The sequence below is a fragment of the Scyliorhinus torazame genome, chromosome 8 (genome assembly GCF_047496885.1).
Source record: "Scyliorhinus torazame isolate Kashiwa2021f chromosome 8, sScyTor2.1, whole genome shotgun sequence".
In the NCBI taxonomy this organism is placed as follows: Eukaryota; Metazoa; Chordata; class Chondrichthyes; order Carcharhiniformes; family Scyliorhinidae; genus Scyliorhinus; species Scyliorhinus torazame.
Window position 1 is genome coordinate 241,327,249 of NC_092714.1, and position 72,089 is coordinate 241,399,337.

Genomic DNA, 72,089 nt, shown 5'->3' on the forward strand with positions numbered 1-72,089 from the left:
ACGCGAAACATCAACTGTGTTTCTCTCTCCACAGATGCTGCCAGTCCTGCTGTGTTTATCCAAAATGTTCTGTTTTTATTTCAGATTTCTAGTATCTGCAGTAATTTGATTTTACTCTATTTTACTTTTTCAATTCAGCTTGCATCACAATTTGTACTGCCTGAATTAAAGTTAGATGTTCTCTGATTTGCAAGAGATCTGATAGAACTTCACCCAGGACTCCAACTACTATGCAATCACAAATCAATTTATCTCTCAATGATCTGCAGTGACAATTTTTTGCCAGCCTGCACAGATAAGCAAATCCATGCTTTCACCTGGTCTTAGTTTCTGCTTGTTAAACTTTTCTTGTTCTATGATTAAATTTTTGCGAACACTGAAATACAAACCAAATGCCAAAGGGCACACTGACCTGGTCCGTTTGTTTTCTTTTAAGCAAACCAGAAGCGGTATTATACCTGGACCCCGTCAATCTCTGGTTGTCCCACTGCTGAGCTTGTTGTGCTTGGAGTGGCAGTGCAGAATCTACACTTGTGCCAAGCTTGGGACGAGTTGCTGCTTCACTGATGTTACTTGTTGATTCTGGTCTGCGTCACACTCTGGGTCTGTGTCTCCGGTGGTATCTGCTGCACCCACAATGCTCCCACTTTTTCGGTGAGTCTTCAATCTGTGCTTTTTTTTCAAGTATTTAGCTTTAAATTGAGGGGAGATAAATATAGGACAGATGTCAGAGGTAGCTTCTTTACTCAGAGAGGAATGCCCTGCCTGCAACAGTAGTGGACTCGCCAACATTAAGGGCATTTAAATGGTCATTGGATAAACATATAGATGATAATGGAATAGTGTAGATGGGCTTTAGAGTGGTTTCACAGGTCGGCGCAACATCGAGGGCCAAAGGGCCTGCACTGTGCTGTAATGTTCTATGTTCTATGTAGGCTGGATAAGTTTGTAACCTTTTCTTGGAAATTTCCTGGTCTTTTACTTGCAGTCCACTGCTACTATGTTTCATGACGTGTTTGGCGTCTAGATGGGGTTCTTTGGGATTTGTCTACTTTCCTTATGGAAGTTACTAAAGACAGTTGTTTATAAATAACATTTACTTATTATTTATTTACAGCTCCAGGTACACCTTAGGAACTCTGCACAAGGTTAGGCTTCCCCCTCCCTCCAGATCTCTGTTACTTAGTCATGTGTCATTACATCATAGCAATATCAGCACCAGGTACTCCCGATATTAACCCTTTACTCTACAGACCTGACTATCAGAGAATCGTTGAATCCTGACAGTGCAGAAGGAGGCCATTCAACCCATTGAGTCTGCGCCAACCCTCTAAAAGAGCACCCTACCTAGGCCTATCCGCCATCCCAAACCCATAACCCCATCTAACCTTTGGACATGAAGGGGCAATTTAGCATGGCTAATCCAACTAACCTGCATATCTTTGAATTGTGGAATAAAATCGAAGCACCCAGAGGAAACCCATGCAGACATGGGGGGAAATGTACAAACTCCACACAGTCACTCAAGGTCAGAATTGAACCCGTTTCCCTGGCACAGTGAGGCAGCAGTGCCCATTACTGTGCCACCGTGCCGCCATTATGCAGAATGAAGCCATTCACCGCCTGGTCTCCCAGATTCTATTTTCCATAAACATGAATTCATCCAAAACATGCTGCCCACACTTGAACACGCACCAAGTCCCATGTCCACTGACCTACATTGGCTCCCGGGCATATATTATCTTAATTTTAAAATTCCTCAACCTTGTTTTCAAATTCCACCATGGCCTTATCCCCTCCCTATCCCTTGTAAGGGACCTTCTTTTTTAAAAAATAAATAAATTTAGAGTGCCCAATTCATTTTTTCCAATTAAGGGGCAATTTAGCGTGGTCAATCCACTTACCCTGCACATTTTTGGGTTGTTGGGCGAAACCCACGCAAACACGGGGAGAACGTGCAAACTCCACATGGACAGTGACCCAGAGCCGGGATCGAACCTGGGAACTCGGCAGCAAGAGGCAGCTGTGCTAACCACTGCACCACCGTGCTGCCCTGTAAGGGTCCTTCCTGTTGATTTTCTTGTTTCCTATTTCTTTTACTTTGTGGTTATCATTTTTGATCCACGGATATTTAATGGACATATATCTTTCAGTCAGGCAGAGGAAGTAAGGAACACAAATAGTTCAAAATAGTACACTGTACTCTGAAGTTTTAGCTTTTGAACTTCATGACACGCGAGAGATGGGAGGGATTTGATTTGATTGGTGGCTGGTGGCCAGTGCTTTGGCCAAGGACTGTATTCTTTAGCGCAGTTTTGAGGGAGTGCAGCATTGTTGGAGTGGCGTCTTTTGTAATGAAGCATTAAACTGAGGCTCTATCTGCCTGCTCATGTGGATGCATTAGATTTCATGCTGCTATTTTTAGAAGATCAGAAGCGATACCTCCCAGTGTCTCGGCCAATATTTATCCCCCCACCAACATCATAAAAGAAACAGATTACCTGAGGGGTCATTATCACATTGCTCTTTGTGGGAATTTGCTGTGTGGAAATTGGCTTCAACATTTCCAACGTTGCAACAATGACTAGACTTTGACTGCAAAGCACTTTGTGAAATCCAGTGATTGTGAAAGGTGCAGTATAAAGACAGGTTATTGTTGTAATGCGGTATGTTTAGGTAATTTGGACATTCTGAATTCTCCCTCTGTGTATCCGAACAGGCGCCGGGATGTGGCGACTAGGGGCTTTTCACAGTAACTTCATTGCAGTGTTAATCTGAGCCTACTTGCAATAATAAAGATTCTTATTATTATTAATTGCACGGCTGACTTAAAGTACTTTAATTACTTTTACAAATGGCTAAGATGATTACTGTAATGAGAAAAAAAATTAATAACCAAAAGACTGTTAAACCAAATAATTACAGTTTTAAGTTGACATTGTTTATTTTCCTTCTTAAATTTCCCTGGATTGCATATCATTCCTCAATGAAAGGTGCGGTACAGGAACTTAGCTTGATTTACACTGCCATTCTGTCTTGCCCTGTGGGAAATCACTTTACTTCTGCTTGACACCTTCTCTCAAGATTAGAAACCTACCATGTGGAGGAAAGCAGGTGCAAATCATCACCCTATTCCTCCATAGAATAGTACAACAGTGCACGAGTGTACCACATTTCATACATATTTATGTATTTTTAAATATTTTTAAATGCACTTATAAATATATATATGATACATTATATATGAGAATGTGCTGGGGTATTGCTATAATGCATCCATTATGTTACCTCTCCCGATAACAAATGATGCATTGATTTGTGATCATTGATCAATGAAACTCTGGCGTAGAAAATTTAATTTTAAGAAACTCAAGGTTATTGTTGCTAACACTGTATTTCATTTTTCATGACAGCACACAGGATTATTTGAATAGCACTTCTTTATCAGCAGAGTTTTAGAACAGACAGGCCTGTTCCTTTGATGACCCACATTTCGAAAAATGGTTAATGATATTCTGGTCTTCAACCAGCTTGCCTTTCTCTCTCTCAATTGCTATGGTCCTTTTTGGCGACTGCCTGCCTCTCCTTACTCCTAGCTTTGCTTCCATGTTCTCGCTCAACAGAAATAGTCATTTTATTCTTGGGCTTTGAGGGAGCTGTTGATTTACTACAGGATTCCCATGTGCACATCCGTCATTGTAAGGTATGTGAATAGATTTTACCGTTGTATTTTCCTTCCTTTGGATGTTTTGGTGAGTCTTGTGAATTTACCACACATGAAAAAGAACGAATAATGCAGTGTAATAACATTTAATTTTCAGAATTTTGCCAGATTGTTCTGAAATTTTATGTAAAACAATGAATGCTAAAGCTTTATGTCATGCCTTTTGCAAATATGTAGAAAGCACTGTTATATCAAAGATGGTCTCAAATTCTATTCTATTGTCAATATTCCAGTTGAAGTTTTGGAGAGTTTCAATCATCTAATCTTGCTAGAAATTCTTTTACTCAGAAGCTGTGTTCTAAAAGCATTCCAATATCTAAGGGAGGCTGACTTCTACTGAATATTTTAGGTGCTAAAGATGCAAAGAGGTAGCAAAGATGGTCTTGAGCCAAAATTTTACCTCACCCTACCATGATATTCTTCTATTCCTTTCTCCCCCTGTTTGTGCAGCTGGTATCCCTTTAAATTTATTCATGCCATTCACCTCAGCTACTCCTTGTCGATCTTGTAGAGGCGAGTTCCACATTCTCACCACTCGCAGAGCAAAGAGTTTTCTCACAAATCCCTATTGGACGAAAAAACTCTTCACCGTCTTAAATGCTTCCATCAGGTCCCTCTTCAGTCTGCTCTTTTTATTGGAAATACCCCCAAGGCCGCACACCATGTCCTGTGTTTAGTGCAAGTTGCCCCTTGGGAAAGGAAAAGAATCCTTGGAACAGTCACCTGGGATGTCCAGTCATACTCATTAAACAGCATACATGGGATTTTGGTGGCTCGTGGCTTGTGGTTTGGTTTCCACTATGAATAGCTTTTGATCTCCATTTGGGTAACTTGTGGCCTGATCTGGATTGGGAAGGTTTCCCGCTACCTATGAGTAACTAACCTTGTACTCCGTGAGAACAGCGGGGAAGATAATCACTCCCGCCCTGTAAATCGGGAAATGACATTCCTCTCCCCCCAAAGTCCAAGACACTCTTGACGGCCGATGAGGAGGAGAAGTTGGAAGACGTTGGACTCTCTTATTCTGTGGGGAAATGTTGCCAGATCAGGCAACGTCATTTGCAGCAAGAACACCATGGTGGATGATCGGCAGGTGGTGGCTGAATCGTCAAATCTGTATTAGAGACCTCAGATGGTCTCAAATTCTATTCTATTGTCAATATTCAAGTTGAAGTTTTGGAGAGTTTCAATCATCTAATCTTGCTAGAAATTCTTTTACTCAGAAGCTGCGTCTCCATGTCTGAATCCGAAGATACAACATCGACACAGACCAGAGGCGGCATAGCAGCCTGGTTCAGCAATGAGATTGGAGGATCCTGGACTGGATGCGACTGAGGAACCGCGCAAAGGATCAACTTCCGCGAGCGAACGTGATCCAAATGTTGTCTCATGAGTTGGCCCCGGACCCGAGCTTGGTTAGAGACTGGTCCCGTTTGATCATCTCCGCAGGTGCCATTCCAGCTACTGTGTGTGCTGTGGTCCTGTATGAGAACACAAAATGTGCCAGCCTTGTATCCATCAAGCCTGAATTCTGCTTATTTAATCTCCGTTTAACTGTCTGCACGTCCCTCTCTGCCAAGCCATTTGACGCCGGATGGTATGGGGCAGTGCGGACATGCCAAAGCTTGTTGCCCTTCATGGACGCGGCAAATTCTTCACTCATGAAAGAGGCGGCGTTATCTATTACGAGTACCTCAGGGATCACATGGGTCGAAAAACATGTCAACCAGGATAGAAACATCAACCCCAGGAAGGAATCGGTGAATTTGACAGTACGTCCAAGCATTTACGGCCATGCCCAAGGGTATAGGGGTGCCGTTGAGGGAGGCTTCAGATGCTCCTGTCAAATGGAGCACTGTTGAGCCAAAGTCTCTATATTCATGTCCAAATTCCGGCCACCAGACATAACTTCTCGCCAACATCCTCATTTTGGATACCCCTGGTGCGCATTGTGAAGGTCTTTTACCACACCTTCCTGGCCCTTTGCCACAATAACAACCCTTGTGCCCCACACAAGGATATCGTCTTCTACATTCAACTCTGAGACCTTGAGGAGAAAGCCCTCAACTCGCCTGGTAGCCATTGATGCTGGCCACTGCCCAGCACCAGATGCTACACCTAGGTAAGGACGGGGTCCGTTTGTGTCCAGCCATTAATACGATGCAGTGATGGGCAAGGAGTCCATAAAATTCAGGACAGTGACCACCTCGTCCGTCATAACGGGTTTTGTGAACTCTGCAGAGGAAGATGGCTCAACGCATCGACATATGCAATCTGGGTTACTGGGCGGTGCTCAAAAGAGTATTCATTAGCAGCCAATAACAAGGCCCTGAGCTGAATCAGTGCGGAAGCAATTGGTGGAATTGTCTTGTCTTCGCTGAAGAGGCCCAGCAATGGCTTGTGATCCGTGCGATAAAGAAATGGCATCCATAGATGCATTAATGGAATTTCTTTGCCCCAAATATGACCACCAGACCTTCTTTTTCTATTTGAACATACTTACCCTCAGCCACAGCCAGCATCCGGAAGGCAAAGGCGATCAGACCATCACAGCCATCGATCATCCAGTAAGACAGAACTACTCCAATCCCATATAGCGATGCATCACATGTGATGAGCAATGGCTTTGAACGATTGAAATGTGTTAACACACTCAAGGGGACACCCGCTATTTCACTTTTCGAAAAGTCTCATCCTGGACCTTGTTCCACCCCCAAGGCTGGTGTTTCTTGAGGGGCAAATGAAGACGAGCCTGGATGGTCATCAAATTCGGAATGAATTTGCCATAATAATTGATCAATCCAAGAAAAGAGTGAAGGTCCGTAGCATCAGCTCGCATTTTCTCGGCGATGATTTATTCTGCGTGAAGCACGCACTTCGCACATCGCAGGCGGACCCCATACTCAGAAAAATTCAATTCACTCGACGAATTCAAGAAACGGCTGAAGGCACTGGATACTGCAAAGACTATTGGCTCTGACAATATCCCGGCAATAGTACTAAAGACTTGTGCTCTAGAACTTGCCGCACCTCTAGTCAAGCTGTTCCAGTACAGCTACAACACTGGCATCAACCCGGCAATGTGGAAAATTGCCCAGGTGTGTCCTGTACACAAGAAACAAGACAAATCCAACCCAGCCAATTATCGCCCTATCAGCCTACTCTCCATCATCAGCAAAGTAATGGAAGAAGTCATCAACAGTGCTATCAAGCGGCACTTACTCAGCAATGACCTGTTCACAAACGCTCAGTTTGGGTCCCATTAGGGCCACATAGCTCCAGACCTCATTACAGCCTTGGTTCAAACTTGGACAAAAGAGCTGAATGTCAGAGGTGAGGTGAGAGTGATTGCCCTTGACATCAAGGCAGCATTTGATCAAGTATGGCATCAAGGAGTCAATGGGAGTCAGTGAGAAAACTCTCTGCTGGTTGGTGTCATACCTTGCACCAAGGAAGATGGTTATGGTGGTTGGATGCCAATTACCTCAACTCCAGGACATCACTGCAGGAGTTCCTCAGTGTAGTGTCCGAGGCCCAAACATCTTCAGCTGCTTCATCAATGACCACCCGTCCATCATAAGGTCAGAAGTGGGGATATTTGCGGATGACTGCACAATGTTCGGCACCTTTCGTGACTCATCATATGATGAAGCAGTCCATTTCCAAATGCAGCAAAACCTGAACAATATCCAGGCTTGGGCTGACGAATGGCAAGTTACATTTGTACCACAGAAATGCCAGACAATGACCATCTCCCACAAGAGAGGATCTAACCACCGCTCCTTGACATTCAATGGCATGACCATCGCTGAATCGTCCACAATCAACATCCTGGGGATTACCATTGATCAGAAACTGAACTGGACTGGCCATATTAATACTATGGCTACCAGGGCAGGTCAAAGGCCAGGAATTCTACGGTGAGTAATTCACTTCCTGACCCCCCCCCCCCCCCCCCCCCCCCCCCCAAAGCCTGTCCACCATCTCCAAGGCACAAGTCAGAAGTGTAATGGAATACTCACCACTTGCCTGGATGAATGCAGCTCCAACAACACTCAAGAAGCTCAACACCATCCAGGACAAGCAACCCTCTTGATTGCTCCTCCTTCCAAAAAAATTTAAACGCTCCACCACCAACGAACAATGCAGCAGTGTGTACTATCTACAAGATTCACTGCAGTAACTCATCAAGGTTCCTCAGGCAGCACCTTCCAAACTCACGACCACTACTATCTAGAAGGACAAGAACAGCAGATACTTGGAAACCCCACCACCTGGAGGTTCCCCTCCAAGTTACTCACCGATCATGACTTGGAAATATATTGCCATTCCCTCACTGTCGCAACCGCTTCCCTAACAGCACTGTGGGTGCACCTACACCTCAAGAACTGCAGCAGGTCAAGAAGGCAACTCACCACTACCTTCTGAAGGGCAACTAGGAATGCGCAATAAATGCTGGCCTAACCAGCACGCCCACATCCCATAGATGAACTAAACAAAAGCCATCAACGCTATGACTGACTGGTGCTCGTTCTCTGTGACGTTGTTGGCCAGAAGAACTAGTGCATCCTTTCTGTATATTGGTTCCAGTCTTCAACACCAGCATCAAATGCATCCAATCACCCAAACATCGGCATGGCGAAATAATTTGTTCCAACCTGGTCCATAAAATTGGGGAGATGGTTCAGCCGAATAGGTTGTAGCATTGACAGAAGAACAGTTTACTCCTCATCACCACCTTAGTAAGGACACGAGGAGTCCACACCGAGTAAGATTGAAGAACTGGTTTATTTACAGGTAAGTTATATACAACTCCCGGTAGATCTCTACCGGGCCTCCCCATCTTTGGCGCCTTATGGGCAGTTCTTTTATACATAGCTGAATGATGTTGCCCTGCCAGTGGGGGAGCTCATACTCTGTGAGCACTGCAAGGAAGATTATCATTCACACCCTGTCAGCCGCATGCGGGAATAGACACAGACTATTCCATCTTTCTTCATAGGCTTCATAGGGCGGCACAGTGATTTGCACTGCTGCCTCTTAGTGCCAGGGATCTGGTTTCAATTCCAGCCTTGGGTTACTGTCTGTGTGGAGTTTTCACATTCTCCCCGTTTCTGCGTGGGTTTCCTCCGGGTGCTCCAGTTTACTCCCACAGTCCAAAAAAATGCAGGTTAGGTGGATTGGTTATGCTAAATTGCCCCTTTGTGTCCAAAAATGGATAATGGGATAGGGTGGGGAGTGAGTTTGGGCAAAGCACTCTTTCAGCGGATTGGTATAGACTTAATGGGCTGAATGGCCTCCTCTGCACTGTAGGGATTCTGTGATTCTATGACTCTTGCACACAACTGCTGATACTACTTTTACATCATGGTATATATTACTGACCTGTTACCATAATGTCTAACCTATTATTCTGCAGCTAGCACTTCAACCAACCAACCAACACCTCTGCTCCAGGTAGGATGCACTTTCGGAGGTTCAGTGCACACTTGATGGGCGAATGGCCTCCTCCTGGACTGTCATGATTCTATGATATCAGATGTTTCTCTCAAGTGCTATTTAAAGGGATATTCATCACTTAAAGGTAAATTCACCATTTCATGGTCATTGCTGCTGCAACTATAAAGAGCCTTCTTACAACATGTTGCTGTGTGCGCATCAGACCACACCATACGTTTGGTGGAAGTTCACCACCATCAAAATTCTGTCTATTCAGCACTTGAGTCCTAATCCAGCAGGTTTTTGGTTCGCACTTGCAGGCAAATTCAAATTATGGTGATTGCAATTCGGTGAAAAAATTATGCGCTCAATTCAGCCTTTCAAACAGGTTATTTTTGTTAAATTGCATGTATTTTGAACTTGTTCTCAACCTTTGGCCAAAATAATCCGCTAGATCTCAATATTTCTCTTGGCAGTGTGTTCGCTTGTTGCTTTTCACTAAAATTTGTCTTTTGGTAACAATTAATTCCAGGCGATAGCATTTTTCTGTTGTTCGTCGATGGAATAGGTTCTGAGAAGAGAATGGGTTGGCAAACTCACCATCCATGCCTCATTTTGTTCAAATAGAGATAGGGCTGACTGGAACCTTAGCTTATAGAGGGTGAGTGTGGACTGAAAATTATGAAGTCACATACCAAGTGATTCAGTTCGGTAATACAGAATGCCATGATAATCACTTTGGGTGAACCGAAAATGCACACTTGTACAGATGTTACAAATCAGAAATGAAAAGCTATGAAATGAGCTACATAAACCATGGAGGAAAAGAGCTTTAAAAAATCCCATCTGATAACTGATTGAAGTGTTATCCCCTAACTATGGCCAGCATTGGTAGTGCCTAATACGTACTCAAGCTTTGACAACTGTGTTTTAAATTATAGTGTCACTCAAGCTGCACAGTGGAGTGTGTTGATTGGTTCTTCTGAATAATAATTAATTTTAATTCTTTTAATGATATTGTTGATCATTTTTCAAAGTAATTCTGGAGTGTGAAATGCAGAATAGCTATTAAGTGATAATTTGTTTCGCTGATTATCATTTTAGTTTAAATGCAGTGCTGTACATAATATTGCAAGCGAGATTAGCGAGTGCTCACAGAACACACTAAAATAACACAAAGGATAGTAAAATATTCTCTGGAGTTTTCCATCTCTCACTGTCCATCCAGAAATCCCATGTGGATGTTATTACTGTAATTTCCAAATAATTCACTTGTGGGCTCTCATGACAAAATCACAAATGCGACAATCCTCTCAAATCGCCTGAGCATGTTGGGACTCAACAAACAGAGGTGACTTCATTGGTTGGGCAGGTTCACAGGATAAAGGGTGCTTGCATACATGAGGATTTTCTGTATGTAGCCAGAGGCAAGAGACCTGAAGGACATGCAAAGTTCTGCTTTAAGGATGTTTGCAATTATGAGGTGAATGCCCCAAACATTGATATTCGCATCTGGGAGACACTAGCTGACAACAGACGAAAATGGCAACATAATCTGTGGGCTGGCATGCTCCAACATGACGATCAGTGGCGTACAGTGCCTTGGCAACGACAAACAAAATACTAAAAACACACTATAATCACTTCACTGGTAGAAGAACCCGCCTCTCACAGATTGGTCTCTTCAGACATCAACAAAAGTGCACCCTATGAAAATATCACAGCCTCAGTGGATTTGATTTGCTGCATGCCCATTGTCTTACCTTGATGAAACAAAATTGACGACGATGATAATAATTCACTTGATCCCAAAATTACAACTAAGATCATCGAACAAAACTTCGGCCAAGACCCGAGGAAGCCAGGGGGCTGGTAATGGTCATTTGTGCCATTTTTCTGCGGTTTCTGCCAGATTTACTTCGGATAATTGGCTCTCTTTTTTAAAACTCAGCACAAGTGCAATCAAGGAGATTCTCAGTTGCGCAGAAGTAAATTCTGTTGAATGATTCACTGATTAACAAATCAATCAAAATGGCTCATTGGTATATTTCTGGAAGTCAAACATGAAATAAACATTCTGGTGCAATTGGCAAGCATCCTCTTTATTCCAAGTGATAGCATAGCCTAATGATACGATTCATCCCTATTTCCTTTGACACATTAATAGGCCGGAACCTCCGAGGAGCGACAATCAAAGTCAGATTGCCACTCAGCTCCTTTTTCCCTGTGTTAGTCAGGAGCTGCACCTTCCGACTTGGGCGGGATGAGAAAAGTGCAGTGCAGCGGGTTCCTCAGGCCTGCCATGCAGAACAGCCACATTGGAGGAAAGAAAGCCACTGCCACTCTTCTCTGGCACTAGCTGTTGTAAACCAGGTACATTTAAATGTCCCAAACACTTTCAGAAGCCAGGAAGGTGAGTGTGAAAGGTAAATGGACAGGCTGTTGGAGGGGGGGGGGGGGGGAGGAGAGAGAGAGGGTGGTGTGGGGGGGGGGGGGGGGGGGGGGGTTGGGGGGGTTGGGTGGTCTGTGGGAAGGTAGAATGTGTGGGGGGTTTGGGTGGTCAGTGGTAGGGGTATGATACGTCAAAGGGATATGGTGGTCAGTGGGGCTGGGGAAGAATGGGTCAAGAGGGGTCAGGTGACCATTTAAAGGGGTTTGGTGGGCAGTCAGGAGGTGGGCAGTCAGGATGACCAGCTAATAATTGGGTGTAAGTTTGGGTCAAAGGAGCTGGTTTAGCACAGGGCGAAAGAGCTGGCTTTTAAAGCAGACCAAGACAGGCCAACAGCATGGTTCAATTCCCGTACCAGCCTCCCCAAAGAGGCGCCGGAATGTGGTGACTAGGGGCTTTTCACAGTAACTTCAGTTGAAGCCTACATGTGACAATATGCAATTTTCTTTTTCATTTTCAGGACGGTTAGACAACTACTGGGGGGTTGGATGGATAGGGGATTGGGTGATCAGTGGGGGGTTCATGTGGTGATTGGAGAAGTTGGTTGGTCAGTTGGAGTGGGTAAGGTGATCAGAAGGGACATAGGATGGGTTGGGGTGGTTCAGGAGGTCAGTGGGAGGTTTGGGAGGTCATTGGGAGAAGTTAGTTGGTCAGTGAGAGTGGTTAAGATGGTCAGTGGGGGGCATAGGATGGGTTGAGGGGTCTTGGTGGTCAGTGGGATGTTCGGGTGGTCAGATAGGATTCATGGGGGGGTGGGGAAGCTAGTCAGATGGGGGAGGGGAGTTGTAGGTGGAGGGCGTTGTTGGGGAGCTGGAGGAGAGAGGAAAGGCAGGTGGGGTTCCAGTCGCTGATTGTTGGGTTGGGGGGGGGCGGGGGGGGGGGGGGGGTGTCATTACTATAGTTACCAAGGAGTAAGAAGTGGTTTAAGTCTTCTAACTTTTCATGAATATACACCCCTGTACTGACCCCTGTCTGCATCATTGGTGCCAAGGTGGAGATGGTTGACAGCTTCAAATTCCTAAGTGTACACATCGCCAACAATCTGTCCTGGTCCACCCACGTCAATGCTACCACCAAGAAAGCACAACAGCGCCTATACTTTCTCAGGAAACTAAGGAAATTCGACATGTCCACATTTGCTCTTATCAACTATTACAGATGTACCATAGAAAGCATCTTATCTGGCTGCAACTTCTCAGCCCAAGACCATAAGAAACTTCAGAGAGTCGTGAACACAGCCCAGTCCATCACGCAAATCCACCACCCATCCATTGACTCTGTCTACTACACCCGCTGCCTTGAGAAAGCGGGCAGCATAATCAAAGATCCCTCCATCCGGCTTATTCACTCTTCCAACCTCTGTAGCCACCTGGGTTGGCCAAGTCCCGATTTAAAATGGAGAACAGCAAAGGCTGAAGGGAAATTCAGCCAACACAGGCAGAAACTAGCAGGTGCAAGTTACTGTGTATTAAACTCTGCAAAAGCCCAGACAGCATCGATACCAGCGACCATCGGCATAATAATGTAGCAGCCATCTACGTACTAATGAGCGATCCCCGGGAACAATCGCAACATTTGGGATAAACAAAGCCAAGCCAGACTCCTCGGCGCCAGCAGGAGCAACGCAAAAGAGGTTAACGGACACCTCAAGACCGCCCATCGATCAGGGAACTGCTCCAGTATTGGAGAAATTGAACCAAGCGATTGGAACAAAGTCCAATCACTTGGAACCCGGTACAGGGTCCGCCCCGAAAGGTGGGAAGCCCCTAGGGACTATAAAGTTAAGCTCCCAAGTTCAAATCGTTCTTCTTGACCGGGTCACTCAGCGACGCAAACCAATCCTTGACAGTGACCGGTGCAGCTGCCGCCGATATCCAGTAAGTCTTAAGTCAACGCTTGCTACGAGATAGGTGCTCCTAGCTACCAGTCCTTACCAACTTCGAATCCCGCAGACTCAGAACCCGAACGAAAGGCCATTTGTTCCCCTGACCTGGTGGGCCAGTCCGAAGCTAAGTATAGGCCTGTTAGTTGTAGAAGTAGCTTAGAAGTAGATTTTATGCATGAGTAGCGATTACTGTGTATAATAAATGTGCTTTGATTTGAATCTTACTAATTGGTGTATTGAGTTATTGATCATTACTTGAACATGAACCTCGTGGCGGTATCATAAAGATACCTGGCGACTCGAGAGCAAAGGTTATAAAACAGAGCCAATTGAACCAACCAAAAGTTAGCAACATATTACTGGCGACATTCCGCCGGGACCCGAACTAGAACTGGCTTAACCACTCTGGGAGAACCCAAAAATTTGAATTAGAGATCCAATTGGGAACAGAAATCCACAAGTGTTCAAACAGTTCTGATCAATCCTCATAATTCAGAAGTGTGTTAAATGCATGCGTAACTAACAGGGCTATAAGGTAATACTGATAGATCTTTTTGTTGCGACAAAACTGTCGGTAGTTTGTATTTCGGAAATTAGCGAAAGCCATACCCGTAATTACAGCACCGCCTTAGTCGCCCTGTTCCAAAATTTAAAAGAAGCATTCAGATAAGAAAGATGGCAATGCAGGCAATGCAACGCCTCATGAACCCATAAGAATTTGCGGTCGCAGCGACTAGCAGCAGTAGAGTAGGACAATGTCCCGTATGGGAAGAGGAAATCAGGAATTACCTCAAAGGGAAAGCTTGGCCGTTTTGGAGCGAATTCTGTAACAACGAGGAAACAGGTCCCGGGAGTATAGGCATACTTGGTGGGAGAACCTGAGCGAGATTCACAAGAAGAGCTTAGGAAAAGCTCGCAAGCCGATGGCAATCGTGTCCTGCTTGGCACAATTGCGAGGCACAGAGGAGGTCGTTAGGACGCTCCGGAAAGAGGTAGAAGGCTTACATCGAATGAGCAAAATCGATGTCAGTGAGGTAGAAAGAGAGAACGTAGAGTTAAGGAGGAAGTTGGCAGCAAAAGGCGGAGAGGTGGATGATGCCAAGCGGGCACACCAGTCTTGTCTGGCGCATTTAAGCAGCTTCCAGTCCCAGTATGGAAAGGCCTATCAGGACATGCAATGTGCAGTCCTGGTACGAGAGAAACCGAGAAGCAGGTAGATGTATTGCAGAGGCAGTGTAGTGACCTGTAGGCAGCGTTAAGAGCACTCCATGCTGCCACCACGGAGCAAAGACAAAGCTCACTAGACCACGCAAAGTGCTGGAAGCAGATTGCAGAGCTGCAATCTCTGCTTTCAGTTCAAAAAGGATTCCAGGAAAACTTTGGAGCAAAATTAGATAAGGAAGACGGCCCTGATTGGGAAGAATTAAATGAAACAGCGCAGAGATATGTTCAGGGAACATGTGCGCAGGGAAAGCCCCAAAAGAGGAAAGCGGCCCTACCCCCCACAGAGCAGATAGTTCAGGCTCAAATGAACCCAGTCACCACCCACCGCACAGCCACATCGGACGATACGGAATTTCTGTAAACCACCCCTTTAACAGTGACCCAATTACGGGACGCGTGTGAGAAAATCACACCGTTCCTCCCCACCTCGGACCCCCACCACTTATTTGCTCGAGTAAAGCAGCAGGTGACCATGTATGGCCTGGGTGAGCGAGAGCATGTAAAGCTCACAGTTTTGAGTCTAGACCCTTCGGTCATAGCAGCCCTTCCCGACCCACAGAATGTAGGAGGAGGCACCCTTGCAGAAATGCAGAAATCCTGGACGCGATCGGGTATAACAGGGGCGACCCCGTAGATGGCCTCAATAAGTGCAGGCAAAAGAAAACCGAGCACCCCACAGCGTTTGCTGAACGCCTGTGTATCCATTTTGCGGCAATTTTCGGAGATTTAGACCACGCCCATTTGTCCCCAGACAACATGGCCAAATGGACCCGCACCCTTATCTCCCATGCCACAGAAACAGGACAAAAAACTTGTGCGAATTATGATCCCTCAGAGGAGGCTCATAATGAAAAATGGGTCGTAAAAAGATTGTTCCGCGCCTGGGAGCAATCTGTACAAAACAAACCCGCAGTTAAAAATCCCGAAGAACAGCAGGCAGAAGCAGACATACACGCAGTCAAAACACACCAGAACCCCGCATGGGTAAATGAAGGCAAGAACAGCCCCCCATCAAAGTCACAGGAGTGTTACAACTCTGGACATTTGGGACACTTTGCAAGCGAATGCAATGCCCCATGAAAGCCACAGAGAGCACAGCAGGCGGGCACTCTAAGTAAGAATAAGACAGAGCCCATACATAGTGTGAGCACCCGTTCAGATCAGACGGACCTGAACAGAACGGACTGACGGTGTTCGGGCTCCCCCAGTTGGGTCTGCGACACCCTTTAGGATAGGTCCGGGCGACCGGTAGTTGCAGCAAAAATACGGGGACAGCCCATCGAGTTTCTCTGGGACACAGGAGTGTCCCGCACCACAATCAATTCCTCCACCATGTTCCAAAAGGACACGTGGCCCACTACATCCACTATCACCCTCAGCGGCTTTACAGGACACTCACAGCAGGGACACATCACAGCCCCTGTACCCATTTAAATTGGCAACATCACCACCAAGCACCCCGTAGTTTTAGTCGACCTGCCCCACACAGCAGAGCACATTTTGGGCATAGACTTTATGAATTCCCACAATCTGTCCTTCGATCCAGTCAACCAATGTGTCTGGAAAATGGCAAAATCTGCCAGAGTCCCCGCAACGCTCACAATCGGAGAATACGCCAACAAAATTTGCACAGTAGGCGAATTTGGTTTGACCCGACTACAATTAGCATGGACAAGCAGGTTAGGGCAGTGTTACAAAAGAACAGGACAGCCTTCGCGACCCACAAACACGACTGTGGCCAGATGACTGGTTCAGTACAAATCACAGGACCTGACCCTAGACCCCAAAAACAATATGGATTTCCCCAAGAGGCAGAGGGAGAAATCTCAAAGGTAATCAACAGCTTATTAGAGCAGGGGTACTTAGATCAGTAGCCTCCACTAACAATGCCCCGATTTGGCCAGTGAGAAAGCCCGATGGATCATGGCGACTGATCATCGATTACCGGGAATTCAACAAAATCACCCCCGCAGCAGCCCCCACAAGTCCCGAGACCATGCTCGAGCAGGGACTCAATTCCCGATACTTTACGGTTTTGGATATCAGTAATGGATTCAGGTCCATTCCATTGGCAAAGGCGTGCCAGTACAAATTTGCCTTCACCTTTAAAAATCAACAGTACACGTAGACATGCCTTCCACAAGGATTCCACAACTCCCCCTCCATTTTCCACCAACAGCTGGCAAATGGTTTAGCCAAATTTTCTCGCCCCGAATGTCTGGTCCAGTACGTAGATGACCTACTACTGCAGACAGACACCAAGGAAGAGCACATCGAGCTTCTGTCCAAACTCCTGGAACTCCTAACAAGCAATTGGATGTAAAGTTAACCCCCAAAAGGCCCAGATTTTGGAACACAAAGTGATATATTTGGGTACAATTATCGCGCATGGTAAACGCGAGATCGAGCATAAAGGATTGACTCGATTGCTAAATTGCCCCTTCCCCAGAACGTTTCAGCCCTCCGGTCATTTTTAGGACTGGTTGGCGACTGCCGAAACCACATTGACGGTTTCGCCAGCAAGGCAGCACCCCTCTCAGACCTCCTAAAGAAAGGAGGCCCCTGGGAATGGCTTCCGCAACATACGGATGCTGTGGACTCTTTGAAACAAGCACTCATAGCAGCCCCCGCACTACAAGTTCCAGACCCGCTTTCCCCCAATGCGATAGAGGTAGCACGCTCACCCCTGCTCCTTCAGGAACGGCACGAACAGTTAAGGCCCATGGCTTACGCCTCCAGTGATTTAGATGCTGTGGAGCAGGGATTTTCAGCCTGTGAAAGGCACCTGCTCGCAGTTTTTGGGCAGTACAGTATTTTTCGTACATTACCGGACTAAACCCCATCACAATCCTCACAGAACAACCCCCCACTCAATTTTTACTGGCCGGACGACTCAAGGGCGGTACAGTTAGTCAGATAAGAGCAGCCAGATGGACCCTTCTTTTGCAGGGACGGGACATCACTGTTAACAGGACAAAGACCCACACTTTTTTAGCCGACAACCAACAGTACCCCGGAACCCCCCCCATGAATGTGAAATTATATCTCCACACCACAACACAGGCCCCTTTATTGCTAAAACACCCCCCAGAAAGATAGGTAATTCAAACCAGAGCCGCAAGCACACAGACACGTGCGACCCCAGAAGGATATATGTGGATGGATCTTCCACAATATTAGAAGGGAAGCGCATAACAGGATGCGGTATTTACGTCGAGGACACGCAGGGACACGCCCTGGAAGAAATAGCAATAAAACTTCCAGGACACTTAGGCGCGCAGGCAGCAGAACGTGCGGCCATCGCATACATAGTGGAACACCCAGATTCCTTCCCCAGCCCAGCCGACATATATTCGGACAGCCTCTATGTCTGCAACAGCCTTATGGAATTCCAAAAGGATTTGTTTCCGCAGAAGGAAAACCCCTCCCTTCAGCCCCACTGCTCCGTCACATCTTAGAAAGAGCACAGAACAGGACTTTTGGAATAGTCAAAGTTCGTAGTCACCATCGTTCCTCCCCCCCCTGGAAATGTAAAAGCCGACGCACTGGCTAAAGCAGGTTCCAGGCACGGATATTTTTGGACACCCCCCCGAAAGCGCACCAGTGAATGCAGTTCAGGTCTCGCAGACTAATATCGAGGATTTAGTGCAGGCCCAGAAGCAGGACAGCAATCTCAGGGAGATTTTAAAAGGAAACTATCCAGCACCCTACGAGAGATTTAAAAATGCTCTGACCACACATGACGGTGTGGTGTTAAAGAACACCCTTTATGTAGTTCCTGAACAGGACAGGAATCAACTGATTTGTTTGTTCCATGACAGTCATGGACATCAGGGAATCGATCCCACTACAGCTAACCTCAGGCAGCTCTGTTGGTGGCCGAGTTTGAAAGACGATGTAAATCACTACATTGAGAATTGCCTTATCTGTGCCCAGAACAACCCGGACAGGTACGCAAAAAAGGCTCAGCTTAGTCACACCCGACCCGTTAATGGCCCCTGGACTAACTTCCAGATTGATTTTATCGGACAATTGCCCCCGTGTAGGAATGGTTATAATTATGTACTTGTGATGATAGAGATGTTTACGAAATGGGTGGAAGCATTCCCATCCAGAACAAACACGGCAAAGACCACAGCCAAGATTTTAACCCACCACATCTTTACGAGATGGGGACTCCCCCGCAGCATTGAATCCGACCAAGGTTCCCATTTTACGGGACGTGTCATGAAGAACGTCCTCATGATATTTGGCATTCCCCAAAAATTCCACATTGCATAGCACCCCCAGTCGAGTGGTATCGTGGAGCGCATGAATCGGACCCTAAAATCCACCCTCAGAAAAATGGTCCAGCAAAACAACACCACTTGGGACTCAGTCGTCCCCTTTGCGCTGATGGTTTTGCGAAATACAGTTTCAACTTCTACAGGTTACACCCCACACACCCTCATAACCGGACGCCCCATGAAAGGCACAGAATGTTTATTAGGCTTAGATTTGACCAGCCCCGAAGTGACTGCCCTCACCTACGAGAAAGCAGTAGAACAATTAGTGGAGAATGTAAAAACGGCTCAGCTAGCAGCCGCAGTGAAATTGAGCACAAGAAAAGAAACAGAGCAAGGCCTGTTTCGATAAGACAGTGCATGTGACTGAGTTCAGTGTAGGACAGCAAGTCATGCTCTCCGTATACAACCCCAACACATTCCTTTCACCTAAGTATTCGGGTCCATACTCCATTGTGGACAAAGTCAGCCCTTCCGTCTACAAAATAAAGTATCCCAATGGAAAGACTGCATGGTTCCATATCAACCAGCTGAAGGCATATGGAACACAGTCTAACCACGCACATCACGTCATGCTTGATGCAGCAGACCACGACCCGCCCACAGCCAACGTATCCCTACCCTCCCCAACATGTCCAGCCCAGCCACGGACTCAACCCCGACTCCACCCCCGAACTCTAGACTCGGCCCCGGAACGCCCACAGACTGCAGCGACAGCGACTGTGACTCAGACAATAGCCACAGCACACCTCCCTACTATCCCCATGCAAGCGGACCCACACCCAGCGAATCTGACCACGATTCGAGTGATCCCTTCATGATCACTTTCCTAAACAAACCCCACCACCGATCACCGACCTACAATGACGACCCCGATTCCGTCCCCACAGAACTAGACACCACCTTTTGGCACCGAGATAATTTGTACAGACTCGTCCGGAATGACGAGAGCGATCCCAAATCGCACCATGCAGCCCTATCAGCCCTCATAGACTCGAGAGTGTGGCATCCGGGAGAAGATGACGACTTTGAGTCTGACTCCCAAAACGAGAACCCCTTTGCGACCCTGTTCGCAACCGATAACTGAGGTGTCCAGATGATGTTTTAAAAGGAACCGCTTGGGAGAAAACGGTGTCCTTTCTGATGGAACCTGCAGCATGGTTGATGTTGTTTGTACTTATATTGTTAAATGTTGTATGTTAGACCGGATTTTTTTTTTCCACGGCCCCACGACACCACCCTTCTGACGCCCACTGGCAGTCAGAGAAACTAATTTGGCCAGACGCTAGTTCAGAGGAACTAGTTTGTCCCCAGAGACTTGTTAATGTCCCAGGCGCCAGTTCAGAGGAACTCGTCTGTCAACTGAAACACAGAGCCCCGTTCGTAACTGCCCTTCTGGTTTGAAGGAAGAACCAATACGGCAACCCCCCACGATGACTACATTTCTTGCCCGTTCTTGTCGGTTGCTCAGGCAGTGGAGAAACGGCATTGGGACCCGCCCAGCCTGGGAACCCCCCTCTGGTCAGCTACGCTCGGGTAGGTCACACATGGCATTGGTCGCCGTCCTACCCGGGGACTCCATCCAAATCTTACCCGTCGCGGCCCATACGCACCTCATTTCAGCAATTTTGTTCAAAAAGTTTTGTTTATTTTCAGGCAACCCTTAGGTTGCCAACTCTCTGCTATTTACATCCTCAAACATTTGGGTGGTAAACCGCACACTCTGCGAGACGGCTCGCACTGTTTCAGTATTTGTAAGTGTGTCCTGTCCTGATATTCGGTTTTTGAAAAAAAAATGAGGGAGTCACACATAGTGACCAATTATAAAGGGAGTAATTGGCACTAAAGGACAGACAGGCTATCATACGAGACATTAAACCAAGATAGTACCAGATACTATGCTTGATCCCACAGAACTCCAGAAGCTCCAGGACCAGAGAAGAAAAGAGAAGAGAAAAGAGAGAAGAAGAACCATGAGGACATCCTCCGTGTTGCTCATCACCATGATGGACATTTGGTTGCGCGCGAACGCGAACCCCCTGACCTCAACCCCCCCCCCAGCCGTTAATGATTCACTTCCCCACCGTACCCAGAGCCCAGTCACAAGCGACACCACACCATCTTGGTGTGACAGATTTATAACCTGGTACTCCCTTTCCTACCTGATAGAATCTCTATTGGTATTGGCGATCCTCTGCTGCATCGTGCAGACTATTCGTCTGAGAAAATGGAGAAGGAAAGCCTACCGTGCTCGCACCCCGGTATATAGGATAAGATCCCCTATTTTTGGATATGACCAGACCCCCGACCCCCGCGATCTTTAACAAAGAGCATTCGTTTGCGATTTGTTGTAAATAAAGAAATGTTCATGAGCAATTGTACAATCCTGAGCTTGACTGCCAAGCCAGAAAATGTGTATAATACTGCTATCATTTGTTTGTATGGTTTAGGAAGTTAGTGTGATGAAATGTTTGAGTGAGTGTAGTTTATTAAGGATAGTCAGAGGTTCCGATTTTCTTGTTTTGTAATGCATGTCCCTGTTTGACATAGCGCCCCTCAGAATTGTCAGTTAAAACATTTTTTTGCATAGTTATGGTCAGTGTAGAGGCCATAGAAGAGTGCTCACCGGGTCAGGGAATGAAAATCAACGCAGGTATGTGATCCTTCACGCTTCGCGTTAGGATCACAAGGAGGGATTGTAGCCACCTGGGTTGGCCAAGTCCCGATTTATAATGGAGAACAGCAAAGGCTGAAGGGAAATTCAGCCAACACAGGCAGAAACTAGCAGGTGCAAGTTACTGTGTATTAAACTCTCCAAAAGCCCAGACAGCATCGATACCAGTGACCATTGGCATAATAATGTAGCAGCCATCTACATACTAATGAGCGATCCCCTGGAACAATCGCAACATTTGGGATAAACAAAGCCAAGCCAGACTCCTCGGCGCCAGGGTCCGCGCCGAAAGGCGGGAAGCCCCTGGGGACTATAAAGTTAAGACCCCAAGTTCAAATCGTTCTTCTTGACCGGGTCACTCAGCAATGCAAACCGACCCTTGACAGTGACCGGTTCAGCTGCCGCCGATATACAGTAAGTCTTAAGTCAACGCTCGCTATGAGATAGGCGCTCCTAGCTACCAGTCCGTACCAACTTCAAATCCCGCAGACTCAGAACTCGAACGAAAGGCCATTTGTTCCCCTGACCTGGTAGGCCAGTCCGAAGCTAAGTATAGGCCTGTTAGTTGTAGAAGTAGCTTAGAAGTAGAATTTATGCATGAGTAGCGATTACTGTGTATAATAAATGTGCTTTGATTTGAATCTTACTAATTGGTGTATTGAGTTATTGATCATTACTTGAACTTGAACCTCGTGGCGGTATCATAAAGATACCTGGCGACTCGAGAGCAAAGGTTATAAAACAGAGCCAATTGAACCAACCAAAAGTTAGCAACACCTCTTCCTTCGGGAAGGAGATACAAAAGCGTGAGAACACCCACAGACAGATTCAAAAACAGTGTCTTCCCCACTGTTACCAGCCTCCTAAATTACCCTCTTGTGGACTGATCTGATCTCTTCACATATCTTCTCTACTGAGTAGTACTAGACTCCTGTATGCTTCATCCAATGCCTGTGTAAATACATTTATGTTTGCTTTATGGTTTTTTTCATGTATGGAATGATCTGTCCAGACTTTACGTAGAACAATATCGTTGTCGGTGCAGGATGATTGCCCATTGGAAGTTTGAACTTTTGAACAATTCCCATGTAGTCCTTGTGCCGGGACCTTTAGTGATGGGGTCCCCCCATTCATGTTCTTGGATAACTCCAGGGTACAAGCCTTGGAGATTGGAAGTTATGGGCCATTGACAATTAGTTCCAGTGAAAATTCCAATGTTGTCAGATTAAGAACATGCCAGCAGGGCAACAAAAAAAATAACACTGGATATTTTGATACTAACAGATGGGCAGAATGTTCACTTTTAGCTAACTATGTATTATATTTTTACAAATGATCTATTGCTAAGGCTTTCACTATATGGTAAGCTACTGCCTCGATAAATCTCTTAAAAATTCACTATCCAATGAAAGTGAATTGACAGAAATAAAAATGAGGTGAAGGTAGAGGAGAGAGTTCACAGTCGGAAGTTGTTGAACTCGGAAGGCAAGGCTGTGATGTGCCTAATCAGAAGATGATGTGCTCTTCCTCCAGTTTGCACTGGGCTTTACGTTTAGTCTCTCCTGTGTAGAGTAGACCACATGCAATAGACCAGATTGCAAGGGGAGCACATTGTCATGTGAGAACACCTTTAAGAAATGGGTGTTTATCAATGGGTGTGTATATAAATATCTGTAGTGAGAGTACCTTTAAGAAATGGGTGTTTACTACTGCAGTGATGTCAGAGAGTGGGTGGAGCTGGGCTGTCTGTCAGCTTTTTACTTTCGTTTTTGAGCAGGCTGCAGGGTGTGTTTTAGTTCCGTTTGCAGTGTTGGAGCTGAAGCCAGACCAAGCAGGTGTACTGCTGTTCTCTCTGCCATCAAATGACTATCTCTTGATCATTTGGTGAATTCAGAATGATAAATGTTTTCAGTCGTGACTTTAACCTGATGTGCTTCTGATCAGAGTTTTGTTTTTAAGTCGTATGGATGTTAAAAAGGAAAGCTTAAAGATTTACTTAGTGTTGTAATCTTTGGGGGTTGTATTTGAATTAATGGTTGCTAAGATGTTCACTGCATGTTTTAAAAAGGTTAACTTGAGTTCATAGAATGAACATTGTTTTGCTTTAAAAAAATATTTTTCCATTTCTGTTGTCCCACACCTGTAGAGTGGGCTGTGTGCTCCCCATACCACAATCTATTAAAAGTTGTGGGTCAGTTGAACTCCATGATACACTTTGGGGTTCTCTAAACCCTGGCCCATAACAAATTGGGGGCTCGAGGGGGATAAAAGTCTATCTATTGAATTGGATTAGTGAACTTAAAGACAGTGAGGGGTCAGCATATTGTGGGTGCTTTTCAGGTGTGGTATTTCAGTTTAACTAGGGAGTGTGTTGTGGACAATGGCTCCTTCAGAGGCTCTGAAGTTTTTGGGGATGGAGATGGTCACACGCAGTACCTTACGGACAGAGACTAAAAGCAGACTGTTAGATTTGGCAAAAACATTGCAGTTAACATCACCTGACAAAATGCGAAAAGATGGGGTAATTATGGCGGTGGCTAAGCATTTAAAGTTGCCTGAGATACAGTTTGACTCATTGGAAATAGCAAAAATTCAGTTGCAAATTAAACAAATGGAACATGAGAAAGAATTAAAGCAGCTTGAATACGAAAGAGAGAGAGAGGAAAAAGAAAGAGAAAGAGAAAGAAAGAGAGAGGAAAAAGAAAGAGAAAGAGAGAGAGAGGAAAAAGAGAGAGAAGAAAAGAAAACAGAAAGAATAGCCCTAGCAGAACAAAAAGAAAGAGAAAGTGAGATACAGATCAGGGAAAAAGATAACGAGAGAGAGTTTGAACTTCAGAAAATGGCCATGAAACATGACAGTCAGTTAAAATTGGCAGACGTAAAGGGAAACGTACAGTTGGTGGATAGTGATGAGGCTAGTGAGAAAGAGCGTCATAGTCGAAGGCTTGGTGGGGATCTATTTAAATATGTCCAAGCATTGCCAAGGTTGGACGAGAAGGAGGTGGAAGCCTTTTTCATTTCATTTGAGAAGGTGGATAAACAAATGAAATGGCCACAGGACATGTGGGTATTACTGATTCAAACAAAGCTGGTAGGTAGGGCTAGTTAAGTGTATGCATCACTATCACGGGAGGATATCTGAGTCATATGAGGAGGTGAAAAAATCCATCTTAGGTGCATATGAACTAGTGCCTCAAGCCTACAGACAAAGGTTTAGAATTTAGAGAAAGAATTTGGTCAAACATACATGGAGTTTGAAAGGACCAAACAGAGTAATTTTGATAGGTGGATAAGGGCTTTGAAAGTAGACCAAACGTATGAAGCTCTCAGAGAAATTATACTTTTGGAGGAGTTTAAAACTTCAATTCCTGATGTAGTGAGAACTCATGTGGAAGAGCAGAGGGTTAAAACTCCGAGATTAGCAGTAGAAATGGCAGATGATTATGAATTAGTTCATAAATCAAAGCTTGGTTTCCGACATCAGATTCAGCCTGTGAAGAAACTGGCGATATGGGAAATACTCAAGTGGTAAAGGTAAATGTGATCTGATGGGAGATAATAAGGAGAGTGTACCTCAGATTAAAAAAGAAATCCAGGAGGGTGGAAGAGACATGAAAAGTTTAAAATGTTTTCACTGAAACTAGGCCATGTAAAGTCCCAGTGTTGGTGGTTAAAGAAGTGCACTGGGAAGGCTGATGTGGTAAAATAGGACAAGACAGTGGGGTTTGTTAAAGTGGTAAAGGAAAGCCCAAGTGAAGCAAAGGAGGTGCAAAAGATTGTACAGGCTGATCAAGAGGTGATTGATAAGAAGGTGCCAGATGTCTTTCAAGAATTTACTTGTGTGGGTTTACTCATGTGTATCAGGAGGAGCAGGTAAATAAGTCACAATTTTAAGAGATACAGGAGCTAGTCAATCTTTAATGGTAAGAGATGAGGAGTTATGTAGTTTGGGAAGACCGTTGCCAGAAAAGGTGGTGATATGTGGAATTCGGGGTGAGAGGAGTAGTGTTCCAATATATAAGGTAAGGTTGGAAAGTCCAGTGAAGAGTGATGAAGTGGTAGTAGGAGTAATAGAGAAACTATCTTGTCCAGGAATACAGTTTATCTTGGGTTATGATATAGTTGGATCGCAGATGGGAGTGTTGCCTACTGTTGTTGATAAGCCAGTGCAAAATCAGACAACTGAAGGGTTGAAGGACGAATATCCTGGGATTTACCAGATTGTGTAGTAACAAGGTCGTAAAGTCACAGGTTAAGACAAGAGGAGAAATCAAAGAGTGAAGGTGAAGTTGAAGTGCAATTATCAGAAAAGATTTTTGATCGGATGGTTGAAAAAGAACAAGAACAAGTGGAAGGTGAGGCGGATATTTTTAGTTCAGGAAAATTGGTTGATTTACAACAGAAAGATGTAGAAATAAAATGGATGAAACAGAAAGCATACACGGAAGAGGAATCTGAATGTAGAGTGTTATTACCGTAAAAGTGATGGCTTGATGAGAAAATGGAGTCCTTTACATATGCAGGCGGATGAAAAGTGGGCAGATGTTCATCAAGTCGTATTGCCCGTAGGGTATAGAAAGGTGTTGCGAGTTGCACATGAGGTACCAGTGGGAGATCATTTGGGAATAAGGAAAACTCAAGCTAAAATCCAGAAACATTTTTATTGGTCTGGACTACATAAAGATGTAGTTAAACTTTGTCAATCATGTCACACATGTCAAGTGATAGGGAAACCTCAAGCAGTGATAAAACCAGCACCCTTAATACCCATTCCAGCATTTAAGGAACATTTTACAAGGGTCCTAATTGATTGCGTCGGACCACTTCCTAAAACGAAAAGTGGGAATCAATATCTTTTGACAATAATGGATGTGTCTACTAGGTTTCCAGAGGCCATTCCAGTACGTAATATTACAGCTAAAAAGATAGTGGAGGAGTTGCTTAAATTCTTTACTGGATATGGACTACCCACAGAAATACAATCGGATCAAGGATCAAATTTTACCTCAAGGTTATTCAAAGAAGTTATGGATAGCTTAGGAATAAAATAATTTAAATCAACTGTGTACCATCCAGAGTCGCAGGGAGCGTTAGAAAGGTGGCATCAGACATTAAGGACAATGTTGAGGGCCTATTGTCAAGATTATCCAGAGGATTGGGATAAAGGAATTCCATTCGTACTGTTTGCAATTAGGGATGCACCTAATGAGTCAACCAAATTTAGTCCTTTTGAACTAATTTTTGGTCATGAGGTAAGAGGACCACTTAAATTGATTAAGGAAAAATTGGTGAGTGAGAAATCGGAAATTACATTATTGGATTATGTGTCAAATTTTAGGGAACAATTAAATACAGCAGGTGAATTGCTTAGAAAACATTTAAAAGTTGCACAAAATGTGATGAAACGAGTAGGGGAGAAGAAATCCAAAGTTCGTAGTTTTGCCAGTGGAGATAAAGTTTTGGTGTTGTTACCAGTGGTAGGTGAACCTTTAAAAGCAAGGTTTTTTGGACCTTATCAGATTGAAAGGAAATTAAGTGAGGGGAATTATATGGTAAAAACACCAGATTGAAGGAAGACTCACCGAGTGTGTCATGTGAATATGCTTAAAAGGTACTTTGAAAGGGAAGGAGAGAAAAAGGAGGATGTTTTAATGATTCTAACTCAAAGTGACAAACCAAATCCAGAGGACTGTGAATTTGACATACCTCAAATTGAATTGGAAAACGAGGATGTTCTTAAAACCTGGGATAAATTGTTGAGCTACCGTCCAGAGGAAAATCGAACTGACCTGAAAGAGTTATTGATATCACATGGACAAGTTTGTGGAGATAAATTGGGAAGTACTAAAATGGCTATACATGATGTAGATGTGGGAAATGCTGTTCCAATCAAACAACATCCATATAGACTTAATCCTTTAAAATTGGCACAGGTTAACAAAGAGATTAGGAGTATGCTTAAAAATAGTGGGTTGCAGCCAATGGAGCTCACCCATAGTGATGGTACCTAAACCAGACGGTACCCAACGGTTGTGTGTGGACTATGGAAAGGTTAATGCAGTTACAAGAATGGACTCTTATCCTATCCCACGTTTGGAGGATTGCATTGAGAAACTGGGACAATCAGCTTTTATTTCTAAACTGGATTGACTTAAAAGTTACTGGCAGGTACCTTTATCCGAAAGGGCGAAGGAGATTTCAGCTTTTGTGACTCCAGATGGTATATACCAATTCAAGGTTATGCCATTTGGCATGAAAAATGCCTCAGCCACATTTCAACGGTTAACTAACAAAGTCGTTTCAGGATTACGTAATTGTGCGGTATGCATCGGCGATCTGGTAATTTTCAGCCAGACAAGGAAAGAACATTTAAAACATCTGGTGGAGTTAATTGATCGACTTCAGGAGGAAGGTTTGGTGATAAACCTAGTCAAAAGTGAATTTGGAAAAGCCCAAGTCACTTTCCTTGAGGAGTTTTCAATACCTTCGAGACAAAGGGAAATAATGCGATTTCATGGCATGAGTGGATTTGATCGAACATTTGTGCAAATGTTTTGTAGTGTGCTTGCTCCACTGATGGACTTGCTGACGAAACGTAAAAAATTTCAGTGGACAGCAGACTTTCAACAGGCGTTTGACTGCCTGAAAGCTGTGATAACCAATGCTCCTGTGTTGGAGAATTACAAGGGACTCTGCGATCAGATTGAACTAAAGTATCTGACTTTAAAGAGAAATGCCGTGCAGAGACCTTCTTGTTCAAAGAGACTGTCAATCGAGAAGGATTTCAATTGAAAGAGGAACTAAAAAAAAATGGACTATATTATTATACCTGTTTGCGTGTGTTGTTTTTGAAACAAAAAAGTATATTTACTGTGTGCATTTCTTAAAGAATGGTGAAAAGGTGAAATGAAACCATCTTGAAGTTGATGGTTTATTTTCTTTTCTTGGGGGAGGTGTCATGTGAGAGTTCCTTTAAGAAATGGGTGTTTATAAATCATAGAATTTACAGTGCAGAAGGATGCCATTTGGCCTATCGAGTCTGCACCGGCTCTTGGAAAGAGCACCCTACCCAAGGTCAACATCTGCACCCTATCCCCATAACCCAGTAACCCCACCCAACACTAAGGGCAATTTTGGACACTAAGGGCAATAAATAGGTGTGTATATAAATATCTGTAGTGAGAGTATCTTTAAGAAATGGGTGTTTACTACTGCAGTGATGTCAGCGAGTGGGTGGAGCTGGGCTGTCTGTCAGCTTTTTACTTTTGTTTTTGAGCAGGCTGCAGGGTGTGTTTTAGTTCCATTTGCAGTGTTGGAGCTGAAGTCAGACCAAGCAGGTGTACTGCTGTTCTCTCTGCCATCAAAAGACTGTCTCTTGATCATTTGGTGAATTCAGAATTATAAATGTTTTCAGTAGTGACTTTAACCTGCTGTGCTTCTGATAAAGGTTTTGATTTTAAGTCGTATGGATGTTAAAAAGGAAAGCTTAAAAGTTTACTTTGTGCTGTAGTCTTTAGGGGTTCTATTTGAATTAATGGTTGCTAAGATGTTCACTGTATGTTTTAAAAAGGTTAACTTTAGTTCTTAGAATAAACATTGTTTTGCTTTAAAAAATACTTTTCCATTTCTGCTGTACCACACCTGTAGACTGGGCCGTGTGCTCCCCATACCACAATCTATTAAAAGTTGTGGGTCAGGTGAATTCCATGATACACTTTGGGGTCCTCTAAACCCTGGCCCATAACAACATGAAGGGCTGCCTTACCTGAAAAGAATGTACGACCCTTAGATGGTAAGCAGGGAGGAGGTAAAGGGGCACGTGTTACACCTTCTGCGATTGCCTGGGAAGAGGGTAAGGTGTTGGGAGTGATGGAGGAGTGATAGGTTATCCCGGAAAGACTGTTTGCTGCAGAATGATGAATGCGGGGGCTTGAGGAAAAGATGTGTTTGGTAGCGGCATCATGCTGGAGTTGGCAGAACTGGTGGCATTATTCTTCGAATGTGGAGGCTGGTGTGGGGTGAAAACTGAGGACAAGGGAACCCTATTCTGGTTCTTGGAGGGAGGGGAAGGGGTAAGAGCAGAGGCGCAGGATATGGGCTGGACACTATTGAGAACCCTATCGACCACAGTGGATGGAAACCATGATTAAGGAAGAATGGAGACATGTCAGCAGTATTGTTTTGGAAAGTGGCATCATCAGAACAGATGCGACAGAGGCACAGGAACTGGAGAATGGGATGGACTCTTTACAGGATGTGGAGCCCTTACAGAACTCAGTGGGAATACGGGACTGTCTAGTGTTGCAGGATGCTTTATAAATAAGGAAGGCCCTTGGTAGAATTATCTGTGGTGGGTTGGAGCATAATATTTAGCGGGAGGCAAAGGATTCTCCGATCCCCCGCCAGGTCGGAGAATCGCCGGGGGTGGCGTGAATCCTGCCCCCGCCGGCCGCCAAATTCTCCGGCACTGGAGATTCGGCGGGGGCAGGAATCGCGCCGTGCCAGTCTGAAGCCCCCCCGGCGATTCTCTGGCCCGCGATGGTCCGATGTCCTGCTGCTTCTATGCCAGTCCCGCCAGCGTAAATTGAACCAGGTCCCTTACCGGTGGGACCTGGTGGCGTGAGCGGGGTCTGGGGTCCGGGGGGGGGGGGGGGCGATCTGCCCCCACGGTGGCCTGGCCCGCGATCAGGGCCCATCGATCCGCGGACGGGCCTGTGCCGTGGGGGCCCTCTTTTCCTATGCGCCGACCATAAGCCTCTGCCATGGCCGATGCGTAGGTGAAACCAACCCCCTGCACATGCGCGGGGATGACGTCAGCAGCCGCTGACGCTCCCACACATGCGCGCACTCGCGCCAGCTGACGGAATCCCTTCGGCCCTGGCTGGCGTGGCGCCAAAGGCCTTCAACGCCAGCGGGCAGTGCGCCAATCACTCCGGGGTGGGCCTGGCCCCTAAAGGTGCGGAATCCTGGAGTTGGCAAACACTGCTAGTTTCGGGCGGCCCGACGCCGGAGTGGTTCATGCCACTTCGTCCCGCCGGGACCCCCCGCCCCGCCGTGTAGAGGAGAATCCCGCCCTTTCCTACCAGCAGGATAAACTGTACATATTTTGTTCTCCCAACTTTCAGGTCGAGTTTCCTGATGTACAGTTGACCCCATTTGTATTCAATAGCATCTCAAGCACGCTATCTTAAAGGTCACCTCGCTGGAATTAAGTCCATCATCCAAATTAAGTTCCCAACAGTGCGAATTTAGAATGTTCAGTTTTACGGCTGCTTTTAAATGTCATGCAACTGGCGACTTTGTTGTCAACAGATGTTGCTTTTGTTAGGAAAACAAGGATAGTTTTAAATGATTTACATTTGTATTGGTAAACATGCGAAATAAAGTAGAGTTTTAATTATGTTTAATTTTATTTTTCTGTGCCTGGAAGGGTAAAACCTATAGTTAGATTCATGTTGGACAAAAGTGTTTGTATGTGTGGGAGTTGGTTAAGTTCCAACTGCGTTTCTATTGTGCTTAGAGAGAGCTACAGCATGAAAAATAAATATACTAGCAATATTTGCTTAGCAACTGGGGTGTAGTAAGGTAGAGAAACTTTTAAGGTCGAGAAACTTTTAAGTTTTAGCTTAGCTAATTTGATTGCAATTGGAGATAGGTAGTCAGGAAAAAGGAAGCTCCTCACATCTCTGCGAAAAGCAATTGATTTTAGAAGGCTAAAGAGGTAACATCCCTCTCAGCCTTGCAAGAAGAAAAGCCATACTATGGAGTAATAGTTCAGAAAATAGATGCTCGAAATCTAAAGTCAGTTAGTTAAGGAGATAAGAGAAATATAGAGGTGTCCACGAAGTTTAAAGTTAAGTGAACAGAGACTAAGGTATGGTTCAGAAGAATTCAAGGAAGGGTAATTCAAGGCCGAAAATCTCTGGCTATTGGGATTCTCTTTTCCCCCTGGAAGCGCATCTCTGCCCATGGGTTTCCCGACGGCATGGCCTGGCTTCAATGGGAAATACCATTGACAAGCAACAGGAGTAGAGAATTCCACCTCAGCGAACAGAGCGCTGCCGAGAAACAAACGGCTGGGGGTTAGTTGGTGGGTGACAGGGGGAGGGTTTAAGGTGGTGGAGAGTTTGAAAGGTAACATGCACCATCTTTCTAAATTGAATTTGACCATTGCAGTTAGTCAGACAATGAGATCCTCAAAGTGGTAAGAGCGGTTTTCGGTTGGGTTGGGATCAAGGTTAGCAGATGTAGCTAACTGAAGGGACACACTAATGATTATGACACAAATGTGTGCCAACTATGCTCAGGTGTGTTCTCCTGCTGCATTGCAGCAGGTTTGTTACCACCTTACGGGCCTTTGAGATCCCAGCAAGGTGTGGATCTACCATTCATTCTGTGCCATCACATGCAGTCAGAGGCAGGAATGGAAGGGTGAGATGGAAGAAGGTGGATGCTTCCAAGGTGCATGGCTGATGGGTAGCAGCCAAGTTGTGACTCCAAACCTGCATCCTCCCAGGTGAATGGTCATGGCTGACAAGGGCTCATGTTTAGCTTCATGTTTAACGGCATGGGCAGCACGGTGGCACAGTGTTAGCACAGTTGCTTCACAGTTCCAGGGTCCCAGGTTCGAATCCTGGCTTGGGTCACTGTCTGTGCGGAGTCTGCACATTCTCCCCATGTCTCCGTGGATTTTCTCCGGGTGCTCCGGTTTCATCCCACAGTCCAAAAATGTGCAGGTTAGGTGGATTGACCACACTAAATTGCCCTTAGTGTCAAAAAAAGGTTAGGTGGGGTTACTGGGTTACGGGGATAGGGTGGAGGTGCAGGGTGTTCTTTCCAAGGGTCGGTGCAGACTCGATGGGACAAATGGCCTCCTTCTGCACTGTAAATTCTATATCTACGTCTATTATCTATGCTGCTAAGCCAATGGTTTATCTAAAGATTGTTTAGGGAAGTGGAGGCAGCTGAAAATGTATCCGAGGGAGGCTTCTTGCACATGTTCTCATAATCTAGGTCAAAAAGCAATGTCTTCTTCTGCAGCCATGTTTGACCGGAAGCAATATATATCTCTGGTCCTCCAAGATGTCCTTTACCTGGAAGGGGATGGTGGGGACACCTTGGCTGGTTGGAGGCCCCGTGAAAGTCTTAACACTGATATTCTGGCTTTGAAATGGAGGAGAACCTCTAAAGGACATGCTCACTAAATGTCCACTGAGACCTCAGTGATGGAGGCTGCAGGCAACCCTACCTTGGTAATGGTTCTCAAACGGGTGAGAAGAAGGATGGCCCATCACCATTTGGCACAGGGCCATGAGGTGCAAGGGCCCGAGCAGCAAGAGACAGTGGAGCCCGTAGAAGGTCAAGATTCCGGCTGTGCTTTAAGTAGAGATGAATGAGAGGCAATGCCAGGGGGTGAGGGGGACTCACATATCGTGGGATGTGGTTCCTCACATCCTCTAGCTTTTCCAGCATAAGCTGCGGCCGCAAGAATCTGGAGGAATAATGTGGAGCACTTGGCCTACACTGAGTGAATCTCTGTCCGGGTGCCCTTTAAATATGGTACTATAACCTTTGACCCTATGTGGTAACGGCAGGACCCACGCTCCCATGAGATTTGCCAAGCTCCTCACCGATGCATAATGAATAAGCTGACCAGCGAAAGATTGTGCATGTTCAGCCATCCCACCATCCATCAGGAATCACATCATTTTTCTGGCCTTTGACTGGACTCAGTCACCAGAATGTAAAATTCTGCCCGCTGCATTGGATCTCTGATCTGTACTGAATTCGGTGAACCAAGCCAAAGTGGCAATAATGGTCTGAAATGTGCTTCAGTACACTAGGCGTGTGAGGCCTTCATCTTGATTGTAATCCAATAACATGAGTTAATGTATCTATCGACTTGAGATGAGGATGAAAGCACCAGTTTTATTGCCCTGAAGGACAAATACTATCTGTAGCTCACACATGAAGAATGGCTGCTTTGGGAGGTACCAGACAACAGTTGACACAAATTGAACTATATCACATGTTCAGTCAGCGGCTTGAGCAGAAAGGGAGAAAGTTGCGAATAAGCCAGTAACTTTGTCAAAATTTCCCACAGGTTTCTATTACCTTCCAATAACCACTTTGTCCTTTTTATTCAGTTTAAATCCTTTAACTTAACAGTTCCAGCTTGGTTTCCTCTCGAGTGAAGTAACAATGGCCATTATTCGTGCAATGTTTTTGACAGGTTTTGCCGTTAAATTGAAAAAGCACTCGTACCAGAATAAGATCATACTGTGAGAATCCACAAGGGCGAACCAATGATCTTTAATTTTAGCACAGCCAACTATTACGTCAGCCATTGAAAATAGCATTGGTTTCCCACAAGTAAGATTTAAGGTTCATGGTAAAATAGTTTTTATCAGTCACTTTCAAGTGCCAGTTATAACAAATGGGCATTCAGCTTGAGAACTGTTCATGAATATGCCTTTTTTAATCCATCTTGTGAAAGATAACAAAATACCAATTTGTGATTTCCCATTGCCAGCCCTCAATTAAAAAGGTGGATGATTCTGGACCACAGATTCCTTCATAGTTGTCCACAGTAAGAAGTCTTACAACACCAGGTTAAAGTCCAACAGGTTTGTTTCGATGTCACTAGCTTTCGGAGCGCTGCTCCTTCCTCAGGTGAATGAAGAGGTATGTTCCAGAAACATATATAGAGACAGATTCAAAGATGCCAGACAATGCTTGGAATGCGAGCATTAGCAGGTGATTAAATCTTTACAGATCCAGAGATGGGGTAACCCCAGGTTAAAGAGGTGTGAATTGTGTCAAGCCAGGACAGTTGGTAGGATTTTGCAGGCCAAATGGTGGGGGATGAATGTAATGCGACATGAATCCCAGGTCCCGGTTGAGGCCGCACTCATATGTGCGGAACTTGGCAAAAAGCTTCTGCTCGGCGATTCTGCGTTGTTGCGCGTCCTGAAGGCCGCCTTGGAGAACGCTTACCCGGAGATCAGAGGCTGAATGCCCTTGAATGCTGAAGTGTTCCCCAACTGGAAGAGAACATTCCTGCCTGGTGATTGTCGCGCGATGTCCATTCATTCATTGTCGCAGCGTCTGCATGGTCTCGCCAATGTACCACGCTTCGGGACATCCTTTCCTGCAGCGTATGAGGTAGACAACGTTGGCCGAGTCGCACGAGTATGTACCGCGTACCTGGTGGGTGGTGTTCTCAAGTGTAATGATGGTATCCATGTCGATGATCTGGCACGTCTTGCAGAGATTGCCATGGCAGGGTTGTGTGGCGTCGTGGTCACTGTTCTGAAGGCTGGGTAGTTTGCTGCAAACAATGGTTTGTTTGAGGTTGCGCGGTTGTTTGAAGGCAAGTAGTGGGGGTGTGGAGATGACCTTGGCAAGATGTTCATCGTCATCAATGATGTGTTGAAGGCTGTGAAGAAGATGACGTAGATTCTCCGCTCCGGGAAAGTACTGGATGGCGAAGGGTATTCTGTCGGTTGTGTCCCATGTTTGTCTTCTGAGGAAGGCGGTGCGTTTTTTTGCTGTGGCGTGTTGGAACTGTCGATTGATGAGTCGAGTGCCATATCCCGTTCGTATGAGGGCATCTTTCAACGTCTGTAGATGTCTGTTACGCTCCTCCTCGTCTGAGCAGATCCTGTGTATACGGAGAGCTTGTGTATACGCCAACATCTTGAACAAGACCTACTCACCGCACAGGTCTCACCGACGTTATACACCAGATACATCGATGACATTTTTTTCCTTTGGACCCATGGCGAAGAATCACTGAAACGACTGCACGATGACATCAATAAGTTCCATCCAACCATCAGACTCACCATGGACTACTCTCCAAAATCAGTTGCATTCTTGGACACAGTCGTCTCCATCAAGGACGGTCACCTCAGCACTTCGCTTTACCGCAAACCCACGGATAACCTCACGATGCTACACTTCTCCAGCTTCCACCCTAAACACATTAAAGAAGCCATCCCCTATGGACAAGCTCTCCGTATGCACAGGATCTGCTCAGACGAGGAAGAGCGTAACAGACATCTACAGACGTTGAAAGATGCCCTCGTGCGAACGGGATATGGCGCTTGACTCATCGATCGACAGTTCCAACGCGCCACAGCAAAAAACCGCACCGACCTCCTCAGAAGACAAACATGGGAGCAAACTACCCAGCCTTCAGAACAGTGACCACGACACCACACAACCCTGCCATGGCAATCTCTGCAAGACGTGCGAGATCATTGACATGGATACCACCATTACACGTGAGAACACCACCCACCAGGTACGCAGTACATACTCGTGCGACTCAGCCAACGTTGTCTACCTCATACGCTGCAGGAAAGGATGTCCCAAAGCGTGGTACATTGACGAGGCCATGCAGACGCTGCGACAACGAATGAATGGACATCGCGCGACAATCACCAGGCAGGAATGTTCTCTTCCAGTTGGGGAACACTTCAGCATTCAAGGGCATTCAGCCTCTGATCTCCGGGTAAGCGTTCTCCAAGGCGGCCTTCAGGACGCGCAACAACGCAGAATCGCCGAGCAGAAGCTTATAGCCAAGTTCCGCACACATGAGTGCGGCCTCAACCGGGACCTGGGATTCATGTCGCATTACATTCATCCCCCACCATCTGGCCTGCAAAATCCTACCAACTGTCCTGGCTTGACACAATTCACACCTCTTTAACCTGGGGTTACCCCATCTCTGGATCTGTAAAGATTTAATCACCTGCTAATGCTCGCATTCCAAGCATTGTCTGGCATCTTTGAATCTGTCTATATATATGTTTCTGGAACATACCTCTTCATTCAGCTGAGGAAGGAGCAGCACTCTGAAAGCTAATGACATCGAAACAAACCTGTTGGACTTTAACCTGGTGTTGTAAGACTTCTTACTGTGCTCACCCCAGTCCAACGCCGGCATCTCCACATCATTCATAGTTGTCAACAATGCTGTGCTATGATTGTCAGTCAGCAGAAAGCACATTTTTGATGAAGGCTGTTGGCCTGTTTCAAATTTTGATTCCATTTTGTCGACATAAATGCTCCATTGAGATTAGAGACTGAGCTCCTGTCTTGATACAGATGGGAGCTCATTTATCCATAAATTGTTTGTAGTCAGAAATCTCCAGCTACATCTGTCAAATACAAAGTTTAAATGCTGATTCCAGCAAGTCAGAACAGTGACTACGGGATAATAGTGCAAACCAGGCACCTGGGGTAAATTTGCAAAGTTGAAAAGAAAACATTTAACTTTGCTTATGCTATGGACAAAATTCAGAGCAACAATTCATGCCCAGATTGTGGTCACGTACTTTAGCATTTCACGGGTAAAACATTGTGTGAAAGTGCACATGTTAATGCATAGAAAACATATTCACATTACTTCAACTGAGAAAATATTGCAATGAATTTTACAATAATCCCCTCTATAGAAATATTGGATGTAAAGAATTGCCTTGATTATTATACAAAGGCATTGATGAAGCATCACTTTTAACAGTTTTATGGAATGTATTTTTCTCATAATGAAACAAGCTAGACATTTGATGCTTTTATATGAGCCAAATAAAAGTGCTTTGCTGCATTTAATCTACATAATTACAAGATGTAAACAAGATTATTGAGTTTAAATAGTCCCTGTGATTGACTCAAAGATGCTGCAAAGGCCAGGAAAATAATCTGATCAAGGTTGCTTAGAGCATCTCTGTTTATTTCCCTGCTTCAAAAAAAAAGATGTAAAGATCTCTGCAATCTGATAAATTTGTCATTTTACCTCTGATCCATACATCCTGGGTTCAAAGAATTTTGCTTATTTCTCTACCCAAATGTGTACACATGTGAAGTAGAAGAGAAAATGTGATTTGTGGTGATAGATAAACATAAGCTTCATCTTGTCACTGTCAGCAAAGTTTGCACCCATGTGCAGATTCCTGAATCACTACTGTCCCCACAATTTTGACGACCAACACATATTTCTGAATTTGGGATAACAAGCCTAATCTAAATGACTTGATACCATTCTATTGGTTTTATGGAAATGATTTGAAATGAATTATGGATATGAAAACCTATTTTGCATAGATAGTGAGTTGCCAGTCCAGTTTATTCTTTATATTCATTTTCCTTTGTACGCATATACATCTGTATATCTCAGTTCATAAAAAATGACCCCAGACATCAAATCATATTAGGTATAACAAAAAAAAGTTAATACATTATTGCTGAAACATAATTGGATTTACATGGAATATTATACTGTGCCATTCCATCTCTGCATGGTTGAAGAAGTTAAACTTAAGATCTCTATTCAGACCATATATACAGATTATGAGAATACAGATTATTCTGCACTCAAGGCAGGTAATCTGTTGCCAGCCATTTCTGAAAGTAAAAAAAGACTCTGTCAATATCTGTAACATATATTATAGTGACAGCTGGTATACGTAAATCACGATATTGCAGATTAGACACCAAGCTGCTGCACATCATCTGTTGCTTTGCTCAACTGTCAATAGTTACAGCTATGAGATGACTACCGTGTATGAGTCCATAATGGGTTTTCAGCTACAGGGCTAGATAAATTCACTGAATCCATTCCAGTTATTGGATTGTCATAAACCATTCTGCCAGGTTGGTGTCATTTCAACATATCACGATAACTGAGCAAATTTTCTGAATTGCACTTGACAAAGAAATGCGGATTGCAATTTAAGGATTAAATGTTTCAAACAGGTAACTGAACTCTTCTGTCCGGACATGCACAAATTAAGAAATACCGAGGAAGATCAAACTCGACAAGCAGCTATCTCCAATAGTCCAGAAAGATTAGCCTACCAGTTCAGGGTGTTTTCAGCGCCCATGAATATTAATTTAGATTTGGATTACAATATTTTACACAAATTAAATCAAGAATAGGGAAGGAATGAAGGTGATGTGGCAAAAGATTACAACATTTGATGCAGCCTAAAATGCAATAAAATTGAACATCATTAAATTGATTACATGTTAATGTTGTTTACCACAATCTGCTTCAAAATAAAGTTGAAGCTCTTTATCTTTGTTGGAGAAATTAAATTCAGGTTCACTGCATGGGTACAGATTTGTGTTCATGGTGAGGAAGAATTTCTTTCCTTAGGCTAAGACGCCAATTAGAGGCAAAGAACAGAGAAGGGAAAAGGCAGAGGTTAAGGCAATTGTGCAACTGGCAGATGTTTCCAGATCAGTATTGGCAATAGCCTGTGAGCAGGTTGCTTTCTGTTCTCCTTGGCTGAGAAATGGTGCATGGCATATAAATAAGGGGAGAAAGAAACAACAAAAAGTGACAGGGGAATAATAAGAATCAAAGAGAAGTAATTGTTGATTTTGTGATTCTGCTGGTATTTAATTTAATAAATTGGATTTCTTTTAAACTAGAAAGTTATTGTCAACAAAACCTAAGCTCAGTTATAAGAGGTGACAAATATTGATGGCGTTATTAAGGATAGTCCTCAGAGTCATTCTGTGTAAGAATTCAATTTGGTAACCCAATAGACTACAAGAGTTAATTCAAAATTGTCTCTCTAGAACCTCTACTATACACATTCAATTGCCAACAACTGGGACCGAATACAATGAACATCTCTGCATGCTGATGTAACAAAATGCCTGGATAACACTGACTAATGAGCCATATTAGCTAAATACTGCTAAAAGCTGGTTCATTACTTGAGAGAACAGGTACAGATGCATTAGTTTCTACAATTTGTGTTTGTTCTGAAATCTGGTGATATTAACCCATTGATTTTAATAAGGTCGTATAAATGCATAAACATCCATATATGAGATTTGTCCATTTTGATTTATTTATCCTGTATAAGATTTTTAAAAAATCTTTGAAGGTTTCACTTCTTGTGAATATCATATAATATAAAACAGAACATTTAATTGTGCACATGTAATCTGAGCAATGAGTGTGGTCAAAGTATTCACAAAGCACATATCATGATAAACATTAACACTTCTTTGGTTATTGCGTATCATGCAAAAATTTACCAATAGGATTGAAGTTCTTTCTCTAAATTGAAAAAAAAATGATTAAACAAATTGAACAATTAAACTTTCTTTTTGCTTTTATAAATTTAGAGCACCCAATTATTTTTTTCCCCAATTAATGGGGCAATTTAGCATGGCCATTCCACCTAGCCTGCACATCTTTGGTTTGTGGGGGTGAGACCCACTCAGACATGGGGAGCATGTGCAAATTCCACACGGACTGTTGTCTGGGGCCGGGATCGAACCTGGGTCCTCAGCGCCGTGAGGCAGCAATGCTAACCACTACCCCACTGGGCCGCCCTAACAATTAAACCTAATTTCCAACCATATTCAAGATTCAAAATTTAAACATAGTGGTCCAGAGTTTGCTTTTACAGGGGCATCTAATGCAACACTTAACTCAAAAATACCTTTCCCACATAGTTGGCGGAAGTACAAACTACTAATGAGAGAGGTGGAGACTCAGTGAGACCTTGGTTTCCTCGTGCATCATTCGCTGAAAGTAAGCTCTCAGGTACAGCGGGCAGTAAAGAAGGCAAATGGTATATTGGCCTTCATAGTGACAGGATTTGAGTGTAGAAATAGAGATGTTTTACTGCAAATGTATAAGGCATTGGTGAGGCCACACCTGGAGTATTGTGTGCAGTTTTGGTGTCCTTATCTGAGGACGGATGTTCTTGCAATGGAGGGAGTGCAGCAAATGTTTACCAGGCTGATTCCTGGGATGGCGGGACTGTCATATGTGGAGAGACGAAGTCAGTTGGCATTATATTCATTGGAATTTAGAAGAGTGAGAGGTGATCTCATAGAAACTTACAAAATTCTAATAGGTTTAGACAGGGTAGATTCAGAAAGAATGTTCCTGATGGTAGGGGAGTCCAGGACTAGGAGTCAAAGTTTGAGGATATCAGGTAAACCTTATAGGACTCAGGTGAGGAGAAATTTCTTCACCCAGAGAGCGGTGAAACAGTGGAATTCACTACCACAAAAACTAGTTGAGGCCAAAACATTGTGTAATTTCAAGACGGAATTAGATATAGCTCTTGGAGCTAAAGGATCAAGGAATATTCAGCGGAAGGCAGGATCAGGGTACTGAACTTGATGATTAGCCATGATCATAATGAATGGTGGAGCTGGCTGAAAGGGACAAATGGCTTCCTCCTGCTTCTATTTTCGATGTATGTTTCAATGTATAAAGCATAATTTGGGAAACAAAGCTATTGGTAGCTGAGTGAACAAAGCATCCGATCGGCTATCTTAATAAATGAGATTTAGGGGTTGGGAAGTAAACACAGCAAGGACTGAGCTGAAGGGTGCATTAAAGGGAGTGAATGTAATGTGAAATCAGTTACAGAGTAAGAATTAAAGACTGGATTAAGAGAGAGAGAAAGATAGACAGGGAAAATAAGAAAGAAGCTAAAATTTGACATTTTTAAACCCTCTCTGAAGTACTCCACCCTTGGAAGAGTTAACTTTTGTGTGCCAGTAAGGTTGATTGTCAGTCATTGACACTTTATCATTATCACATTGCTACAAGGGTTGTTTTTCTTTATGTGATGAGTTTAATGGTTAATGCAGCAAGTTCCTGGAAAATATAGGTTATTACGTTCAAAATGCGAGCAATGGAACTGTGCAACTCGGATAACAACTTCTTGGTTTTAGTATTTAGCCAAGCGTCTGCTGCACGCCTGCAGCTGCTGCACCATTTATTGACAAATAACACTGAGCAGCATTAGTCTCCCAGTCATTTTGACAGAAAATTCTTGCCCTATAGCTCTCGTTATGAGTGGCTGGGCTGATAATACAGAGCCTCATCACGGTGACTGAGAATTGTGAAATTAGTCACACAATCCTTCATGTCAAAATCTCAGCGCCCACATTTCGGAACAAAGAAAAGTGACGGGCAAAGGAGGTTTGTGCTTATGGCCTCAGACACAAATATCGGAAGAGCTGGGATAATCAGCAGGCCAGGAAGCATCTGTAGAGAAACAAAAGTCAACATTTCAGGCCTCACTTCTAGTCTCCAGTCCCACTAATGAGCTCTGTTTCTCCATAGGGTCTTCCTGACCAGCTGAAGAATTCTTGTTTTTCCCGCTTTTGTTTTCCCGTTTACAGCATCGGCAGTAATTGTTTTTTTGCAAACCCTATTATATGAATCACCTCCCTTACCAAATTACACATTCTTTGGGGAAACGCTGCCCTCAGCACATTCCTTGCCATCTAAAAGCAATACATTACTAATTGACTAACCTGGCATGCCAAAGTTGGATTGATAAATCTAAGTTTCTATGCTAAAAGTTAAGAATAAACTTGCTCCCTACATTAATTTCATTTGCTGTGGGGAATTTTGCGACATAATTATCGTTTTCTTCTGCAAGATTTCCCCTCAATATTGTTCCTTGCTGCTTCAATTGAATTTGCAGCAAAGTGCTGAGATTAGGAAAATTTTTATGCAGCCCGGTAGCTCTCCATAATTTAGAGGAGGAAGATGAATTTGTCGAAGGCTACTAAACCCATCTGTGCCAGCCTTTGGGATGTTGCATCCGTACCAGCTTGTACCCAGTATTTTCATTTATAGATTTTATTACTCCAACTTGAGCATATCAAAGGAAACAGCCTCTGCTTCATTTGAAAGTGTTTCACTAAGCCACACCATCTGTTTCATGCTGAGGTACAGATGACTTCTACTACCAGGATTGAAGCTAGAAAAGCTCACCACAACATTGAGCTTTTATATGCTACCTGGCACTTGCCAGGTCAGCCTACCTGCAGTATATAAATATCTCATGCAAATGAAAATACTGGTCTGAAATTTCTCCCACCCACCCACGGGCATCACGGTAGCACAGTGGTTAGCAGAATTGCTTCACAGCTCTAGGGTCCCAGGTTCGATTCCGGCTTGGGTCACTGTCTGTGCGGAGTCTGCACATCCTCCCTGTGTGTGCGTGGGTTTCCTCCGGGTGCTCCGGTTTCCTCCCACAGTCCAAAGATGTGCAGGTTAGGTGGATTGGCCATGATAAATTGCCCTTAGTGTGTCCAAAATTGCCCTTAGTGTTGGGTGGGGCTACTGGGTTATGGGGATAGGGTGGAGGTGTTGACAATGGGTAGGGTGCTCTTTCCAAGAGCCGGTGCAGACTCGATGGCCGAATGGCCTCCTTCTGCACTGTAAATTCTATTATAATCTATGATACCCAAGTGTCAGACACACACTTAGGAGCAGGAGTAGGCCATTCAGCCCATCAAACTTGTTCATCCGTTCAATAAGATCATGACTGATCTGGTAGTGGTCTTGACTCTGTTTTCCTGTCTGCAGCCCACCCAACCCCCAGCCTCCAACAGCTTCCTTGTCTATGAAAAATCTGTCTAAATTGAATAAATTCAATGACCTCCATTGTTTCCTGAGGAAGAAAATTTCACATACCAACAACCACCTGAGAGAAAATACTCTCTTCATCAACGTCTTTTAAAATCAATGTCTTATCTTAAATTGTGTCCACTAGTTCTGGAGAGTGCACTCCAGCTGTCCAAACTGATGACACCCAAATTTAGCGGTTTGCAACATTAACATGGCCTGTTACACCTACCAAGCAGACCTTCCATGCCAGGCTGCTCCTTGCTTTAACTTATTGCTATGAAAAATAAATCAGAATCAAAAGCTCTTTGAGACTGTTGGATAGCTTCAGGGCATACTTGCTGTTAGAGAATACAGACTTAAGACCTCCTGACCTGACAACCTGTTGTTGGAAGGCTGTAACAGAAAGGGGTATCTCTTGATTTCATATCTAACTCCTTTGGACCTCCTGAGAGGGCCCTGTAGTATAAAGGTGTTTGGTACAGCAAGGATTAATGTGTGACTGGAGAACAGTACAACTCACAGTGGGATGTAAAGAGTCATACGACCAGGAAACTGGGTCAGTCTAAGAGTATGCAGAGACCTGTATGGAGAAGGAATCATAGAGTTAGCTCATGGAGTTAGTTGCCTCGAGCAGGACACCTTCACTCGCCATGGCATTCCGCTTACTGTCATGTCGGACAATGGGCCCTGTTTTGCAAGCCAAGAATGGTCTTCTTTTGCTGCTTCGTATGGCTTCACACACGTGACGTCCAGCCCTCTGCATCCCCAGTCAAATGGCAAGGCAGAAAAGGGCGTTCACATCATCAAGCGGCTCCTCTGCAAGGCTGCTGATGCCGGATCGGATTTCTGCTTAGCCCTGCTGGCCTATCGCTCGGCCCCACTAGCCACTGGCCTCTCACCAGCCCAGCTGTTGATGGGTCGCGCCCTCAGGACCACTGTGCCATCCATTCTGGTCCCTACACCCAACGATGCTCCAGGACTGCAAAGGATGCGACAGCAGCATGCTCAGCAGAAGGTGGCACATGACACTCGGGCAACTGATCTTCCTGCCCTGGCGCCTGGAGACAACATCCGCATCAACCACCAGCCGAAGTTGTCCGACGCGTGGCTCCCCGCTCGTTCCTGGTTCGCATGCCTGATGGCTCCATTCGCAGGTGCAATCGCCGGGCTCTTCGCCTGCTTCCGCACTCGCTACGTGATCATACACCGGTGCCACGCCCTCCTGTTGTTCCTGATGTTGACTTCGTGGAGCTTCCTGCCACCATGCCCATTCCTCTGTCGCCTGTGGCCAGGCCCATTCCTCAGCCGGTGGATCCTGACCCACCCTTGAGGCGGTCAACCCAAATTCGTCGCCCAACTACTAGGCTGGACTTATGAGCCTGTTTGAACATTGAACTCACTGATGTATTATGCCACAATGTTAATATGTTTCTCTTTGTCGTTACAGGAGTTCGTTTTGATGCTTGATGTTTACATGTGTTTTGTTTATGGTACAACCTCGTTGCTATGTTGCACCTGACACCTTCCTATGTATATAGTTTAGCCTCATGTACATGTTGTAGATATTGCACACACACATTCAGCTGCACTCAGTACACATCTATATTTATTACCACATAGGCACATATTCTTGTAAAAAAAGGGGGGATGTCATGATATTCAGATAAACATCATGGTACAAACATACATACACACTGATGGACAGATCAACAGACCAATCAATACACACACAACATCACAGCCAATCACAGGCAAGAGCATACACACTATAAATGGGGAACACGACACTTCCCGCTGATTCCAGAAGGAGACAGCTCAGGGCACAGAGCTCACAGCAAGCCACTCAGACATTCACCATGTGCTGAGTGCTTCTCCAAGATAGTGTTAGGGCTAGGTCCACAGGTTAGAGGGTAATGAACGAACCACAGTAACCAGTTTACAGATGTTGTTATTGTTAGTAATAAAACTGAGTTGTACCATCCGCAACCGTGTTGGTTTGTCTATGTAGCAGAGCACCCAACACGACACATGGGGGCTTCAAACAGTGCTGCCTCTCGATGTCTAAATGCACCAGGGGACTAGGAACTATGTTGGCACTTGTGCCAGATGAATTTTTTGCTGCAAGCTGTGATGAGCTCCTTACATCCAGGCTGTCACCCCCATTGTCCCTTGGCGTAGGAAAATCTTATCACAAGAGGAAAGAAAAATGTATTATGCAATTTCAAAAATGACCTTTTTGCTTCATGGTGCTCTGGCAATTTTTATTCTGAAGGTAGTTGCTATTGTTCTAGAAGAAGAACTTTAACTGAAGCAAAAACTCGGTGATACACTATCAATTACTACGAGACGAGAGTAGAGAATAATCGAGGTTTTATTAAGCAGAGATGTGTGGCCTCCTGCAGCTGCTATCAGAATGGAAACAGCTCGGGTGTGCACACACATTTATACTCCGCCTACTGGGCGGAGCCAGCAGGCAAGGATTTACCCCCGTACCTATAGAACAGGAGCCTTACCGTATTACATCTAATAATCATCATTACAACTACTATACAATCAGTGGTGACTAACACATTCACCCCCTGTTAAAAAGGAGTCCAGTGGGGGTGGTGGAAAAATTTACAATTTGGTTGAACAATTTACAGTTCAAGCGACATTTGCATGTTCATCTGGTCGGGTGCCTTGATCCTCCGCTGTGGTCGCCTCGGTCCCGGTGGTGATGTGGGCGCAGACTTGGTCGCCTGTGACTCCGGGGGCGTGTTGTCCTCGTCTTCAACCACGGGTGGAACCAGTGAGAGGACGGATCGTCCTGGGGCGGGGGCTGTGGTGAGGTGCACTGGGGGGAGGGTGAGTGGTGTGGGGACAATCGGAGGGGGGGGTGTCGGGTGATGGGCCGTGGGTGGGGATCCAGCTGGTGCCAGGTCCCGGAGGGAGACTGTGTCCTGGCGCCTGTCGGGGTATGCCACGTAGGCGTACTGCGGGTTCGCGTGCAGCAGTTGTACCCTTTCGACCAACGGGTCTGCCTTGTGGATCCGCATGTGTTTGCGGAGGAGGACGGGTCCAGGAGCTGCCAGCCACGTCGGGAGCGAAACCCCAGAGGTAGACTTCCTGGGGAAGGCAAGGAGGCGTTCATGGGGATTTTCATTAGTTGCAGTGCAGAGTAGTGATCAGATGGAGTGGAGCGTGTCGGAGAGGACCTCCTGCCAGCGGGAGACCAGGAGATTTTAAGACCACAGGGCCAGCAGGACGGCCTTCCAGACCGTCCCATTCTCCCTCTCCACCTGCCCGTTTCCCCAGGGGTTGTAGCGGGTCGTCCTGCTAGAGGCAATGCCCTTGCTGAGCAGGAACTGATGCAGCTCATCACTCATAAAGGAGGATCCCCGGTTGCTGTGGACGTAAGGGGGGAAATCGAAGAGGGCGAAGATGCTGTTGAGTGCTTTAATGACAGTGGCCGATGTCATATCGAGGCATGGGATGGCGAAGGGGAAGCGGGAGTACTCATCGACCACATTCAGGAAGTACGTGTTTCGGTCGGTGGAGGGGAGGGGGCCCTTTGAAGTCCACGCTGATGCGTTCAAAGGGGCGGGAGGCCTTCACCAGGTGCGTTCGATCTGGCTGGTAGAAGTGCGGCTTGCACTCCGCGCAGACCTGGCAGTCTCTGGTGACAGCCCTGACCCCCGCAATGGAGTAGGGCAGGTTGCGGGCCTTTATAAAGTGAAAGAACCGGGTGACCCCCGGGTGACAGAGATCATCATGTAGGCCCGGGGTCGGTCCACTTGTGCGCTGGCACATGTACCTCGGGATAGGGCATCGGGGGGCTCGTTGAGCTTACCGGGGCAATACAAAATCTCGTAATTGTAGGTGGAGAGCTTGATCTTCCACCTTAAGATTTTAAGGTTTTAGTGAGGAGAGTGAATCTCCTGCGGGCCAGGTAATGCCTCCAATGCCGCACAGCTTCCACGATATCTTGGGCCTCCTTTTCGACAGAGGAGTGCCGAATTTCGGAGGCATGGAGGGTGCGGGAAAAGAATGCCACGGGTTTGCCTGCCTGGTTGAGGGTGGCGGCCAGAGCAACGTCCGATGCATCGCTCTCGACCTGAAAAGGGAGGGACTCGTCGACCGCGTGCATCGTGGCTTTGGCGATGTCTGCCTTGATGCGTTTGAAGGCCTGGTGGGCCTCAGCCGTCAGGGGGAAATCTGTGGACTGAATGAGTGGGCGGGCCTTGTCCGCATAGTTCGGGACCCAATGGGCATAATAGGGGGAAAACCCCAGGCAGCGTTTCAGGGCCATGGGGCAGTGGGAGAGGGGGAGTTCCATGAAGGGGCACATATGGTCGGGGTCGGGCCCTAGAACTCCGTTTTCCACAACATAGCCAAGGATGGCTAAGCGGTTGGTGCGGAACACGCACTTCTCCTTATTGTACGTGAGATTAAGGAGTTCGGCGGTGTGGAGAAATTTGAGAAGGTTAGCGTCGTGGTCCTGCTGGTTGTGGCCGCAGATGGTGACATTATCTAGGTACGGGAAGGTGGCCCGCAGTCCGTACCGGTCAACCATTCGGTCCATCTCACATTGGAAGACCGAGACCCCGTTAGTGACGCCGAAAGGAACCATAAGGAAATGGTGAAGGCGGCCGTCTGCTTTGAACGCAGTGTATGGGCGGTCCGCCTTGCGGATGGGGAGCTGGTGGTAGGCAGCTTTCAGGTCCACTGTAGAAAAGACCCGGTACTGTGCAATCTGATTGACCATATCAGATATGCGTGGGAGGGGGTACGCGTTGAGCTGCGTGTACCGATTGTCTGACTGTAGTCAATGACCATCCTGTGTTTCTCCCCAGTTTTAACTACGACCACTTGGGCTCTCCAGGGGCTGTTGCTGGCCTCAATGATGCCTTCCCGCAGTAGCCGCTGGACGTCCGACCTGATGAAGGTCCTGTCCTGGGCACTGTACCGTCTGCTCCTGGTGGCGATGGGTTTGCAATCCGGGGTGAGGTTTGCAAACAGGGAAGGTGGGTCGACCTTAAGGGTCGTGAGACCGCATACGGTGAGGGGTGGTAGGGGTCCGCTGAATTTTAGAGTTATGCTTTGGAGGTTGCACTGGACGTCCAGGCCGAGTAATAGGGCAGCGCAGAGGTTGGGGAGGATGTAGAGTCGGATGTTGCTGAACTCTACGCCCTGGATGGTGAGGGTGGCGATGCAGTACCCCCGGATTTCCACAGAATGGGATCCGGAGGCCAGGGAGATTCTCTGGGTAATGGGGTGTACCGCGAGTGAGCAGCGCCTTACCGTAGAGGGGTGGATGAAGCTTTCCGTGCTCCCAGAGTCAAGAAGGCAGGAAGTCTTGTGCCCATCGACTTTCACCGTCGTCGTCGCGGCTGCGAGGTTGTGAGGCCGGGACTGGTCGAGCGTGATAGAGACGAGCTGCGGCTGGTGCTGGTAGGCCCCGGGCTTGTCGGCGTTAGTGGCAGATGATGAACGGCCAGACAAAGTTCCCGACAAGCAGGTGTCCTGGGGTGCCGTCCAAAATGGCACCATGGGGCGCATATGACGGGTGGCGTTAAAGATGGCGGCGCCCACGGGCCGCACGATGTCTGCTGGGAGGAAGATGGCGGTGCCCATGGGCCGCATGTGGTCTGCGGGGACGAAAATGGTGGCGCCCACGGGTTGCACATGGGGGGTGTAGAAACGCTGGGGCTCTAAACTGCAGTGATCGATCGCGCCTGGCACACCGCAGCAAAATGTCCCTCCTTTCCGCAGGCCTTACAGGTTGCACTCCGCGCCGGGTAGCGCTGCCGGGGGTTTTTGGTCTGCCCGCAGAAGTAGCATTTGGGCCCCCCGGGGTTGGCTGGCTGCCACGCGGCGCAGGCTTGGGGTAGGTTGGGGGCGGTAGATGTAGCTGGTGGGGCCCACGATGTCCATGAGGGTGCCATGCGGTCGGGGGCGTATGACTGTACGTTACGGGAGGCTACTGTTAGTGACTTCACGAGTTGTCTGGTCGCTGTGAGGTCGAGCGTACCCCCTTCTAATAGACGCTGGCAGATGTACGCCGACCCCATGCCCGTAACAAAAGCGTCCCTGATTAAAAGTTCCGTATGTTCGACTGCCGAAACTGCCTGGCAATCGCAGTTCCTCGCCAGGATGTGCAGGGCACGCCAGAAATTGTCTAATGACTCACCGGGAGTTGCTGTCTCGTGGACAGGAGGTGCCTGGCATAGAGTTTGTTGATCGCCCGAATATAATGTTCTTTCAGAAGCTCCATTGCTTCAGTGTAAGTGGGCGCATCCCGGATAAGGGAAAAAATATCGGAGCTCACCCGTGAGTACAGGACCTGGAGCTTCTGTGCGTCTGAGAGTTGTTCAGTCGATGATCTGAGGTAGCTTTCGAAACAAGCTAGCCAGTGGTCGAAGGCCGACGTGGCGTTGGCTGCTTGAGGGTGCAGCTGTAGGCGATCCGGCTTGATACGAAGTTCCATCGCTGTAATATCTCTGCTTAATAAATTGATGCACTACCAATTACTACGAGACGAGAGTAGAGAATAATCGAGGCTTTATTAAGCAGAGATGTGTAGCCTCCTGCAGCTGCTACCAGAATGGAAACAGCTCGGGTGTGCACACACATTTATACTCTGCCTACTGGGCGGAGCCAGCAGGCAGGGATTTACCCCCGTACCTATAGTACAGGAGCCTTACCGTATTACATCTAATAATCACCATTACAACTACTAGACAATCAGTGGTGACTAACACACTCGGTTTCTCCCTACAATGGCCTCACTGAATTTCCCAGGCCCAGTCAATCACACTGCTGACTTTGTTGCCTATACTTGCTTTCTGCACCAATCCTATTAAAATGAGGAAAAGGGGATAGGCTCACAAAGTTCAGCAAAACTGTTCCTATCTTCTGCTGACACAAGCTTGTCCATGTCATTACTGGACACAGCCCTTGTTTTGCAACGCCGCAGGGTCTCTGAATTTGTTTTGTTTGCCTTTCTAAATTAAATAGCCAGGATTCGTGTTTGGACCCGTGTGTTTTGTGTTGATGGATGCATTTTCCCATATAATGCTGAATTGCTTCGAGCTCGTTATAATACTGCCAATAGTTCTTCATTTCTGCTGACTGTAGAGTTTACATCTTGGGAATTTAAGTTGATATTTTCAAACATTTCAGGCAAATATCTGTGAATAGCATTGAGTGAATTCTTCAAAGGAATAGTAGGTTAAGCAATGGTAAAGAGGATCATTTGAATTATGATATCCCAGCATGTCAAATTTGCCTTATTTGATATATGTATCGACAATGAAAATGTACATATTTTTTAAATTACAATTTCTTTGTTGTCGATTTAAAAGCTCTAATACTTGTGATCTGATTTTGAATGACATTGAGATCAGAGAAACTGCATCACAGGCCTAATCCTCACTCAACGATCCCGAGAACTAAATCACTGTTAATTAAAACTGGAATTTGAAATGAAGAAAATAAACAAACATTCTTTTGAGGAATCAATCTTTGCCACTAAAAGAATCGTTTAAACTTTAAAGGTGCTTAAACTTTATATTTTAAATGTTTATTTGTCGAACACGATGCAAATTTGCCTCTCTAAATTCCTACTCTATAAATTATACATCATATTGGTGCCAAGGATTCAACTACTTCAAACAGGTATGTTATCCTTTGTTGAATCTAGCCTCAGCAGTAGGGAACCAGCTCAGCCAAGCCTAGCGTAGTAACTGCCTGGAAACATCTGAACCACAGCACAAAATAAAACTGCTGGACAAATAATGCACAGTTTCTGTGGAGGTCTGTTAACTGAAAGCAAAGTTAGGGAGACATAATTGTTACCATGGGGGATCATTTAGATCAGGCAAAGGAAAGTGGGGGGGGGGAAAGACACAGCTTCCAGGGTTCACTCCAGTTATGCTGGGGGGAGTTGCTATCCAGGAGACCATATGTGGTAAGGAAAAAGGAAGAGCGATTACAAGGAATCTAGGATATTCTAAACCAGAGTAGATAAAGTGGCGAGTGCAAGCGAGCGATTATAAGGGTACATACCAAAAACATTAGTAAGAGTGGCCAATAGACGATATATAGGTGACAACATAATTTGACATGAGTTTTTAAATAATGTCTTTTTGTTTGTGTTTTCAATTTTTACCTAAGTCGCATCAAGCAAAGCAAAACAAAATAAAGCCATAGGTATCAATGTACAACAGGTACAGAGCAGAACAATAGTCAGTGCAAGAATGGGAACTATTAAGATCAGATGAATCAGGGACGGAAAATCCTCAATTTATTCCCTTCACGGATACAAGACACAGAACAGGCTGCAGGCAACATCACAGGCCTACGTCGTACCCCTAGCTACAAAACAAAATGACAGAAGGAAGAAAACAATATCCCGAGAACCTCACAGATCGGGGGAAAACGATTTACACTCACAACGCAAATTACACTCTTCTCCAGGCCCAGGCCAGAACAGGCAGCCATGATATAACTACAGGATGTCCGAGCACTACCAAGCCTCAAATCTCAACCCAGGGTCTCCCATAAAGAGAAAAAGGGGATATACCCATCCGAGGAGCAGCAGGATATTGATCACTGATCCCAGAGCAGAGCTTGGCCTAACCCGGCACCGTCACCAAATAAAAATTCAGGACAACAAAGCGCCAAGGATGACCATCACATACCGCAGCCAAAGAGGGAGATCTATATCAGGAGAAATGACTGACCGTCCCTAAAAGGGAGCCACACCAGTCCCAGCCCTCAACAGGACAACACACCGTCTGCCTGGGATTGAAATAGGAAAGGTGCTAAACAATAATAAGAGACTAACTCACACAGCGGGGACCATCCTCAAACATAGCAAGGACAGAACTAATCCTACCATCCCCTCCACCCCTCATCTCGCTCCGGTTCTGCTCATCCTCCCACCAAGGATACATTAGGATAAAGAGACTGAGCATAAATCCCAAACTCAGCATTCAGCATAACATGATATAGACTTACATCAGGATAATCCATGGTGCAGGACATCACACCCAAATTATTCACTTCCCTGAAAGCAAATATATTGACAACATCAACAGAAAACTTAATTATGAGGGACCAAAGTCCAGGATAATCCCAGAGATGTGAGGTCATCATCAGGATAAAGACTTCTCCACCGGCGCACAAAGAAAGTAGAATCAAGAATAAAGTAGGATTAAAAATGGTGAGCAATAGTCAGGATCTTCCACTGATTCCAACATTCGAAGGACAAATCCTCATTGCTTCTAACAAGCTGTCCCACACGAACCTAGGTGGTCAACAACCTAGGTTCCAGCAGGAAGGGATGATCTGGCCGGCTCAGCCATCTCCGTGAATCCCGCCCCCGCCGGTTGCCGAATTCTCCGGCACTGGATACTCGGCGGGGGCGAGAATCGCGCCGCGCCGGTTGGCGGGCCCCCCCGGCGATTCTCCGGCCCGGATGGGCCGAAGTCCCACTGCTGGAATGCCTGTCCCGCCTGCGTGGATTAAACCACCTCTCTTACCGGCGGGACAAGGCGGCGTGGGCGGGCTCCGGGGGGTGCCCCCATGGTGGCCTGGCCCGCGAACAGGGCCCACCGATCCGCGGGCGGGCCTGTGCCGTGGGGGCACACTTTTCCTTCCACCTTCGCCATGGTCTCCACCATGGCGGAGGTGGAAGAGACCCCCTCCACTGCGGGGATGCCGTGAGCGGCCGCTGACGCTCCCACGCATGCGCCGCCCGGCAATGTCAGTTCCTCGCCAGCTGGCGGGGCACAAAAGGCCTTTCCCGCCAGCTGGCGGGGCGGAAATCAGTCCGGCGCGGGCCTAGCCCCTCAAGGTTAGGGCTCGGCCGCTCAAGATGCGGAGGATTCCGTACCTTTGGGGCGGCCTGATGCCGGACTGATTTGCGCCGTTTTTGGCGCCGGTCGGCGGACATCGCGCCGATTACGGAGAATTCCGCCCCAGAAACAGAACAACACAGGAACAGGGCTCGGAGGGCGAATCCCACCCCCAGCCTCGAAGACAGGATTAAATGTGCTCCTTCGACAGTGCTCACTCTGCAACAAGAACCTCCTCGTGCGCCTTCAACAACTCAATAAAAACACCTGACAACTCTTGAAATTGGACCTGATGACCCGCACCGCAGAGCCGAGACATTCAGATGGATTAATATCATCATAAGTAGTCATTATCTGTTGATATACACTGCACCGTCAGGGCAGGAAACCTCCCAAAAGTAGCTGTGCCATTAAAGACAAGGCCCAAGCCCAGCTCCTTCCAACCACTACAAATCATTTCAGTATTTTGTCTCAACTTAATAGTGTCAAAACACTGACCAACAAATCTTGAAACATAGTAAAAACTTGGGAAAGCGGGCAGCATAATCAAAGATTCCTACCTCCCGGGTTATTCACTCTTCCAACTTCTTCCATCGGGCAGGAGATACAAAAGTCTAAGAGCACGCACTAACAAGTTAAAAAAACAGCTTCTTCCCCGCTGTTACTAGACTCTTGAATGACTCTCTATGGATTGATCTGGTCTCCTCACACATCTTCTCCACTGAGTAGTACTGCACTCCTAATGCTCATTTGATGTCGGTGTTCATGTATTTACATTGTGTATTTATCGTATGTCCTATGTTTTTCTTTCATACATGGAATGAAATGTCTGGACTGTGCATAGAACAATGCTTTTCACTGTACCTCGGTGCACGTGACAATAAAACAAATCCAAATCCAAATGTAAACCAAGAAAAACAGAAAGGAAATGTGCATACAAATAAAAAATAGGTTAAAAGGTGAGCAGAGCGAGAGCTCACGAAAACGCATGCGTTCCCGTAACTTAGCTGATTACATTCATCATTAAATGACTAGATACCAAAATGTTCATCTCCTCATAAAGTGAGACAAAGAACCTCATCATCATAAGTTCAGTTTCTAACAATTGCCTTAAAGTTTTGAAGATTACTGCCTGTTCCAAACAAAAGTCAATGCGGGTGATTTTCTGGCCTCATTGCACCCGGCGCAAATCCCGCTATGTCGGGAAAATTTCATTGGACGCGATTCAACGGACTCGTCGCTCCCCGCCTTTGTGTCGCGAGGAGCTGTTGAATCATGGACCAGTCATTAAGGCACCTTGGGTGTGTTGCTGGATAATTGAGGCCTCTGAATGGTCAGGGACAGAGCACGGTAGCACCCTGGCACTCCCCTTGGTACCTGGGCACCTTGGCATGGCCAGAATGGCCTTTGGCACTACCAGCTTGGCACCGTGACACTGCCATCATGGCACTGCCGTGGTTCCTGTGTTGCAATCCCAGGCTGGCACAGCCACTGCTAGGGTGCCAAACTGGCAGTGCCCAGGTGCCAGGTTGCCTATATTCCCAGAAGATTCAGCATCAAGCCAACTTTGCACATTGTATTATAATCAAGTTCACACCCGCACTGGGCGCGAATCTGATCGCATCTGCTGGGAGGGCCTGGAAATATCACAAACTGTTTGACGCCTAGTGTAAATCCTGCTTCAGGGCCCTCCAGGGTTGCGCTTGGGGCAGCACGGTAGCATAGTGGTCATAGCCATAGTGAAGTCGGGCCCACTTGGGGGGGAGGGCTTGCCCATAAGGGGGGGAGCGCGAGGACCCTGGAAGAGGTACTTTAGGTGAAGTGGGGTATCCTGAGTCTGTGGGGAGGGGGGTCAAAGGATCAGGGCTGCATTTAACAATGGCTCCCGATCTGCGAGTAGTCTTCCTGTACTCGCGATCTGAACTCTTCTGTGCAATGGATGGCTGAAAGAGTGTCCTCGACAGGGAATTCCTTTCCGAGGCCATAAGAAAAGGCAAAGTGCCATTGAATAGTGGAGTCGTCGGGGCCGAGAAACAGACGTTCAGCGGACTTTAAGTAGAGTCTGCTGAATGATGACCTTTATTGTCACAAATAGGCATACATTAACACTGCATTGAAGTTACTGTGAAAATCCCCTAGTCACCACATTCCGGCTCCTGTTCGGGTACACAGAGGGAGAATTCAGAATGTCCAAATTACCTAATAGCACGTCTTTCGGGACTTGTGGAAGGAAACTGGAGCTCCTGGAGGAAACCCACGCAGACACAGGGAGAACGTGCAGACTCCGCATAGACAGTGACCTGAGCCGGGAATCGGCACTGTGAAGCCATATTGCTAACTACTATGCTACCGTGCTGCCCCAAACACACCCTTGGAGGGCCCTGAAGCAGGATTTACACTCGGCGTCAAACAGTTTGTGATATTTCCAGGCGCTCCCAGCAGATGCGATCAGATTCGCGCCCAGTGAGGGTGTGAACCTAATTATAATACAATGTGTAAAGTTGGCTTGATGCTGAATCTTCTGGGAATAAGCTGCGTTCCCACATTTTTAAAAATTTGTTCATGGGATGTGGGCGTCACAGGCTGTGCCAGCATTTATTGCCCATCCCTAATTGCCCTTGAGGGGCAGTTATGAGTCAACCACTTTGCTGTGGCCTGGAATCACATGTCGGCCAGACTGGGCAAGGATGCCAGATTTTCTTCCCTAAAGGACATTGGTGAACCACATGAGTTTTTACAACCATCGGCAATGGTTTCATGGTCATTGCTAGACTTTTAATTCCAGATTTTTATTCAATTCAAATTTCACCATCTGCAGTGGTGGGATTTGCAGCTGGAACCCCACAGTACTCTTTGTCTCTGGATTCCTAGTCCAGTGACAATACCATTATGCCACCTCCAGCGTGGCCTCACAGCCTCAATAATAATAATAACCTTTAATGTTGTCACAAGTAGGCGTATAGGCTTACATTAACATTGCAATGAAGTTACTGTGAAAATCCCCTCGTCGCCATACTCCGGCACCTGTACGGGTACACTGAGGGAGAATTCAGAATGTCCAATTCACCTAACCTACACATCTTTGGACTGTGGGCGGAAACCCATGCAGACACGGGGAGAACGTGCAGACTCCACACAGAGAGTGACCCAAGCCGGGATTTGAACCTGGGACCAGATGTGATGGGGCAGTGCCAATCTGAAGGGATGGGCCTGAAGAAGGTGGAGCCTGAATTGGGTGGGGCTTCAAGGATCGGAGCATGAAGGTCGACCCGTTGGAGGACCCGAATGCCCCAATTCTGGCAATTAATGTTCAGGGGGTTGGGGGAGATCAGGCTGGCGATCAATGTTCTGAGGGGTGGTGGTAAACATGCCATTAATGTATGGTTCCCGCTGTCCATGGTGGGGGAGGTGGGGGGGGGGGGGTAGGGGTGGAGGCAAGGGGTCATTAATTTCACTTTGGTTTTGGGGCACCTTTTAAAAAGGTTTTCTCAATGTCTGTTGCGCCGGGCCTCGGTGTGATTAGGCCCCGCCCCTCCCAATGGCGGTGCAAAAAATGGCAAAATGCGGGAAGACCTTGTGGGGAAACATGCCTATTTCTCTGGGGAGAAACACAGTGGCTTTCTGACTGAAAATTCTGCCCAGTGTTATCATTGATTTTTTTTTAAAAGTGCTGCTTGGTTGAATTTCTTGTGGGTGTATTTTCTTCTCTACAAGTGGGCATTGTCACGAGCTGCAGATTGAGATGAATTTTCCATTGAATAAATGCTCTCCTGTAAATTAATTGGTTAAACTACTAATGAGATTTTTACCGCTGTGCAATAAAAATATTATCCGCTAGTTAATCGCACGCAAAACGAGATTCACCTTCAGCCAACACAATACTTTGGATGCTGCACCAAAAACTTGCCTGGAGGGAATCTGGGCTGAAGAATGTAATTAAATGATCAATTATGACCCAGCTGCAACTTTGCATTTAAAATGTATTCCTGTTGTGCAGCTGGTCGAAGACCTGACTACTTAAGCAAGATGAGTTCCTAATTTGGGAGTTTTTATAAGGCCACGAAGGAGTCCACACCGAATAGTTCAAAGAAACTTAGTTTATTTACAATAACTATTGCATACATCACATGGTAGATCCCACCTGGTTCTGCCTTGCCAGTGCCTAACTGGCTGGCTTTATGTATCATCCAACAATACATTAATTCGAGGTCCCCTCACCTTCTTAAGGGGTTTAGCACAGTGGGCTAAACAGCCAGCTTGTAATGCAGAACAATGCCAACAGCGCGGGTTCAATTCCTGTACCGACCTCCCCGAACAGGCGCGGGAATGTAACTTCATTTGAAGCCTACTTGTGACAATAAGTGATTATTATTATTAATGAGGGGAGCTTGTATTCTGTAAGGTTCACAAATTAATTGTTCCCCAACGTAAAGTACTTGCGGGTTAACACATTCCTCCTCCCCAAAGTCCAAAGAATCTTCCGACTCCTGTGTAGGGAAGGAGGGCACCAGATCTCTTTGTGCCTGGTTGGACTTCACACACCCCAGTGCCGGATCAGGTGATATGAATCTGGAAGGCAAATGCCGCTTCCGCTTTGATCATTGCGGTGATTGCTTAGCCGGTGGCTGACGAACTATTGACTCCCCATCATAGATTTCCAATGCTTGAGTCTCCATCTCTGAATCAGTGTCCACGACGTCAGTCATCTCAGCATCTTGACTCCCTTGGTGTTCCGTCATGGGCTGCTTCGGCTGGACGTTGCATTCACGTGGAAGTGTTTGAAGAATTAGTCACCTGGACCAAATGTGATCAAGGTGCTTTTGTATGATCTGACTTTGGACTTGCACTTAATAGGAAATGGGCCCTGTCTAGTAGAGGATAGTCCCGGAGAACTACTGGGTGCCATCTGCAATGTTTCGAATATGCACTGAGTCACCTGGCACAAAACATGAGGTGGTCGACGCTGAATGGGCAACGTCCTTGCAGCTCCTGTTGTGGCGCACGATCACACCTATATCTGGGAAAATCATATTAAGGCAGTTTTGAAGCCTACATCCAATCAGCATTTCAGCCAGGGCCACCCCAGTCACTGCGTGCAGGTAGGCCCTGCGGCAAAATAAAAAAACGAACCATCCTAATGTCCATCAAACCTGACGACTGCTTCTTGAGGCCTCTTTTGAATGTCTGTACTGCCCACTCCGCTAAACTATTAGACGCTGAGTGGTACGGGGCAGTATAAATGACGAGAACTCCTCACTCGTGAAAGGGGTCCCATTGTCTATACCAAGCACTTCAGGGATGCCGTGTGTGCAAAACGATAACTGCAACTTTTTGTTGGTTTCCCAGGAGGTGGTCTCCGCCATCTTGTGGACCTCCAGCCATCTTGAATGAGCTTCAATTAAGAGGAGGAACATTGAACCCTGGAATGGACTGACAAAGTCAGCATGCAATCTTGCCCACGGCCGTCCTGTCTATTCCCAAGGGCGATGGGACGGAGCCAGTGGGAGCTTCTGGTTCTCCTGACAGGGGTAGCATTGCTGAGCCATCTTCTCAATGTCCGCATCCAGGCCCGGCCATCAGACGTAGCTGCGCGGCAACATCTTAATTTTGAACATCTCTGGATATCCATTGTGGAGGTCCTTCAATATCAACTCCTGGCCTTTTTCAGGAATGATGACGCACGTACTACATAGCAGTATACCATCTGCCACACTAAATTCGGACAGTTTGGACGAAAATGCCTGGATCTCACCTAGTAGCTGTCGATGCTGAGATCCATATAACACAATGTATCGATCCTTGTGAGACCTGGGTCTGTCTGAGTCTATTCACGGACCCAAGATGCCATGACAGGCAAAGAATCCATGAAGTTTAGAGTGGCAACTACTTTGTCCACCCGGGGAGCTAGTCGATAAAGGCAAATGGCTCAGTGCATTGGTGTTCACTACCTGGGTCTCCGGCCAAGGCTCAAAAGAATATTCAAAGGCGGCCAACAGTAGGGCCCAGCAATGTGAGTGATCAACTTGTCCTCCTTAAAAAAACGAGTAATAATAATAAACCTGGAACCTGCAGGTGAAACCTCTTAACGGCGAGGACCACCGCCAGACCCTTCTTTTCCAATTGTGCATATTTTCGTTCTGCCGCCGCCAGCGTCCGAGAGGCGGGAGCATTCAGCTTTTCTCCGGCATTTTCCATCAGATAAGACAGGACCGTCCCAACACCCAGAGCCGATGTGCCGCATGGAAGGGTTTGGCGGGATTGTAGTGAGGCAGTAACTCAGAAGATAATAACCAAAGAGAAAATGCTGGAAAATCTCAGCACGTCTTGCAGCATAAGTAGGGAGAGAAAAGAGCTCACGTTCGTGTCCAGATGATCCTTTGTCAAAGCTCAGAAGATAATAACTGTCTTTTCACCAGCAGTAAAGCAGGAGGTTTAAAGGGATCAACGTGGCCGCAAGGTTCGGGATGAACTTTCTGTAATAGTTAACAAGTCCTAAAAATGAACGAATCTCCGAAGCGTCCGTCCGGATGGGGGCCTGCTGGGTGGCGCGCACCTTGTCTGCGATGGGGTGTAAGCCTTTGCAGTCCAACCGGTAGCATTGAAGACACATTTTGCCTTCCACAAGCAGACACCAGACTCACAGAATCACCAATACAGCGTCAAGGTTCTCCAGTGCTCTTGTTCGGTCGCTATCATGACCAGCATGTCATCTAAATAGACCACCACGCGTGGCACACCCCTCAGAATGTTCTCCATAAAACATTAAAATATTGCACAGGCAGAGTACGCCCTGAAAGGCAACCGGGTGTACTCGTAAAGTCCTCTGCCAATAATTTTGTCACAAATATTTTTGTTCCCCAACTCAAGTAGAACCCCTCCTCCAAACCCCTAATGCAGATTTTACCTTCTCCAGATGTAAAGGTTCTACCAGGTCACTCACCTTTGGCAGTTCACGAGCCTGCCACCCTAACAGGATCCTCTTCCGGGCCTTCAGAGAGGCAAAGGCCAACACATCAGCCTTTCTCACCTTCTGCACTCACGGCTTTTCCATTACCCCCACATATCACCACCCAGGGGCTCGGGGCCATCTTCACCCCTAAAATTTCCGACATTGTCCCAAAAACGGACTCCCAAAATCCCACCAATTTTGGACGGGACCAGAACATGTGTATGTGGTTTGCTGGCCCCCTTAAACACCGCTCACATCTGTCCTCCACATCTGGAAAGAACCCATTTGTAAGCATCTTTGTTATATGTGCTCTGCCCAACACTGTAAATTGAATTAAACTCAGTCTCACACATCAGGAGGACGGGTTTATCCTACGCAAGGCCTTACTCCAAACCCCCCGTCAAATGCAGCCCCAACTCCTCCTCCCCCTTCCTCTTTATCTCCTCCAGCGAGACCCTCTCCCTCTCCATTAACTGCCCATAAATATCGGAGACCTTGCCCTCATCCTCCAACACTTTCATTTCTAGGAAAGAAGGGGGCGTGGCCATCAATTCCTCAAAAAATTCCTTTTTTTTAATTTTTAACAAACAATTTTATTGAGGTATTTTTTTGGCATTGTAAACAGTTACAGCTAACAGAAATGTGCAAACGTCAATATAAAACCACTACTTCAATCAAACCATACTGCACATGCCCGCTCCTCTCCCCTAGACACTACCCGCCTATTTATCCCTCCTACTCTACCCTAATCTCTCCCCTCCCCCCCCTCCTCCTCTCCCCACCCCCCCTGCTGACGTTCACTCTCCCGCGAAGAAGTTGATGAATGGTTGCCACCTTCGGGCGAACCCCAATACAGATCCCCTCAAGGCGAACTTAATTTTTCCCATGCCCAGAAAACTTGACATGTCCGAAAGCCATAGTTCGGTCTTCGGGGGTTTTGAGTCCCTCCATGCCAGCAGTATCCGCCGGGCTATTAGGGAAGCAAAGGCCAGAACATCTGGCTCTTTCTCCCCCTGGACTCTCGGGTCTTCCGAAACCCCGAAAATTGCCACCTCTGGACTCATCAGCACCCTTGTTTTCAGCACCCGGGACATGACCCCCGCAAATTCCTCCCAGTACCTCCTAAGCTTAGGACATGCCCAAAACATGTGAACATGGTTCGCTGATCCTCCCGCGCATCTAGCGCACTTGTCCTCTACCCCAAAGAATTTACTCATCCGAGCTACTGTCATGTGGGCCCGGTGAACGACCTTAAATTGAATCAGGCCGAGCCTGGCACATGTTGCGGTTGAATTTACCCTGCTCAGAGCTTCAGCCCACAGCCCGTCCTCCATCTCCCCGCTGAGCTCCTCCTCCCATTTGAGTTTCAGTTCCTCCGCCTGTAACTCATCCCCCTTCATGAGCACCTTGTAAATATCCGAGACTCTACTCTCTCCTCCTTCTCCTCTAGAGACTATTCTGTCCTGGATCCCTATTGGCGGGAGGCGTGGGAAGGATGGGACCTTTCTGCGTACAAAGTCCCGCATCTGTAAGTACCTAAAGTCATTTCCCCTTACCAGCCCAAATTTTTCCTCCAAGTCCCTGAAACTCGCGAAGCTCCCCTCCAGGAACATATCGCCCACCCTCTCCACCCCCGCCCGCCGCCATGTTCGAAACCCTCCATCCATGTTCCAGGGAGAGAATCGATGGTTATCACATATTGGAGCACAAACAGATGCACCCCCCCCCCCCCCCCCTCCACATGCCTCCTCTACTGGCCCCATATCCGCAGGGCCGCCCCCACTACCGGGCTGGTGGAGTACCTGGCCGGCGACAGCAGTAGGGGAGCCGTGACCAGGGCTGCCAAACTGATGCCCCTGCACGAAGCCACCTCCACCCGCTCCCAGATAGACCCCGTACCCACCATCCACTTCCTTATCATGGCTATGTTAGCCACCCAGTAGTAGTTGATCAGATTCGGCAATGCCAGTCCCCCCTCGCTGAGGCTCCTTTCAAGCATCGGCTTCCTCACCCGCAGGGATTTTCCTGCCCAGACAAAGCTCATGATGATTTTGCCGGTCCTTTTGAAGAAGGACCGTGGGATAAAGATCGGGAGGCACTGGAAGATGAACAGGAATCTAGGGAGGATTGTCATCTTTACCATCTGCACTCTCCCCGCAAGTGACAGCTGGAGTGCATCCCATCTCTGAAATTCCCTCTTCATTTGTTCCACCACTCTAGTCAAATTTAACTTATGTAACCTGCCCCAGTCTCGTGCCACCTGTATCCCCAAGTACCGGAAACTTTCCCCAACCAGCCTAAATGGCAGCTCCTTCAGTCTATTCTCCTGGCCCCTTGCCTGCACCACAAACATCTCACTCTTGGACATATTTAATTTGTACCCTGAAAACCGGCCGAACTTCCTCAATGTTTCCAGTATATTTTACATCCCGGCCAGTGGGTCCGACACGTACAGGAGCAGGTCGTCCGCATAGAGAGAGACCCTATGCTCCACCCCCCCCCCCCCCCCCCACCCCCCAGTCATTCCCTTCCACCCCTTTGCAGCTCTCAACGCCATCGCCAACGGCTCTATGGCCAGCGCGAACGGCAACGGGGAGAGCGGGCACCCCTGTCTGGTCCCACGGTGTAGTCTGAAATAATCTGACATTATCCTGTTCATCCTAACGCTAGCTTTTGGGGCCTGGTACAATAGTCTGACCCAATTAACCAGTCCCTCCCCGAACCCAAACCGTCCAAGCACCTCCCACAAATAGCCCCACTCCACCTGGTCGAAGGCCATCTCAGCGTCCATTGCCACCACTACCTCCACCTCCTTGCCCATCGGGGGCATCATGATCACATTAAGCAATCTTCTCATGTTAGCTGTCAGCTGCCTGCCTTTCACAAACCCTGTCTGAGCGTCCCCAATCACCTCCGGTACGCAGTCCTCAATTCTAATCACCAGGACCTTGGCCAGGAGCTTGGCATCCACATTGATCAGGGAGGGGGCCTGAATGACCAGCAGGATTCCGGGTCCTTGTCCCGCTTTAGTATCAGCGAGATGGTGGCTTATAGAACATAGAACATAGAATGATACAGCGCAGTACAGGCCCTTCGGCCCACGATGTTGCACCGAAACAAAAGCCATCTAACCTATACTATGCCATTATCATCCATATGTTTATCCAATAAACTTTTAAATGCCCTCAATGTTGGCGAGTTCACTACTGTAGCAGGTAGGGCATTCCACGGCCTCACTACTCTTTGCGTAAAGAACCTACCTCTGACCTCTGTCCTATATCTATTACCCCTCAGTTTAAAGTTATGTCCCCTCGTGCCAGCCATTTCCATCCGCGGGAGAAGGCTCTCACTGTCCACCCTATCTAACCCCCTGATCATTTTGTATGCCTCTATTAAGTCTCCTCTTAACCTTCTTCTCTCCAATGAAAACAACCTCAAGTCCATCAGCCTTTCCTCATAAGATTTTCCCTCCATACCAGGCAACATCCTGGTAAATCTCCTCTGCACCCGCTCCAAAGCCTCCACGTCCTTCCTATAATGCGGTGACCAGAACTGTACGCAATACTCCAAATGCGGCCGTACCAGAGTTCTGTACAGCTGCAACATGACCTCCTGACTCCGGAACTCAATCCCTCTACCAATAAAGGCCAACACTCCATAGGCCTTCTTCACAACCCTATCAACCTGGGTGGCAACTTTCAGGGATCTATGTACATGGGCCCTCTGCTCATCCACACTTCCAAGAACTTTAGCATTAGCCAAATATTCTGCATTCCTGTTATTCCTTCCAAAGTGAATCACCTCACACTTCTCTACATTAAACTCCATTTGCCACCTTTCAGCCCAGCTCTGCAGCTTATCTATATCCCTCTGTAACCTGCTACATCCTTCCACACTATTGACAACACCACCGACTTTAGTATCGTCTGCAAATTTACTCACCCACCCTTCTGCGCCTTCCTCTAGGTCATTGATAAAAATGACAAACAGCAACGGCCCCAGAACAGATCCTTGTGGTACTCCACTTGTAACTGAACTCCATTCTGAACATTTCCCATCAACCACCACCCTCTGCTTTCTTTCAGCTAGCCAATTTCTGATCCACATCTCTAAATCACCCTCAATCCCCAGCCTCCGTATTTTCTGCAATAGCCTACCGTGGGGAACCTTATCAAACGCTTTGCTGAAATCCATATACACCACATCAACTGCTCTACCCTCGTCTACCTGTTCAGTCACCTTCTCAAAGAACTCGATAAGGTTTGTGAGGCATGACCTACCCTTCACAAAGCCATGCTGACTATCCCTGATCATATTATTCCTATCTAGATGATTATCAATCTTGTCTCTTATAATCCCCTCCAAGACTTTACCCACTACAGACGTGAGGCTCACCGGTCTATAGTTGCCGGGGTTGTCTCTGCTCCCCCTTTTGAACAAAGGGACCACATTTGCTATCCTCCAGTCCTCTGGCACTATTCCTGTAGCCAATGATGACATAAAAATCAAAGCCAAAGGTCCAGCAATCTCTTCCTTGGCCTCCCAGAGAATCCTAGGATAAATCCCATCAGGACCCAGGGACTTATCTATTTTCAGCCTGTCCAGAATTGCCAACACCTCTTCCCGACGTACCTCAATGCCATCTATTCTATTAGCCTGGGTCTCAGCATTCTCCTCCACAACATTATCTTTTTCCTGAGTGAATACTGACGAAAAATATTCATTTAGTATCTCGCCTATCTCTTCAGACTCCACACACAACTTCCCATCCCTGTCCTTGACTGGTCCTACTCTTTCCCTAGTCATTCGCTTATTCCTGACATACCTATAGAAAGCTTTTGGGTTTTCCTTGATCCTACCTGCCAAATACGTCTCATGTCCCCTCCTTGCTCGTCTTAGCTCTCTCTTTAGATCCTTCCTCGCTACCTTGTAACTATTCATCGCCCCAACTGAAACTTCTCACCTCATCTTCACATAGGCCTCCTTCTTCCTCTTAACAAGAGATTCCACTTCTTTGGTAAACCACGGTTCCCTCACTCGACGCCTTCCTCCCTGCCTGACCGGTACATACTTATCAAGAACACGCAGTAGCTGATCCTTGAACAAGCTCCACTTATCCAGTGTGCCCAACACTTGCAGCCTACTTCTCCACCTTATCCCCCCCAAGTCACGTCTAATGGCATCATAATTGCCCTTCCCCCAGCTATAACTCTTGCCCTGCGGTGTATACTTATCCCTTTCCATCATTAACGTAAACATCACCGAATTGTGGTCACTGTCCCCAAAGTGCTCTCCTACCTCCAAATCCAACACCTGGCCTGGTTCATTACCCAAAACCAAATCCAACGTGGCCTCGCCTCTTGTTGGCCTGTCGACATATTGTGTCAGGAAACCCTCCTGCACACACTGTACAAAAAAACGACCCATCTAATGTACTCGAACTATATATTTTCCAGTCAATATTTGGAAAGTTAAAGTCTCCCATAATAACTACACTGTTACTTTCGCTCTTATCCAGGATCATCCTCGCCATCCTTTCCCTAGAACTATTTGGAGGCCTATAGAAGACTCCCAACAGGGTGACCTCTCCTTTCATGTTTCTAACCTCAGCCCATACTACCTCGGAAGATGAGTCCCCATCTAGCATCCTCTCCGCCACCGTAATACTGCTCTTGACTAGCAGCGCCACACCTCCCCCTCTTTTGCCTCCTTCTCTGAGCTTACTAAAACACCTAAACCCCGGAACCTGCAACATCCATTCCTGTCCCTGCTCTATCCATGTCTCCGAAATGGCCACAACATCGAAGTCCCAGATACCAACCCATGCTGCCAGTTCCCCTACCTTATTTCGTATACTCCTGGCTTTGAAGTGGACACACTTCAAACCACCTACCTGAACACTGGCCCCCTCCTGCGACGTCAAATCTGTGCTCCTGACCTCTATACTCTCATTCTCCCTTACCCTAAAACTACAATCCAGGTTCCCATGCCCCTGCTGCATTAGTTTAAACCCCCCCAAAGGGCACTAACAAATCTCCCCCCAGGATATTTGTGCCCCTCAGGTTCAGATGTAGACCATCCTGTCTGTAGAGGTCCCACCTTCCCCAGAAAGAGCCCCAGTTATCCAGAAATCTGAATCCCTCCCGCCTGCACCATCCCTGTAGCCACGTGTTTAATTGCTCTCTCTCCCTATTCCTCATCTCACTATCACGTGGCACGGGCAACAACCCAGAGATAACAACTCTGTTTGTTCTAGTTCTGAGCTTCCATCCTAGCTCCCTGAAAGCCTGCCTGACATCCTTGTCCCCTTTCCTACCGATGTCGTTAGTGCCAATGTGGACCATGACTTGGGGCTGCTCCCCCTCCCCCCTAAGGACCCGGAAAACACGATCCGAGACATCACGTACCCTTGCAGCTGGGAGGCAACATACCAAACGTGAGTCTCTCACGCTTCCACAAAATCTCCTAACTGTGCCCCTGACTATCGAGTCCCCAATTACTAATGCTCTGCTCCTCTCTCCCCTTCCCTTCTGAACAACAGGGACAGACTCCGTGCCAGAGGCCCGTACCCCATGGCTTACCCCTGGTAAGTCCCCCCCCCCCCCCCACAAGTATCCAAAGCGGTATACTTGTTTCTCAGGGGAACGACCGCAGGGGATCCCTGCACTGACTGCTTCTTCCCAGTCCCTCTTACAGTTACCCATCTATCTCCAATCTTTGGTGTAACTAATTCCCTGAAGCTGCTATCTATGACCCCCTCTGCCTCCCGAATGATCCAAAGTTCTTCCAACTCCAGCTCCAGTTCCCTAACTCGGTCTTGGAGGAGCTGGAGATGGCAGCACTTCCTGCAGGTAAAATCAGCAGGGACACTAACGGCATCCCTCACCTCAAACATCCTGCAGGAGGAACATTGCACTCCCTTCCCTGCCATCTTCCCTGCCGGCTTGCGACATCGTCGGTGGCAGGGTCCCTCTGTCCCTTGCCTCATTAAAAACCCTTGTCAGGACCGATCCTACTATCTCCGAGAACTTCTTGTAAAACTCTACTGGGTATCCATCCGGTCCCGGGGCTTTCCCTGACTGCATGGCCTTTAGGTCCCCCAATACCTCCTCCGCTCTAATCGGGGCCCCCAGCCCGTCCACTAGTCCCCTGCCTACGTTTGGGAAGGTTAGTCCATCCAGGAACCTTTTCATCTCCTCCGGCTTTTCTGGGGGTTCTGAAGTGTACAGATTACTATAGAAGTCCCAAAATACCTTATTCAGTCCTGCCGGGTCCTCCACTCTGCTCCCCTCCCCATCAACCACTCTACTTATTTCCCTGGCTGCCTCCCTCTTCCTGAGTTGCTGCACTAGCAATCTGCTGGCCTTCTCCCCATGCTCATACACCACTCCCCTCGCCTTCCTAAGTTGTTCCACGGCCCTACTCGTGGATAGCACCCCCAGTTCCGCCTGCAATCTCTGTCTCTCCCTGAGTAGGTCCTCCTCCAGGGACCCCGCATGCTCCTCCTCTATCCGGCGAATTTCCCGAACCAATCTGTCCATTTCTGCTCTGTCTGCCCCGACCCTGTGAGCCCGAATTGAGATCAGCTCTCCTCAAAAAATTCTTAATCTGTAAATGCTGGAACACGTTCCCCCTCAGAAGCTGAAAAACAGATTGCATGCTATTTCACTCTATCTGTGGGTTTCCATTACAGGATTTGTGCTCCATGACTGATTCCAAAACCATTCATTATCACAGTAGAGTGTCTTCAAATTCATTGACCGCGACAAATGGTGATATACTCTTTGGATGAATTTTATGAATTCCAAAACTTGCTGCTATCATAGATCATAGAATTTACAGTGCAGAAGGAGGCCATTCAGCCCATCGAGTCTGCCCCCGCCCTTACAAAGAATACCCTACTCAAGCCCACGTATCTACACTATCTCCGTAACCCAGGTGTCCACGTAACCATTTTGGACACTGAGGGCAATTTAGCATGACCAATCCACCTAACCTGCACATCTTTGGCCTGTGGGAGGAAACCAGAGCACCCGGCAGAAACCCATGCAGACACGGGGAGAACGTGCAGACTCCGCACAGCCAGTGACCCAGCCAGTAATCGAACGTGGGACCCTGGAGCTGTGAAGCAACTGTACTCACCACTATGCTACAGTGCTGCCCAGTATTTGTTCAATATAGTAGCCTGAAACAGACACTTATCACTCTATTTTATAGAATTTATTTTGATCCACCTGAACCGAGCTGGGACCAGTGTTCTGGCGAAAAGAGTAAATAGGGTGGTCAATAGGACTTTAAACTAAAGATTGGGGGGGAAGGGAAAGTCTGGGAACCAAGAGGTGAAGTAATCAGTGGGAAGCGTAGCTGCTTAGGAATACAAAAAAGCACGAAAAGACAGAACTCAGGAGAGGTTACGATACTCCCCATCTCACAAAACATGACACAGTGTATGGAAAGGCTCAGTAAACCAAGGTCCACCACACTAAGAAAACAAAAAGGGACAGTCAATAGAGAATTAAAGGTGCTATATTTAAATGCGTGCAGTGTACGGAACAAGGTAGATGAGCTTGTGGCCCAGATTGTGACTGGCAGGTATGATGTGGTAGGCGTCACAGAGACGTGGTTGCAGGGAGTTCAGGACTGGCATTTAAACATCCAGGGATTCACAACCTATCGAAAAGACAGAGAGGTGGGCAGAGGGGGCGGGGTTGCCTTGTTAATTAGGAATGAAATTAAATCAATAGCACTAAACGACATAGGGTCAGATGATGTGGAGTCTGTGTGGGTAGAGTTGAGGAACCACAAAGGCAAAAAACCCATAATGGGAGTTATGTACAGGCCTCCTAACAATAGTCAGGGCATGGGGCACAAAATGCACCACAAAATAGAAAGGGCATGTCAGAAAGGCAAGGTCACAGTGATCATGGGGGACTTCAATATGCAGGTGGACTGGGTAAATAATGTTGCCAGTGGACCCAAAGAAAAGGAATTCATTGAATGTTTACTGGAGGGCTGTGGCGCACAAAGACTCCGTGAGACAAACAGAGTGAAGTCGATGAGGCTTTATTAAGCGTGTCTGTTCCCCAGCAGCCCGATAGTAAACTGGCATGCGGGGGAAGGCACCGGCTTCTTATACTTCGCCTTCAGGGCGGAGTATGAGGTCAACGGCCAACCAGGACCCGGGATCTGTCAGCCAATGACATTAGGGCTTCCAGTCCCACATGACCCCCAATACATACTACCACAAGGGCTTTTTGGAACAGCTTGTGATGGAGCCCACGAGAGAACAGGCCATTCTGGACTTAGTGTTATGTAATGAGCCAGATTTGATAAAAGATCTTAAAGTAAGGGAACACGTCGGAGGCAGTGATCATAATATGGTAGAATTCAGTCTGCAATTTGAAAGAAAGAAGGTAGAATCAGATGTAAAGGTGTTACAGTTAAATAAAGGTAACTACAGGGGCATGAGGGAGGAACTGACGAAAATCGACTGGGAGCAGAGCCGAGTGGGAAAGACAATTCTAGTGGGAACAGCAATGGCAAGAGTTTCTGGGAGTTATTGAGGACACAGTACAGAGGTTCATCCCAAAGAAAAGAAAGGTTATCAGAGGGGGGATTAGGCAGCCATGGCTGACAAAGGAAGTCAGGGAATGCATCAAAGCAAAAGAGAAAGACTATAATGTGGCAAAGAGTAGTGGGAAGTCAGAAGATTGGGAAGGCTACAAAAACAAACAGAGAATAACAAAGAGAGAAATAAGGAAAGAGAGGATCAAATATGAAGGTAGGCTAGCCAGTAACATTAGGAATGATAGTAAAAGTTTCTTTAAATACACTAAAAACAAACGGGAGGCAAAAGTAGACATGGGCCGCTTCAAAATGACGCTGGTAATCTAGTGATGGGAGACAAGGAAATAGCTGAGGAACAAAATAAGTACTTTGCGTCAGTCTTCACAGTAGAAGACATGAGTAATATCCCAACAATTCCGGAGAGTCAGGGGGCAGAGTTGAATATGGTAGCCATCACAAAGAAGAAAGTGCTAGAGAAACTAAGAGGTCTAAAAATTGATAAATCTCCGGGCCCAGATGAGCTACATTCTAGAGTTCTAAAGGATATAGCTGAAGAAATAGTGGAGGCATTAGTTATGATCTTTTAAAAGTCACTGGAGTCAGGGAAAGTCCCAGAGGATTGGAAAATCACTGTTGTAACCCCCCTGTTCAAGAAGGGAACAAGAAAAAAGATGGGAAATTATAGGCCAATTAGCCGAACCTCGGTTGTTGGCAAGGTTCAGGAATCCATCGTTAAGGATGAGATTTCTAAATTCTTGGAAGTGCAGGGTCGGATTAGGACAAGTCAGCATGGATTTAGTAAGGGGAGGTCATGCCTGACAAACCTGTTAGATTTCTTTGAAGAGATAACAAATAGGTTAGACCAAGGAGAGCCAATGGATGTTATCTATCTTGACTTCCAAAAGGCCTTTGATAAGGTACCTCACGGGAGACTGCTGAGTAAAATAAGAGCCCATGGTATTCGAGGCAAGGTACTAACATAGATTGGTGATTGGCTGTCAGGCAGAAGGCAGACAGTTGGGATAAAATGTTCTTTTTCGGAATGGCAACTGGTGACGAGTGGTGTCCCGCAAGGTTCAGTGTTGGGACCACAGCTGTTCTCTTTATATATTAACAATCTAGATGACGGGACTGGGGGCATTCTGGCTATGTTTGCCGATGATACAAAGATAGGAGGAGTGGCAGGTAGTATTGAGGAGGTGGGGAGGCTGCAGAAAGATTTAGACAGTTTAGGAGAGTGGTCCAAGAAATGGCTGATGAAATTCAACGTGGGCAAGTGCGAGGTCTTGCACTTTGGAAAAAAGAATAGAGGCATGGACTATTTTCTAAACGGTGACAAAATTCATAATGCTGAAGTGCAAAGGGACTTGGGAGTCCTAGTCCAGGATTCTCTAAAGGTAAACTTGCAGGTTGAGTCCGTAATTAAGAAAGCAAATGCAATGTTGTCATTTATCTCAAGAGGCTTGGAATATAAAAGCAGGGATGTACTTCTGAAGCTTTATAAAGCACTTGTTAGGCCCCATTTAGAATACTGTGAGCAATTTTGGGCCCCACACCTCAGGAAGGACATACTGGCACTGGAGCGGGTCCAGCGGAGATTCACACGGATTATCCCAGGAATGGTAGGCCTAACATACGATGAACGTCTGAGGATCCTGGGATTATATTCATTGGAGTTTAGGAGGTTGAGGGGAGATCTAATAGAAACTTACAAGATAATGAATGGCTTAGATAGGATGGACGTAGGGAAGTTGTTTCCATTAGCAGGGGAGACTAGGACCCGGGGGCACAGCCTTAGAATAAAAGGGAGTCACTTTAGAACAGAGAAGAGGAGAAATTTCTTCAGCCAGAGAGTGGTGGGTCTGTGGAATTCATTGCCACAGAGGGCGCTGGAGGCCGGGACGTTGAGTGACTTTAAGACAGAAGTTGATAAATTCTTGATTTCTCGAGGAATTAAGGGCTATGGAGAGAGAGCGGGTAAATGGAGTTGAAATCAGCCATGATTGAATGGTGGAGTGGACTCGATGGGCCGAATGGCCTTACTTCCGCTCCTATGTCTTATGGTCTTATGGTCTTGTGTTCAGTTATTAAATTTGAAAGAGAAGTACAAAGGGGTTTACAATTTGGAAAAAGCTAGAAATAAATAAGTAGAGGTGATTGAATTTTGTTTTACCCAAAAGATGTTTACATTCTTGGAAAAGTAAATTTCAATGATGTATAAGGACAATGGGAAAAGATGACAGAGAAAAAAAACATTTCAAGAGAGGTTGGGAGCTGTTTTGGGAGTGTCTTTGCAAGACCTCCTGGATTGTGTTGTGTGCTTGGAGAGGGTTGTGTGAAGAAAAGTGTCTGTTTTCCAGAAAGCAACATTCTGTTTAAATTTTTTTTTGAATTTCCACAGTGGAGTGGGAACGAGAGAGAAATGCTCTGCTACACACCTTCCCTACAGCAAAAGTGAGATTTGCCTTATGCTAATATTAATGAATTTTTAAATAGTTTATGTATCTTGAAGTGATCATTGCCTAAAGAGATGTTTGTAGAATCAAGATGGAATCTTTTGGAGGAATGTTCTGTAAGATTAATTCTAACTGTCTAAATTAAATATTGTGTTCAAATTTTCTTTTGTTAATAAATGTTT